This window comes from Oryctolagus cuniculus, chromosome 2 (assembly GCF_051225735.1).
Source record: "Oryctolagus cuniculus isolate XC-2025 breed Fujian yellow rabbit chromosome 2, ASM5122573v1, whole genome shotgun sequence".
Taxonomy (NCBI): domain Eukaryota; kingdom Metazoa; phylum Chordata; class Mammalia; order Lagomorpha; family Leporidae; genus Oryctolagus; species Oryctolagus cuniculus.
This window is the reverse complement of record NC_142868.1, coordinates 198,494,438-198,565,446: the sequence shown is the minus strand read 5'-3', so window position 1 is coordinate 198,565,446 and position 71,009 is coordinate 198,494,438. Positions and strand designations below refer to the sequence as shown.

The 71,009-nt window shown below is 55.3% G+C and overlaps 3 long non-coding RNA genes across 8 annotated transcripts in view; all 3 read right to left on the bottom strand.

Annotated features, from left to right (window-relative positions):
* The window catches only part of LOC149128213 (uncharacterized), a 7,138-nt gene extending 3,909 nt beyond the window's left edge, over window positions 1-3,229 (bottom strand). Inside the window, exon 1 of the long non-coding RNA XR_016229699.1 lies at window positions 1,884-3,229. This is a non-coding gene — a long non-coding RNA (uncharacterized LOC149128213). The remainder of the gene's footprint in view (window positions 1-1,883) is intronic.
* Window positions 3,230-20,482: 17,253 nt separating this feature from the next.
* Window positions 20,483-55,870, bottom strand: LOC108176263 (uncharacterized). Of its 4 annotated transcripts, XR_016230637.1 has the most exons (4): window positions 55,272-55,525; window positions 52,565-52,803; window positions 51,835-51,994; window positions 20,483-21,246 (listed from the first exon to the last, which is right to left on the bottom strand). It is a non-coding gene; the product is annotated as an uncharacterized LOC108176263 (long non-coding RNA). The 4 variants fall into 4 exon arrangements; XR_011386974.2 differs by lacking the exon at window positions 52,565-52,803 and having other exon boundaries at window positions 55,272-55,824; XR_016230639.1 differs by lacking the exons at window positions 20,483-21,246; window positions 52,565-52,803 and adding an exon at window positions 51,336-51,728.
* Window positions 55,871-70,584: 14,714 nt separating this feature from the next.
* Window positions 70,585-71,009, bottom strand: part of LOC149128212 (uncharacterized) — a 20,721-nt gene continuing 20,296 nt past the window's right edge. For all 3 annotated transcript variants that reach the window (XR_016230634.1, XR_016230636.1, XR_016230635.1), the window contains one exon: window positions 70,585-71,009. This exon is cut by the window's right edge and continues 1,160 nt beyond it. This is a non-coding gene — a long non-coding RNA (uncharacterized LOC149128212).

Sequence of the window (71,009 nt, the reverse complement as noted above, 5' to 3'; positions counted from 1 at the left end):
TTAGACAGCTCAGCGGCCTGCTCCTGCCTGCCCACACCCAGAGCGTTCAGTGCCACTCCGTCACCCTAATTGGAGCTCAGAGCCGACACAGTAGAAGCCACAGGATGATGCTGTCTAAGATGGGGTAGCATCACACAACGTATTTTTCAAATCATTTTCTCAATTCACAAGACTTGGGCACTAGGAGAAGCAGAATTATTATTGATGACATCATGACAACTATGATAGCTGCTGTTTGAAAACACCCAGGAATCGGCTGGGACTCAGGACATCACCCGCAGGACATCTCCAAATAACCAGATCCCTCTCAGCCTGGAACGGAAGCTGGGTGTTACTGGAGCCCAGCTAGAGACTCCACTCCCCAGGCTCCCTCTGCGAGTCGTGGCCCCGCCCCAGCCAGGCGTGCACAGTGGCCAGGGACACGGGGCCGCCGGCAAGGCTGCCTGATAAAAGCGGAAGGGAAGGGAGTGCCTCTTCCCTCTTCCTCTTTTCTGCTCTCTGAAATATGAATGTGACAGCCAGAACGCCCACGGAGACCTTGACCATGAGGTAACCTCGAGACTTAGGCATAGCCACGTGTCCTAGGTGGAGCCCAAAACAGGCAAGGCACAGCGTGGTGACGTGAAGTGCTCCCGGCCCTGCACTGGCTGCACCCCCGAGCGCGTGCACTGGCCTTCACGCCACCTGAGCTGCTGTGGCTGCAGCTGAACCTGACGCTGGGGAGGCCGCAGCACCACCACCCCCACCGCTGCCTCCGGCGCCGCCACGGGCCCCTGCGCTGGAGTCTGCTTGGTGTGGAGCGTGCACTACTCTCCCTGGCTTGCTCTCGTGTTACTCGCTGAGCCTCTGTTCTCTAAGCCTCCACACAGCAACGCCGTCCCCAGCGCAGCGCCCGCTGTGAGCTCAGCCCGTGCGGTGTTACCACCGGAGGCACCGCGGCCCAGCAGAAGGGCCCTGCCCCGCTGGGTTTTATCAGCGACCTGGTGAGTTTGGACTTTCCCTCTTCCTGAAGGCCTCAGGAACAGAAATTTGGAAGAGAATATGGCCGAGAGCGAATAGGTATTTGTGTGTGTGTGTGCACGTGTTCGCATTCTGTGCATGCGTGTGGGGCACGTGTACCTGCGGCGTGCATGTGCGTACTGGGAATGCGTGCCCTGTGTGTGTGTGCAGGTGTACGTGTGCACGTGTGTGTTCATGTGTGTGCACGCACACAGGCTGTCATGGGTGTGAGGATGTCAGGGTGGAGACAGGAACAGAAGGAAAGCGTTGGTTTGTCATTCTGCAGCCACGTGACGTTCCCCGCTTCTCACATGCACATCGAACACTGACATATCCACACTTAAGGGAAGTCAGAGCTCTACCCACCCAGCAAACAGCTTAGCGTAATGATCCATTCCCTATACTTCACCATTTCCAATAAAGACGAACGATACGCAGATGGCTGAATGCGACTGGGTTCCTATGCCTGTAAGAGCCTCTGCAAAACGAGGCCACCCAAGTCTGAAATCCATCTTCCAGCGAGGCCCCGGTTCTGGAGTGAGGGTGACCGTCCTACCCCACACGCCGCTCTGCCTCCGGCCGCTCAGAGCCCGCAAACCCTCACCCCCCTCGGGGGCTGCGCTACACTCCCTCGCTTCCCAGACCCCCACTGCTTGACATAAAAGATGATCTCAACCCAGAATAAGACCCCGCGACACGCGAAGTCCACGCTCCCGCCCCGGCCACCCGGCGCCGCCCGCCTCTGTCCTTCGCCCCCAACACCCCGGGCCAGGCGGCGGCTGCCCCCCCCACAGGACGGCTCCCTGGAACGTTCTGGAACCCCCGCGGCGCTCCCTCGAGCACCTCAGAGGTGTCCCGCGCGGGCCCCTGCGTGGCCCTGGTACCTGAGGAGACGCCACATCTGAAGGTCCTCTTCCAGAGGGAGTCCCAGCCCCGGGACTGGAACACCTGACGCGGTGGGCGGCGCGGCGCGGTGCAGGCCCGCACACGGGTCCGTGCCGCGGGGAAGCGCCTGGGCCGGGCAGCGGGGCGACGGAGCGGCGCGTGCACGCACAGGCACGTGCACGCACACGCACGCACACGCACGCGCACGCGCACGCACACGCACGCCCGCACAGGGGTCCCTGCAGTGGGGAAGCCGGCCCTGGCTGTGCAGTGGGGCGACGAAGCGGCGCGGGCACGCACAGGCACGCACAGGCACGCGCACGCACACGCATGCCCGCACAGGGGTCCCTGCCGCGGGGAAGCCGGCCCTGGCCATGCAGTGGGGCGACGAAGCGGCGCGGGCACGCGCACGCAAGGCACGGGCACGCACGCACGCGCACGCCCTGAGCACGGGCCGCCTCGCCTCAGCGGAAAAGGCGGCAAAGCCCCTCACGCGGGGTCCCCGGCCCCTCCAGGGCAGCCCGGCCGCAGAAACGCCCGCTGGAGCTGAGGGCGGAAGTCGTCGGCCTCCGACGAAGAAGTTGGGTTGCATTTTCCAGAGAACCGGTCTGCCGAAACCCAACTTACGCACAGAAATAGGGGATGACTGAAAATGGCGGCCGGCGCACCCCGGCGTTGTGTCGGAGCTCGCTGGGTCAGTCTGCCACCTTCCGGGGAGCGCCGTGAGGACCTCCGCTCTGGAGTTCCCGAAGCGAGTCTGAAATCGGCCATCCAGCGCTGGGTGGCCCGGACCCCCGACCCTGGGAGCCGAGGGTGTTCCCGGGAAGGAGGGGTCGGTCCTCTGAAAGCGGGAACGGCCCACGCCCAGGGCCCCTGCCCCACGCGCGGCCGAGGTGGCCCGGCGCCTCTCGGCCCTGGCGTCTCCTCTCTGTAGACTGAGGACGCGGGCTTAGGGCGATGCAGCTGTCCCTGGCCAAGGCCGGCCCACCCTCATCCTGGGCAGGCCGAGGCCCGGGCCGTGTGCGTGGGAGCCAAGTTCCTGGGGCGGGGTCGCGTTTTCACAGAGAGACCGCAGTGTGGTATAGGCAGAAGGGCCGGAGAGTGGCTCTGGGCCGTCCTCACTGCTTTTCCGAGGCCGTTGTCAGGCAGGTGGATCAGAAGTGGAGCAGCTGGGACTCGATCCAGCGCCAGTGTCTCACACTCTGCTTAGTCCGTTAATAGCACCATGAGCCACCATCATGTGACGCAGTGCCAGCGGCTCAAATGGTTGGGTTCCTGCCACTCATGCAGGGGCTGTATTGAATACTGAATTGTAAGCGCCTGGCTTTGGCTTGGCACTGACCCAGCTATCACGGGCATTTTGAGTGTGAACCAGTGGACAAGATTCTCCTTCCCCCTCCCCCTCCCCCTCCCCCTCCCCCTCCCCGTGTGTGTATGTGTCTCTCTCCCTTTCAAATAAAGTAGGGTAAAACCTACTTACAGAAAAAATTCACAATCAGAAAATAGAACAGACCCTGCTTCCAGTTACTGGGAAATTCTTGTTGACACTGCCAGCCAGAGGGACACCTGAGGCCCCACAGCAGAAGGGAAGACAACCAAGTTTACTGCACAAAATGCCTAACATCGCCCATGAATGCCCCAAGGTGGTATATATCTCACGGCTTTAACCACAAGGTGAGACTGACCCGTTCCTCATGGTGCCGTATTCCCTCTCAGCTGTCTTTAAGGACGGACGTCACAATCCTTCTGGATAATGTGTCAGTGTTATTAAAAATGAACTCCTCGACAGGATGCGTAAACTGAGCACCTACGCACTTCACATATTTCAGAGTAAACGGTGTCTGCTCGGTTATCCACCCACGGAGCAGCCAGGAGCTGGCCGGAGGCTGCGGCACTTCTCTTACAGAGCTTCTCACCTGCATCCTCTCTCCTCATCACGTGGCAGCACTGGGAGGCAGCGCGTCATCCTGGTGTCACTGGGCAAGTTTCCACGAGGCATCTATCCAAAGCTACCAGAACCCAAGTCCTTCATCTCAGCCCCTGCATTCACGCTACTACACGGAGGGTTCTCACACTGACTCCCAGAGAGCCTGGGCTAGCAACAGCAGTACTGAGGTCACTCAGCCAAGGTCATGCTGGGAGAATCTGGTAGAGCTAAGGTAAAACCCGGCCGACACAGGACACAGGAGGCAGCAGGTTCACCTACCAACTCCTCTCCTCCGGGAAGATCCTCCAGGGTCCAGCTCTCTGTGAGGGAAATGAGACGGGACAAGCGGAGAGCCCTCAGGAGCCTCAGTTTTCAGTCTTCGGCTTCCATGAAAGCAGCGACAGAGCTGGAGGCCACAGGAGCTGCCAAGTGGACTTGAGCCCTCTGGACTTCACCAGTCTCCCACCAGGTCACTGCACGCACACACATCAGCTCATTGGAACCAGGGTTCCTGCTGTTCCAGGGCAGGTATAAGGCAGGTTCCCGACCACCTAACTTATCTACACAACAGGTACCTCTCAGGATTTCACCTGAAGAAAGAATTCTTTGGCAAAAATAAATAAATAAATAAATAAATAAAACAAAATAAAGTTCCCAGCCCACTACAATTGCTGCCACTCCATGGTATTTCTACTGTTCCAAGAGGCTTTGCTTCTCAAAGAAGTTGCCAGTGGGCCAGTGTCCCCAACTGGCAGGGACTTAGAAACAGTCTTGTGGCAGTATTTGGCCTAGTAGTTAAGACACCACTTGAAGGCCCACAAGCCATATGTGAGTGACTGGCTTGGAGTCTTGACTCCACTCCCAGTTCCAGCTTCCTGCTAATGCACACCCTGGGAGGCTGCAGTGACGGCTCAGGCAGCTGGGTCTCTGCCACCCATATGGGTAAACATCACCGAGTCCCCAGCTCCTGTCTTCGTCCTGGCTCAATCCTAGCTGTTGCAGGCATTTGAGAAGTGAGCCAGAAGATGGGCTATCCTGTATATCTATCTCCCTCTCTGCCCTTCAGATATATAGAAATAAATAAAAATGTTTAAAAATAAATAAATACTCCAAAAGAAAGAAAAGCAACAAACAATAACGAAATGCAGAGTCATGGGCTGTAGCCCAGATTTAATGCGTCAGAACACATGTTGACTCAATAGCCTGCAGGATTCTCTCGAGGATTAAAGTTTGAAAAATACAGCTCTAAAAGACCACAAGTGCAGCAGTTGGAGGAAGGAGACCACAGAGACCCCAGGTGGCGCTGACTCAGGTTGTATCATCACAGATGAAGGCTCTGCCCTCAGCCCTGCCTGTTCCTGACTGTGTTTGTCCTCACTGACGTCAGAGAGCTCGTCACAGACTGCTCCTTGTACAACCATTGGCCCCCAGGAGTCCAGCAAAGCCCATCTCACAGACACATGGCTACAACCATTGGCCCCCAGGAGTCCAGCAAAGCCCATCTCACAGACACATGGCTACAACCATTGGCCCCCAGGAGTCCAGCAAAGCCCATCTCACAGACACATGGCTACAACCATTGGCCCCCAGGAGTCCAGCAAAGCCCATCACAGGCACATGGCACTTTGGATCCTTGAGGGGAGGAGCAAAGGCATCTTGCAGGTCTGAACTTGTCAAAGACCCGGCAGCTCTTCTGCGAAGGGAGCCACGGGGACGCCCGCCTTGTGTGATGCTTGCGTGGTAGGTCTCACTTGAGATGTGTGCATTTAGATTCAAAGACCACAGAGGGGCCTCACACTGCATTGCACCTGGAGAAGGACCAGCTCTTATGACCCTGAGCAGGTCACACAGATTTTCAGAGCCTCCGTTCTTATCCATACAACAGACATAGTAAGGATCCCAACCTCACGGCTTTGGTTGAGTTAGTATATGCTCAGTACCAACAGCACATGGTCAGTGTGTCTATGGAATCCTTGTGCACACTCAGATAAAAGAGTTAAACATTCATCTGTGTTATTTCTGCATGATTGCATTCCAGAATGGGATGGTTATTGATTTCTTCATTACAGACTTATATTTTCCCATTTGCTATTTCGATAATCAGAAAAAATCATCATCTTAACAGAAGGAGATGCCACTCCAGAAAGCTGTGGTTTCCGGAAGCTGGTGAGGAAGAAGCGCAAAGCCCAGCAGGACCAGCACAGAATCACCAAGTCTCAGCCTTGCCTTTCCTGGCTGTTCTCCCTTAAGAAACTTGTTTAACCTCTGACCTCATTACCTCATTCACAGAGTGGAGCAATGATGTTTTATCTATAGTCTCACTGGATTTCTAGAAGGTAAAATCTATTCGTAAGGTCCTTTGTGTAATAGAAAGGAAATCCTATTATTATTGTTGTTGCCATTATATCACATCATCATCACTCATGCACATGGAGCATGATCACACAAGAACAAAATATGCTGACGTTTGTTCTGGGTATGAAAACATTGACATAGGTGATATCCATTCTTGCAGGAATGCTAGACTGGAGATGAAAATAATATGGGCCCCTTCTATGTGTTTAAGTTTTATTGATGTTCATTCACTTGCTTTAAGTTGATTAACAGTTGGCTAATTGAAAAGCTTAGCCAGGGATCTGGAGAATACGGAAATAACTTCCTTCCCAGATATTTTTGGTTTTTTATTTAAAAAAGATTTATTTATTTATTTGAATATCAGTTACACAGAGAGAGGAGGACATACACACACACACACATAGCAAGAAAGAGAGATCTTCTATCTAACAGGTTCACTCCCTAAATGGCTGCAATGGTGGGTGCTGAGCCATGCCAAAGTCAGGAGTCAGGAGCTCCTTCCAGATCTCCCACATGGGTGCAGGGGCCCAGGCACTCGACTGCTTTCCCAGGCACATTAGCAGGGAGCTGGATCAGAAGTAGAGCAGCTGGGTCTCGAACCAGCATCCATATGGTTTGCCAGCATCACAGGTAGCAGTTTTACCCACTATGCCACAACACCAGCCCTCAGATTTATTTATTTATTTATTTGTTTATTTATTTATTTATTTGAAAGGCAGAGTTACACAGAGAGAGGGAGAAACAGATTTTCCATCTACCAGTTTACTCTCCAAATGGCCCCCAAATCCCTGGATGGGCCAGAAAGAAGCCAGGAGCCAGGAACTCCATCTGGGTCTCCCACATGGGAGACAGGGATCCCAGGTACCAGGGCCATCATCCACTGCCTTCCCAGTGCAGTAGCAGGCAGCTGGGCCAAAAGCAGGGATCAAAAGCAGAGCAGCTGGGACTGCAAGTGGTGGTCTACTAGGAGAGTCCGTGTCACAAGCAGCAGCTTAACCTGTTGTGCCACAAGGCTGGCCCATCCTTCCCAGTTTCTTTAAAAGAATTCTTTTAAAGATTTAGTTTCATTTATTTGACAAGCAGAGTAACAGAGAGAGAGAGAGAGGAGAGAGAGAGAGAAATTCTCCGTCCGCTGATTCACTCTCCAGATGGCCACATCGGCAGGAGCTGGGCCAGGCCTGAGCCAGGAGCCCGGAGTTCCATCCAGGTCTCCCACACGCTTCAAACCATAAGTGCTGCTAGCCCAGACTGAAGGACCCGAATGGAAACAGCGAGTGACTGATGACTGCTTTACCCAGCAGGTTGCCCTTAGTTGCCACACTGTCTTTGATTTGTCCAAGGAAAACATTTACCCATAGCAAGTTTAATCCCTTTTGAAAAAACTGCAGAATAGCCATTTCAGATTATTCTAAGGGGTGGGTGTCAGCCTTGCAGTTAAGATGCCTGGTCCCACATCAGACACAGAGACTGTGTTGGGGAGCTCGGCATGACCTGAATTCTGTGCCAGGCCTGGATTTCGGAGCCCACAGCATGGCCTGAATTCTGTTGAAGCCACGCTTGGCTGCACTGCAAAGGTGATCCGTCAGGTTCGGTTAGCTGCGGCAAAGGTCAGTTGACGTGGATGTCGGAGCAGGTGAGGGAACGCTGTGGGCTCTGGTAAACAGCACTGGGACGCAAACACGTCTTCCCGTAAACACTGAAACTCTCCATTGTTCCCTGTTTTGCTGTTCAAACTTCCTCGTCATAAAATCCTGTTTTCACGAGACTGCACATTTTTATGATTACTCAACCACATCACTGTTGATAATAAATCTGGGCCTGCGTTTCTGCCTCCCCCTCTGACGGTGGACAGGGTGTCTTAAAATCCCTAATCTGAACCTGCTTGCTCATCTGGTGTGGCACCGTCCCTCTTTCCGGTTAATCCGACAGCCTGCTGAGCTGGACACAGCATGAGTCAATACCCAGTTCCAGCCTCCTGCTCATGCAGGCTGTGGGAGGCGGTGACGGCTCAGGTCAGCGAGCCCCTGCCTCCATGTGGGAGACCTGGATTGTCTTCCAGGATCCCAGCTCGAGACCCAAACATTGCAGGCAAGCATCTGGGGAGTGAACCAGCAAATGGGATCTCTCTCTCTCTCTCCCCCCCCCCGCCTCTCTAATCAATCATTAATTAATTATTTTTCAAAAATAAAACATTTTAATAGCATCATGATTTTATTCATAGTATTATATCTGCACTAACCCACATGCTGGAATTCTTTCTAACCCCAATTCCAAATTAAACAAAACATATTATGCAGACTCCTCTTAATTTATGACCAAAAATAATGTAGTTCTGGAAACAGAGTCTTCCCATTTCCAATGGTTTTATAAATGAGAACAAGAAGCTTGTCATTAAGTGGTATTGATGACACTCACAGTGTTTGTATATTTGTCAATTTCATTAACCTTTCAAATTAGGTATTCATAATGTGTTAATGACAGCATAACACATCATTACATTATTCAATGTAATTTCATGGATATTATGTATAGTTGATAATGTTAGAATCTCTTGTCTTTACAGCTGGGAGAAAACATTGTGGTCTCCAGCATCATCATGGATGTGTGAATACCAAACAGCTAAACACACAGCTCCAGGAACGGTCCCTGCTTGGCCCTGAATTATGAGCCGGCTGTGACCCGGCACTTCCCACGGGCAGAGGGGGGGTAAGCTCCCTCCATATGCTGTACCAGACAGGGAACCACCCAGATGACAGACAGCTGGAGAACTTGTCCGGTCAGTCTTCGTCTGCAGATCCACGGTGGGACATGGAATTATCGTTTGGCAAGTAGTCACCCCCTGCTTGTGGGATGAAACCCAGTTTCCCAATGATGTTGGCACAGGCGGATGTCTTGCCCTGGCCCCCGGAAGTGAGCAGACACAACACACAAGGGTTCCCACTGTGCTCTTGTGGTCCGCTTATCCTTCACACCCGGCCACGCAGAGTTAGAACCCTAGTAGTGTGGCCTGGAACAAGACCTGTGGGGTGACCCTGGGCCCATCCTGAGCCTCGGGTCAAGTCCACAAGCCTGGTAACATTAGCCAAACCTCTGCTACCCCACAGGGCACCAGCACGCCTTACAGGTGCTGAGTGGGGAGCTGTTTGTTACACAGCATTACCAGGGCAACAGCAGACTGACACAGTAGCATGGCCTTGCACTCTGCTGTCTAGTAGATGACCGTCGCAGTGCGATCATGCAAACTGGCAGTCTGATTCCTGAGAGGTTTGATTTCATCAAAATCCTGGCACTGACACGAAATAACCTTGGGCAAATCATTCCGCTTGTTGTACAAACTTCAATTCTTCTTCCCTTCCCTCAGTAGGTTAACCTCTCACCCCATACCATTTTAGAGTTCTTCCCATGTTCCTCTCAAGATAAAACAGGAAATGCAATAGACAGGGTGCTGGTTTTGTCTTCTTGTTGCTGTTTTATTTTTAACTCTGGGGATTCACAGTCTATGAACTGGGTATGAAGCCTGGTCTACTCACGCTCTAAGGGTTGAAGAAAGAAACCCGATCTTATTTGGGCAAGTGCTATGCGAGTGTAGAAAGCCATGAGCAAGCATGAGTGAATCTTACTTTGAATTCCAGGATTTTCATGAGTTTAAACTCTGGTCCAAATCTTCAAAGATTCACAGGCCTGTGATGCTAAGAGTCGCACTTCAGCTCCGAAACAGATGTTCTTATCTGCAGCTCAAGGGAAAATGGAAATTCTTGTTTGTTTCATCAAGTTCTGTGTTTTCGGTATTAAAGCTGCTTCCGCTCCCAGCACAAGGAAAGTAGGCATCCCTTATTGAATGGGAGCGAAAAGATGAATGGATCCTTCCCTTCCTTCCAATTTCTTCTGCTTTATTTATAATTTTCCAATTTATGTGTGAAACGATGCTAATTCCTTCGCTTTGGCAATTGCTTAGGAACGAGATTTAAAGTGGATGTATTTTCGTGGCCAGACTCTAGAACGTGCGTGTCAGGGATGCGAGAGACGGTCCTGGGTGGGGGGCAGTGGAAGATGGTAGACCCGCCCACCAGTCCGGACCCAGGGGCTGATGCCTTTGGGAAACGCCAGGAGGGACACCCACAGCTGCCCGCTCACAGCCTCCCGCCCTTGACCTGAGAGCGAGGCTCAGTTCAGTGCTGGGCTGGAGCAGAGAGCTCCTGACCCCCACGGAGAGCAGCTCCGCCCTGCCACGCCGTCCCTGAAGCAGGCTCCCCTTGGAGTGACCACCTGCTCTTTGTCCAGAAGCCTCAGAGCCCGGCTTCCTAGAGGGCCCTGCAAAGTCCATTTTTCTCCTCGCCATGAGGCGACGTCTGTCAGTGACAGCCGCTGCCAATGTCTACTGCTTCCCCAGCTGCTGGGCAGACACCGAGTGACAGCCGGGTGCGGGGCATGCTGGGAGTGAGGCGGGCGCCACAGCTCTGCTGTCCAGTTCCCTCACATTCCTTGTCAGCTCCCAGCCACATCCTAAGCACTGCCACGGTGCTCCCTGCTCCTCCCCAGGCACTCATATCTTCCTTCTGAGCTGGGAACAGAACCTCAGAAACCAATGTGCCCGGGTCCCACTCTTTCCAAATTCCTGAGCCAAAAATCCCAGTCCAGGCCGGTGCCGCAGCTCACTAGGCTAATCCTCCGCCTGCAGTGCCGGTACCCCGGGTTCTAGTCCTGGCTGGGACGCCGGATTCTGTCCCGGTTGTCCCTCTTCCAGTCCAGCTCTCTGCTGTGGCCCGGGAGTGCAGTGGAGGATGGCCCAGGTCCTTGGCCCCTGCACCCGCATGGGAGACCAGGAGAAGCACCTGGCTTCCGATTGGTGCAGCGCACTGGCTGTAGCAGCCATCTGGGGGTGAATCAACAGAAAAAAAGAAGACCTCTCTCTCTCTCTCTCTCTCTCTCTCTCCCTCCCTCCCTCTCTCTCTCTCTCTAACTCTGCCTGTCAGAAAAAAAGTCTAGACTTGTCTTTCGAACATTTGCCCCTCACGCGGCGGCACACCCCTTAGCAGCAGGAGACACGGGAGGTTTCGAGAGGAGCCCGGCTGATCCATTCCTTGGAAAATCCACAGATGGCAGAGAAGGAAAAGTGGACCAGGAGTTCCACTTACAGCTCCCTTGGCCATGAGCATGGCCTGTGCTGAGAAAGCCCACTGTGTTTCCTCCAGAAAGGAAATCAGAGGTCCTTTGCCAGCCCTGGTGACAGAGAGAAGGAAAGACAGAGATCTTCCACCCACTGGGTCTCTCCCCAAACGGCCACAATGGCCAAGGTTGGGCCAGGTCAAAGCCGGGAGCCACGAACTCCTTCCAGGTCTCCCACATGGGTGGTAGGGGCCCAAGGACTTGGGACATCTTCTGCTCCCTTCCCAGACACACTGTCAGGAAGCTGGATTGGAAGCAGAGCAGCCTGGACTTGAACCAGGACCTAGGTATCGCAAGAGGTGGCTTAACCCACTGTGCCACAAGGCCAGCCCCCAAGGCTGCCTGTCTCTCACGGCTCACCCTTGCCAGCTACGAAACACATGGCCCTGCTCCCAGAGGAGAGTCGCTCTCTGTGTCACGTGGAGTGCCTGGCAGACAGAGCTGATCAGCCTGTTCCTGGGTAGGACTTCAGTCGCCCTTCAACTTGGAAGTAACCACAGTACTGCATACATCCGGGTCTCCCACGTCTGCGTTGGGCGGAAGTACCTCTCAGCACCGGGCTCTGCTCTTGGGTCTGCCAAGTGCAGCCCAGTGCCGTTTGCCCTTGTTGCATGGGCAGCACCTGCCCTGGGCGTGCCTCCATGCCCACCCCCACCCCACCTTGGGGGAGCCCACGACTGCAGCTCCACATCTGCTCCCTTTGTACAGCAAGGGTCAGCTCCTGGGGCTTCTGGTTAAAGAATGGGGCAGTGTTCCTGGACAAAGGCAAGAATGGAACATTCTTCAGTGCCACGTAGCGGAAAGAACATGGGCTTTGGCATCAGGCCCACCTGGGTCCAGTCCCCCCGCCCCGCCGCCGCCACCGCTGCCCTGCCAGTCACTGCCCATCTGCGGGAACTCGGGCCTCAGTTTTCTCACTGTTACAGGCCAGAGAGTTCAACGAAAGAGCTTGGACAAAGTTCTGGGTATGGAGAAGACACTCAGTAAATGGTAACAGTTGTTGTGTATTTCAAGAGGTGTCAAGAAAAGCAGACTTGCCCAGAGGCCAGCCCACGTGCCCGGCTCTGATCCTACGCCATCTATCTGGTCGACAGTCCTCGGGTGCCCGTGCGGCATTATTCCCATTATGCGGAAGGCGACATGAAGTCCCAGAGAGGTTAAACAACCTCCCTACGGTCAAGAGTGAGGACTGCGAGGGAGACACAGCCAGCTGGGCCGTGGAGGCTACCCTCAAAGACTGACAGATCCACGCAAGCGGCTCTCAGGGTTTCCACTGGAGAATCCATCACCTGTGGCTCGCCTGAATCCTGGGAGCAAAGTACAGAAGCCACAGGGGCAGCGGCAGTGGCTCCACCCACGGAGAAAGCCCAGGCCGCGCTCGAGCCTCGTCTCAGCTCCGGTGGCCTAGGGAGATTCTGGAGAGCAGAAACAGAGGCGGGGGTCGCAGGCAGATCCGGCCCGCAGCTGACAGGAGGGGAAGGGGAGACGGAGAGCAAACACAGCAGAGTGCGCACAGGCGCCTGCGGGACTTCAGGGTCCCCGGGTTGCTGGGCAACCATCCCAGGGCCATGGGGAGGAAGGCGCCTGGCATCCATCATGGTCACCTCGCAGTCAGTGGCACCCGCACGGTCCACAGGGCAGCAGGCTTCTCCAGGGAGCCACAGGGGACGCACGCCCCCCTCTCATGGCGGGGGGCAGGGGTCAGAGCCCCCAAGGGCCTGCAGGATGACAGGGTGGGGGGTAGCTGCTGCCTGGACGCCAGAGCCTGCAGGGCTGGGGGAGCCTGGGAGCCCCCTGTGGCCACCCTACTCCCACGTGACCAGGCGGGATTCCTATCCAGCTGGGACCAGGGCCAAAGACCCAAAACGCATTTCCTGGCCAATCAGGGATTAGCATCCGTTCCAAGAATAACAACACGAATTAGCTGCCCGCGCCCCAAGACAGAGCACGCACGTCCTCTGGTGCAGCACTGGACGCCTTCACCAGATGAGAAGAGGGGCCGACCCCCACCCCCCACCCCGAAGAGAGAATGCAGCCTCAAGGTCCACAGTGGTGGATTTTTTTAAAAACACAGGTCAACAGGAACAGAGTTTTAGATTCAAATATCAACCAATTTCCTCGCTGCCGCCGTATATCTGGGTTGTGCATCGAGGAAAACAACAATACTTCTGGGCACAAGGGCTGGCTCATTCCCAGCAGCAGGAATTCTGATGTCCCTTTTGAAATGCGATTTGGTGACATGAAGCCACAGTGCCAACCTGGGCACCAGCAAGTGCTACCAAGCCGGGCATGCAGGGGGGTGCGGGGTTGTTCGGCGATGGCCAGTAGCAGTCCTGTTTGAAGCAAGCAGGGGCCACTCCCACCCTGGCTCCCACCAGAAAGCCCCCGGAAGGGAGGCGGGGCAGGGGCAGCTGCTGCCCAGCACCACCCCCAGGAAGGTCCTCCCCACACCAGCAGCACAGGGGTTCCCATCCAGCCCAGGGCCAGGCCCCCACAGCACGGTCAGGGCCACTCCCAGATACCTCCCATTGCCTGCAAGGCAGCCAAGCAGCTTGGTTGGGCAGGCAGAGGGTGGACAGGCTTCAAGGGGGGATTCTGGAAATTTCCATGTTCAAATCCTGGCTTGGATGAATCAGCCTTTCACAGTCCCCTGGGATGATGGGTGCCAACATCCTGGCTCAGCCGTGACCCCACCAGCAACGTCAGAACCGTTTCAGTCGCGGTCCTGGGCAGCGCTCTGGGGGAACTCAGGGCAATGCAGTGAGGATGCAGGGCTCCCCCACGGTGCTGGAAGAGAGGCTGTGGGCTGGCGCCTCGCCGGAAGAGAAGCCTGCGGACGAGCGCCCGAGTTCACGTTAGAGCCGTCCGACCTGGCTTCAGTCAAGGGGATAAAAACATAGAGTTAATGGAAAGAATTGGAGTCATTTTTTAATGGCTAAAACCATCAGCTCACTCACTCATGAGAATTGTAAAGACAGCAAGTCGGTGGTCTTGCATGGTCTCAGCCTTCGCCCTCATGGCCCCCAGAGGAAACACTTCCTCTGTCCCCTGGCCAGGAGGACCCGGGCGCCATGGAGCTCCGGAAGTGAGCGCTTGTTTCTGTTCCTTGAAGACCCCTGGCTCCCGATGTAGACTCAAACTGCTGGGAGGATCCCGCCCCCCGCTCCCCCGGGGAACGGAACGCCGTCCTGCTGGACAGCACAGACCCTCGGTTTCCCTTCCACGGATGGCTGGTGAGAACCAACCGTGTCCCGGTCTCCACGTCCCCTTTGCCTCCCTCTTCCCCCACCATGCCTGTTTCACAAACTCAACTGAATCATTTTCCCAAGGGGTCCTTTCTTCAGCAAATAGACACCTGGAGGGAACCCAGCACGAGGAGGCGGGGCAGTGAGGTCACGGGGGAACAGAAACAACCACGTGCACCTGCCGGCCAGGCCACTGCACCTGCGGTCTCCAGCGCCACGCTCGCCCGCCAGGGCTGCTCCCCGAGGCTGGGGGGAGCCAGTCTCCTTCTCCTTCACTCGGACGCCCACGGAAGGTTTTCTGGGCATTGACAATGGGTCTGGGGGACCCAGCATGAGACGTGACGATGACAAGGCTGTGGACGCCACTGCTCCCAGGGCTCCCAGAGCTGATTCCTGTGCCCTGAAAGTCAGGCTCGGTTGTTCTTACAGGTGCGTCAGAGGCACGGACGTTTGCACACCTGCCTCTGTTACAGCTGCTCACATGTGCTCAGGACAGTCCTAGTGTCCCGGCCCTGCCCTCCTCACCATGCTCAGGGGAGGCCTTGAGGCAGCCACTGAAGGTTCCAGACGAGGACAGTAGCCCGTGCCTCGGCAGGGCAATGAGACTGTGACATCGCTTTCCAGCCTGCGTGCATTTGCTTGTTCTTTGTCAGGTGACTCCAGAACCAGAGGTCACTCCAGAACCAGAGGTTACTCTAGGACCAGAGGTTACTCTAGGACCAGAGGTCATTCCAGGACCAGAGGTCACTCCAGAACCAGAGGTTACTCCAAAACCAGAAGTTACTCCAGAACCAGAGATTACTCTAGAACCAGATGTTACTCTAGAACCAGAGGTCACTCCAGAACCAGAGGTCACTCCAAAACCAGAGGTCACTCCAGAACCAGAGGTTACTCCAGAACCAGAGGTCATTCCAGAACCAGAGGTCACTCCAGAATCAGAGGTTACTCCAAAATCAGAGGTTACTCTAGAACCAGAGGTTACTCTAGAACCAGAGGTCACTCCAGAACCAGAGGTCACTCCAGAACAGAGGTCACTCCAGAACCAGAGGTTACTCCAGAATCAGAGGTTACTCTAGAACCAGATGTGCCAAGTGCATGAGCATCCTCATTTTGCCAGCATGCTGCCTCGGTTTCCCCGTCTGTGGACACAAAGCTGACGCTGTGCTCCTCCAAGTGTTACTGGAGGCGTGAAGGGAGTAATCGTGCAAAGTGCTCACCACCACCCCCACAGGTAAGCAGCCGTGGCCTCCTGGTCATGGCCCCGGGACAGAGAACATCCAGGTGTTGCTGTCTGCACTTGAGCAGGGCCCACAGCTTCCAAGGCAACGAGCGAGCTGGCGCTGACGTTAAACAAAGGGAGCGTTAGGTAAGCAAGAGGAGCTGTCACAAGCCAGCTTGCTCGTAGCGATTCAGTTGTCATAAACGCCCCAGACAGCTGAGGCTTTGGCTAGGAGACAGGCAGGCCATCGTGTGCCCTGGAACCAGAGCTGTCCATAAATGATGCAGCGAGAGTGGTGCTGGCCACACACCCTGGAGATGCAGGTCGGCAACATCTGTGCCCGCAGAGGGGTCTCAGCAGACAAGACGGCCCCAGCTGTACAGGCAGACCTGCCCCCACAGTCCTGTGCACCTGCCCCATAGTCCTGCGTCACCACTCACTGCCACCCACGTGACAGTCCACTCGTGGGCCACGGAGAGGGTTTAAACAGCAAAGGACATTCATAGCGATCTTTAACTATACGTTTTAAAGAACAAAAGTCCCAGGATTGCCCAATGGCACTTCACGCTCCTTCTTCTGCTACTGGAGAACATGAGGCCAGAGGGGAAAATCCCACCTCTAATCCCCATTGCCAAGTCCTTGGGGACCAGGGCCTGCCTGAGGCCCCCTGCATGGCCATGGTATCCACCAGGGGACCCCCACACATCCTGGAGCCCACCAGGTAAGCTGCCTGACAGCCCCTGCATGGCCCCCATACAGCCCCAGTGCCTACAGTCTCCTACTGAGCCAGCGAACCAGGGCCTGGGCGCCTTACTCCAGAGAGAAACGGCAGCGGCAGGAGCTGGGGCTCACTAGGCCAGAGGTGCTCTTTCCCGGGGACACTCTCTCTTCCTGTCTCCGCTCAGTCTAGCCTGCTGACGCCCTGTGTTCTCTGGGAATCTGAGTCTCAGAAGTGAAGAGGGCACAAGTCTAGTACATGGGAGGGGGGCGTTCACCGTCTACCTCCAGACGTGCCTGCAGGGTACTGTGCAGGTGCTTGGTGACCCAGCAGGGGAGCTGTGATGGGCAAGGTGTACTGCTAGTGTTGGGCAAGCCTCCATCTGGTAGGTCATCTGTGATCTGATAGACTCTGATCGGCTGGATGATCTATGACCTCCTGGGTGTTCTGGTTGGCCAGGTGATCCGTGATCTCCCAGGCGCTCTGTGACCTGCTAGGTGATCTGTGATCTCCCAGGCGCTCCGTGACCTGCTAGGTGATCTGTGATCTCCCAGGTGCTCCGTGACCTGCTAGGTGATCCGTGATCTCCCAGGTGCTCCGTGACCTGCTAGGTGATCCGTGATCTCCCAGGTGCTCCGTGACCAGCTAGGTGATCCGTGATCTCCCAGGCGCTCTGTGACCTGCTAGGTGGATCCGTGATCTCCCAGGCGCCCCGTGACCTGCTAGGGGATCCGTGATCTCCCAGGCACCCCATGACCTGCTAGGTGATCCGTGATCTCCCAGGCGCCCCGTGACCTGCTAGGGGATCCGTGATCTCCCAGGCACCCCATGACCAGCTAGGTGATCCGTGATCTCCCAGGCGCTCTATGACCTGCTAGGGGATCCGTGATCTCCCAGGCGCCCCGTGATCTGCCAGCTGATTCTTCAGAGTGCCACGGCGATGATCAGGAGCTTGGGATAAAGACAGCAAGGGAATCTCTGCCGCGGCGGTAGTTGTGTGATCTTGGACAACTCATTAACCTCTCGTGTCTCCATCTGAGCATCCGTAAAGTGGGGGCGAATATCTCTGGCTCACAGGGTCGCCAGGAGGATGGAACAGATCCTTGTTGGTAAAGTGCTCTATGGGGACCGGCTCAGAGGAGGCTCTCTTTCACTGCTGTGACGTCACTGCTGTGAGTTTCAACGGAAACAACTGAATGTTTGGAAGACATAAGCGCAAGCTGCACAAACGCTTAATGCAATTATTGTTGTTGTTATTGTGAGTAGGGAGGTGTGAAGTGCTATAATATACATAATGTGTTGTCAGACAGCAATCCCACCTGAGAAGGAACATTAAGAAAGATTAAACATAACTCACAGAACCTATCTGTTTTTGTACTCACTTCTTTCATGTAACTATGTTGGGTATAATTACGTCACTAATCAAATATCAAAATCCAGTGTCAACTAACAGAAGGTAAAACTCCCTCTGGGCTAATCCAGGGGAAAGTTTCAGGAGGTCCTGAGTTTCCCTGTAAAATTATTTAAAATATTATTTTATTTCCTAGTGCCCTTTGTCACTGATTTGAAGGAAAGAAAACGGTCGTGGGGCCGGCGCTGTGGCACAGTAGGTTAATCCTCTGCCGGCGGTGCCGGCATCCCATATGGGCGCCAGTTCTAGTCCCGGCTGCTGCTCTTCCAATCCAGCTCTCTGCTGTGGCCTGGGAGGCAGCAGAAGATGGCCCAAGTCCTTGGACCCCTGCACCCGTGTGGGAGACCCGGAAAAAGCTCCTGGCTCCTGGCTTCGGATTGGCACAGCTCAGGCCGTTGCAGCCAATTAAGGAGTGAACCAATGGAAGGAAGACCTTTCTCTCTGTCTCTCCCTCTCACTGTCTGCAACTCTACCTCTCAAATAAATAAATAAAATCTTTTAAAAAAAAGAAAGAAAGAAACTGGGTCACACACTCAACAGAACAACGGAGGCTGCCAAGCAAGCTGAGGGTGAGAAGGAGATGTTTTCCGACAGTATCTGCGGCCCCAAATGCTAAGTGGTAAAAAGTAAAAAAAAACTCAATGTAAGGAGGCGGTAACTTTTGAGGGTCAAAACAGGAACACTGCTTCAAAGAAAAGCCAAGTTTAGAAGGGCAGGTAGCAGTGTAAGACCACAGAGCCCAGAAGGTGCCCAGAGCTCTGGCTCGAGGTTCGCAGCCGGCAGAGCGACTTGATGGTTATCTGCTGGGACTGTGTTCCGTGGTCGGTGTCGCAGGCTGCACGCCCACGGCTGTCTGCAGAAGGGGCTGCAAACCCCAGGCCACAGCCACACAGGAGCCCCCAGAGCGCTCCGCCTGCCCACGAGGAGAGAAGCAGAAAGAGCAGTTGCTCACACCTGTGTCCCCGTGTCGGCCCCGCCTGCGCGGAAGGACCCAGTGCTTGTCCACCAGCCTTGTGGACCGCAGGCACCCTGCAGAGCAGGTGGCCAACAGCCGCATGGGGCAAGGCGTGTGTCTGGCCAGCAAATCCACTCCTACTCAGCTCCCTGAAAGCAGTGGCCATGGGTTCCCCAGGGCTCTGTCCCTCCCCACCTGCAGCCCCTCTGCCACATGTCCCTCCCCACTTTGCACAAAGTGGACACCCAGTTAGAGCTGGCGAAATAACAGACAAATGGCAGCAGAGAATCCGCACTCGCTCGTCCAGCTCAGCTTCCACTCAGTCAGAGAGACCTCCAGCTTTAGTCTCAGGACCCATTCGCATCCTTAAAAGTTGTGTACTCCAAAGAGCTTTTGTTGATGAGGGCTGCCGATACTTATCATGCTAGAAATTAAAGCAAAGGAGACACTGCATCACTCAGGTCTCAGGGACGGCACCGTGACACAGCAGGTAAAGCCGCTGCTTAGGACACTGGCATCCCACGCAAGAGCGCCACTTCAAGTCCCTGCTGCCCTGCTTCTGATCCAGCTCCCTGCTAACGTGCCGGGAAGGCAAAGGGTGACAGCCCAGGTAATTGAGAAACTAGGCTGGAGCTCTTGATTCCTGGATTCACCAGGATGCAACCCTGAGTGTTGTGGCCAAATGGGGAGTATATGAGCAGATGCCTTTCAAATAAATAACAAATTTAAAAAAAAAGAGAGAGAGAGAGAGAGAAAGGCTCAGTGTGAAACCAGGCTTTTAAGCAATGGGCTAGACACAGAGAACACACGCAGTGGCTGGCAGCACATACAGAGGAAGAGACAGAAAACAGGAGAGCGCAGACGTCCCCGAGTCTCTGGGTGAAAGGCACAGACACGTGTCCTGTGAAACTGACCATGGCCACCTGTGAGAGCTCAGCGCACAGTGTGCATGGCGTCCTACAGGGCACCTCACTCGGGTCACCTGGGGCAGCTCCTGCCACAGCACTGGGACACTGGGCAGTTCCTCCAGGGTACTGGTGTCACCGGGGTCGAACCTCTCGTCGAGGCTGGGGAGGGGTCCAGTGAGGGCCGCCCGGCTCCCTCCGCAATCTTCCGACCGCGGAGCACGGCTTTATCCTGGCTCCCTGCTCCTGACCCTGACTGTTAAACGGTCAGGGCCTTCTCCTTTCACAAGCTCTGCGCCCGGCGGTTCTCTTTGTGACACAAGGTTCCGTACTGAGAAGAGAGTCGATTGCATGGTTTTGTTAGACATGTCACAGGGGTGATGATGTCACAGAGCTGACCGCTGAGAAATGTCGCTTCCCGGAGGGTCCCTGTCCCCCAGGGCCGGGCCGCGGCTTGCCGCTGTGTCCCCAGAGTCCCTGGGGTCCCACACACGGATCCCTCAACACACACCTGCTGGCTTGCCTCTGGCTTCCATGTAAAGCATACAGAGTCCGTGCACGCAGAGATAAAGTGGTTACCTTTGATCTAAAGTTCGCTTTTCCAGATTACACGACAGCCACGCTAAAGGGAAACTACAATGATTGCTGCTGATGCCCAACAGCCAGCAAAAAGTCACAGGGCCATAAGAACTTGCTCTTTTGCCTTTAGACTTTTTTTATTTAAAGACAAAGAAACAGACATGCCTTTCACAGGTTCATTCCCTAGGTGCCCACAATGGCCAGAGCTAGGCCGGGCTGAAGTCAGGGGCAGAGAACCCACCCTAGGTCTCCACATAGACGGCAGGAGCCCAGCTTCTTAAGCCGCCCCCTGCTGCCTCCCGTTAGCAGGCAGCCAGAGTGGAGAGCGAGTTAGGGCCTCGAACCCAAACGCTCCAAAATGAGATGCGGGTATCACAAGTGACACCTGAACCAGCGACACCAAACGCTCACTCTGGCCTTCTCGTTGCCCGTCTGGTCACTCACAGCAGGCACCGGGCACTGGGCCCTTCTGAGCCAGCTCAGGTTTTCCGGGACCTGCAGCCACAGGCGCTGCTCACTGCTGGCCTCGGCTTTCCCTACAAACTAGCAACAAGTGCGTGGTTTCAGGCTACGTACAGCAGCGCGTTCTTAAACTACAAAAAAAAATCATCTTTGCTGAAGCTTCTGAGATGGAGGCTTGGTGGCAGAATGCCCCTCCCCCCAGGGCACCTGCAAGTTCCCACGGCAATGTAGGGTCTGCCAAAACCTCGCAGGGGACGCCCTGGGCGCCGACGCTGCTGCTGAGGAAGTGAGACTGAGCAGAGGTGCGGGGGTGAGGCTGGAGCGGCTTGTCCCTCGGAGCAGAGAGCGGGCACACGGCAGTCACCCCTGCGGTCAACGAGCTGGACCTGCACGGCTGTGGGTGAAAGGGCATCCGGTTCCCTGTGAGGAAGAAGAAGAGAACATTGTAACTGCCCAGCATCCACTGCTCTGGCGTTTCCTTAGAACTTCTAAACCTAGAAAGACAGCTAGTGGGGCTGAGAGAGAGAGAGAGGGGCCGGTGCTGTGGCATAGCGGGTCAAGCCTCGGCCTGTGATGCCACCGGCATCCCATATCAGGGCCAGTTCTAGTCCTGGCCGCTCCGCTTCTGATCCAGCTCCCTGCTGATGCGCCTGTGCCCAAGTGCTCAGGCCCCTGCATCCACACGCGAGACCCAGAAAAATCCCCCGGCTGCTGCCTGGCCCAGCCCCAGCCTTGGTGGCCATTTAGGGAGTGAACCAGCAATGGAAGAGCTCTCTCGCTCTCTCTCTCTTTCCCTATAACTCTTTCAAATAAATAGATCAAATCTTCAACAGTCAAAAGGTGGAGGAGAAACACGAGTCTCCGTCTCCTCTCATCTGTTACTCGGGCACCTTGCGGCTACCAGCGCCGCTATTTCAGTGTCGTCAGCTTTCTTTGTCCTCGATGCAGAGAGGAGCCGAGCATCCTGCACGCGTGTTCCCCAGCCCCTGCCACCCTGTTCTCTCAGGTTCTTGTGGGCTGCCCCGGGAGGCACCGGCCACTTCTTTGACACCAGTGCCTCTTTCTTCGCCAGCTCTTCTGGAATCACTTCCTGTAACTTCCGCATGCCCTATGCCCCTCTGTTCATTCGACGAAGGTTTGGGGACCATGGCTCCAGAGACCAGAGTTCAGACTGCCCCCGCAGGGCAGGGTCTCGCCCTCAGTTCAGAAAGACAAAGAGTAAATGACAGACCATAAAAACCATCACTGGGGTGTTCCCAGGGAGTGAAGGTGCTGGAAGGAAAACAGCCCAGCCTAATGAGATGGAGGGAAACGATAGTGCATAGGCCAGACCGGACTCAGAACCGTGAGGAGCAGGCTGCGTGATAATCTGCAGTAAGAACATTCCAGAAGGAATTAGACATACAAGAACCTGGGGCCAGGAGTGAGCTCGGCGTGTCCAAACCACTGGAAACCTTACGTACGCCAAACAACAGAACATCTAAGCGAGAGGAAAGGGGAAAACAGGTGGAGGCCAGGACGCGTAGGGCGTCACCTTCACAGCCAGGAACAGGAATCGGCACGGCAGGCGGCGGAAGCCCGTGGAAGTATCACCAGCGAGGCGGTAGGAAGGAGCACTGTGCTTCCAAAGCTTGGCTGAGCTCTGGAGACACACACAACGCGGCTCCAAATCCCGCCTTTGCCACGCACGTCGCAAGGAAGAGAGGAAAGGCGACTAGGACATCCATTAGAAATTCCATTTTTAATAGATTTCTGATTCCAGCAGGAAAAAAAATTAGCTCTAGGCTCATACTCGGCTTGGCATATATTAAAAATCTGTTTGGAAGCAAACTGTTTTTAAAGTACCTTTGGTTTTAATTAGTTTCGCATTTTAATTTTAAGAAAGGATGAGAAACCTTAATAAGAAGCATTTTCCATTTGGGTGTTTAAATCTGCACCACGATGTTACATTGAAATAGTTTCTGGTGTGTTAATTAATAATCTTCTCAGGAACACCGCCAGTGTGAAAGGCCGCTGTGACTCACTGAGCTTCGCTGGAGCTCACTCCATTTTAAAATCCTATTAATCTTTGTGACAAACGACAGGATCATTTAATTTCCTTAAATGAGGCCTTTTTCTTTCACATAGGGGCTTTCGTCTACCTGAGAGTACGGGCTATGACAAGCCTAAAAATTCAGTTTTATTTTTCAAAATGTCCTTTGTCGCATAGTTTGTGTATGTTCAATTTGACCCCTGTTTGTTTGACCCACACACATCCGGCCATTCTTCTCCAGGTCTCCCACCAACGGTCTGAAGGCTGCTTGCTGTATGTGGAGCTCAAGGAACAAGCGTGGGAAGGAACAGGTGTTGTCTCAGGCAGCACGCACATGAGCTCTGCAGCCACACAGAAATGCACCTGCGTGCTTAAACACGGCCTTTACCCAGCTCCTAAACACTAGCAGTGCGACGGACACAGCACACTCACCGGGAACATTCAAAACACAGGTACATCAAGATCGCGGCCGTTTAAGGTGCGTGGAGAAGCTTGGGTTGGGGTGAGAAATCAGGATCTTCCAGGAGGCGACTGTCCCACCTGATCCTCCCTTCCTACTGCCAGCGATGCTGGTTCTAAAATACTCAGGTAGTTAAGGGGCGGGCATTTAACCTGGCGGCTACGATGCTGGCTTGGACAGCCGTGTCCCGTCCCAGAGCGCCTGTGATGGAGTCCCGGCTGCACTCCTGACGCCAGGAGTGCCAGTGCAAACCCCTGGAAGCAATGGCGGTGACTCCAGTAGCTGGGTGCCTGCCTTCCCTCGAAAGGCCCAGGTGTGAGAGCTGCATCCATTATGGTGCTGAGTCCGCTCAGCCACCAGGCACACGGGACGCGGTGAAGGAGCCGGAGCACCAGCAGCTTGCAGAGCCCACAGGAGGCATCATCAGCAAGCCTCAGGACCCCATCGCACATCCCTGCTGCTTGAGATACTGACAACAGTGGCAGCAATCCCGGGGGCGGGGGGCGGGGGGGGACACGGCCCACTAGCTGGCCTTGGTTTACCCACCCAGTAGCTGTCCCAAGTGCTAATTCTGGTGACAGCCACAGAGCAAGTGGGGAAAACAGACGCTCAGAGAGTGAGGAGGTCCTTGAGTGATGGAGGCCTCACGGGCGGATCCAGCTCGTCCCTGCATCGCAGTCCACCTGCTGTGTCGAGGCCACTATGATTTGGGGCCAGCAGCGGCACCGCGTCACCAGGGCTATCTGCGAGGGGCTTAGGGACTGTGGACGCACAGCCGGCAAAGGCCGGGTGAACTGCAGTGCTGGTGGTGAATCAAAGTCCACACTGCCTTCACCCTTTCCCCAGGCAGAGCTGGGTTCCGCTCGTCCTCCCCTGGGAGCAGGGCTGACCTGTGCCTGCTTTGACACACAGGGGGTCGTGCCGGCCAGTCCAGGCTGTGGCTGCCCAGCTCAATGAGGCTTTCATAGAGAAAACCAGTGGTCTGGCGCCTGTGTATCCCACGCATATCTGAGACACTGGAGAGTGACTGTCTATCCGAGACGCAGATGGAGCTGGGCGTCCTCTGGTTTTACTTGGTAGTTCTGGAAGCTTCTGCTTTGGTTCCGGGAGCCCTGAGCTGCCGTGCAGGAAGGCTCCACGACCTTGTTGGAGACAGGTGGAGAAGCCCTGAGAAACCACAGCCAGGGCCAGTGCTGTGTGGTACAGGGAAAGGCACTGCCTGCAGCGTCGGCATCCAGTATGGGCGCCAGTTTGATGCCTGGCTGCTCCACTTCTGATCCAGCTCCCTGCTAATGCGCCTGAGAAAGCAGCGGAGGATGGTCCTAGCACTGGGGCTCCTGCACCCATGGGGGAGACCCAAGTGCAGCTCCTGGCTCCGGCCCGGCCCGGTCCTGGCCATTGTGGTCATTTGGGGAGTGAATCAGCAGATGGAAAACCGACCTCTCTCTCTTTCTCTCTCTCTCTCCCTTTCTCTCTGTGACTCTGACTTTCAAATAAATAAATAAATCAATCTTGGGGCGGGGGAGAAGCAAGAGAATATGCAGCAGTTGATTACATTTCAGTGTTTAAACTGAAGCACTTAATTTGCTGTAGCTCAGCCTTGCCTTTAGTTTTTTGAGTGAAAGTCGAGAGTTCTCAAACGGTTTTTAAAACATACCCTGAAACAGAAAAATAGTGCTAGGAAATATTTCCCGATCTTCACATCCGTAGGTCTTTCCTCCTACTGCATGGTGTTTCTGAAAGGATAATTTAGAATAGCTTGTTTATGATATCAGCAGATGTTGATTCATTTGCTAATTAATGATTCAGGCAAAATTGGTGCATAATTATCCAATGATAACCAATTTATAATCATGAGTTCTCTCCTTGTCATAAGCCTTATAAATTCCAGATACTTTGGGAATTTTTATTCACCATTGGTTGCTGGAGAAACTCGGAACGAGTTGGGTCGTTATTGCATCCGTCACACCCAAGCAGGACACCTGGGCTTGGCCCTCAGGCCTCCACCCCATCTCCCAGCAACAGTCACGTGGCACCTGTGGATGCTGCCTCCCAAGTCCACGGCCCTCACTCCACCTGCTGCAGCCCAGGACTGCCTGACAGTCTTGAAATTGGTTGTCCTTGGGGCCAGCGCCGTGGCTCACTTGGTTAATCCTCCACCTGCAGTGCTGGCATCCCATATGGGCGCTGTCCTAGTCCCGGTTGCTCCTCTTCCAGTCCAGCTCTCTGTTGTGGCCCGGGAGTGCAGTGGAGGATGGACCAAGTGCTTGGGCCCTGCACCCGCATGGGAGACCAGGAGAAGAAGCACCCGGCTCCTGGCTTCAGATCGGCATAGCTCTGGTCATAGTGGCCATTTTGGGGGTGAACCAACGGAAGGAAGACCTTTCTCTCTGTCTCTCTCTCTCACTGTCTAACTCTAGCAGAGGGAGGCAGGGAGGGAGGGAGGGAGGAAGGAGGGAGGGAGGGAGGGAGTGAGGGAGGGAGGGAGAAAGGAGTTGGTCGTCCTGCTGCCAGTCTTCCTCCCTGTGGTCAGTGAACAGCGTCCACGCCGTACCTCTGGACCTGTGATCGTGGCCGGAGCCCCTGCAGATGTGGCTACATGGAGGATCTTGACCTTGAGGGTTGCTCTGGGTTGTCTGGGTTCCCATATGGTCACAGAGAGGGACGGTGACGTGTCAGCAGGACGGGGAAGGGGACAGGGACGGGGGATGCATTTTGAAGATGGAGGCAGAGCCACAGCCCAGGAGATGCAGGAGACTGACGGAAACTCAGGAGGCAGGAACGCAGGCTCGCGGTGTCACCCAGCCCTGCACCCCTGTGACAGAATGGGTCGGTGCTGTGGCAGTGACTGATGTGGCAAAGTCGACAGCAACTGTGACAGCAGCAACAGGAAACCAGACAGAGGATGACAAGGGAATTACAAGATGTTATTTCGGGGGCAAAAGAATTTAGGAAGTTCATGCACACGTTCTCCTAATATGCACTTCCATCAACTGTCTGGAGCCCCCGTGCTCTCCCGTGCGAGCTGTCCACAGTGAAACAGCTCACCTTGGACAAGCACACTTGCTCAGGTCTCTCCCTGGCATCAAACGTCTCATGTGACGTGGAAACAAAATCCAAATTTCTGACACAGCCTGGGGATGGTTCTGTCCACATCTGTCTGAGCTGGCTCTCCTCCCCCACCTCGCTAAGCTCCAGCCCACAGCCCTTCCCCCACTCCTCCCACGGCGCTCATCTCCGCGTCCTGCAGCTCCTGAGAGATCAGAAGGTGTCAGGTCACGGTCCTGAGACCCACAGGACACGGCATCCCCGGGCCGCCTTCGTGGTGATCAAGGGTCATTTGACTCGGGGTCTGTGGAGTGGGTGATGTGTACCCTACGGCCGCCCTGGCTGTCATCTGTTCCCATCTGCAGGGGAGCACACAGGACTCTGAGATCCCAGAAGGTGTGGAGCAGGGCTGTGGCCAGTGATTGGCTGGGATAGAGAGACAGGAAGACTGGGGAGCAATCGTAATTACAACGATAAGCACACACTGCTAGCAAGTGCTTTGGCAGGAGCGATACCGAGCCTCACCGAGCCTGCCTGAGAAGGAAACTGCACCGGAGCTCACTTGCTCTTCCCTACGGGAGTGGTAGGACGATAGCATTACGCTCATTCCACAGATGTGCAAGCTCACGCTCGGACAGGGGAAGTGATGGCCAAGATCACGCAGGCCGTGAGCAATGGAGCCGCGGCTTGAACCCAAGGAGCCCGACCCCCAGCCCGCACTGCTGCTCCACGCTGTGCTAACTGCTCTTTCCAGGGGCACGGCCACGGAGAAGGGAGATTCCAACACGAGGCCTCGGTGTCCGGCATGGCCCCAGCATGAAGCCACAGAGAAAACAAAGGGGGCGGATTGTCACTCGGCTCTTTTCAAAAAGTGTACAACTTAGCCTCATGCAGAAGCTGCCGAATGCCGGATTCCCTTTTTCAAACAGAAACCAGGCCTGTGATACGCTGATGTCACACAACAGACACACGGTCAAGGTGGCCTCAAGCACGGGCCTGAACACCTCTGCCAGCTTACCCAGTGTCGCTCACCTCCTCCAGGCCACCAGAGGCCAAAAAACTTGGCAGGGGAATAAGCAGAGACCAAGACTGGTGGTGGGGGGGGGCGGCCTGCAAGAATCATGGCGCTTACCCGGGACCACTCCAGACAACTGTGGTCCTCCGGGGTTCGGGTGGCCTTAGGCCTTGCGGTGATGAGCACGGTTTTGGGAGACCAAGAGCAGACACCAATGCCAGCTGCTCCGATGGGGCTGGCGGCGTCCATGAAGCCCCACCCCCGCCCCGCAGTCCCAGATTCACGTGGATTTCTCCACACTGCGGCCCCGACTGGATCACAAGGCCACTTTTTGCTGCTGTTTTTCTCCAAACCGCACATCAAGGCCTGCACGCAGGCCTGCTTCAAGTAAGGGCGGGCACTGCAGTGCCTGTAATTTTTTTCCGCTGGTATGCGTGAGTGTCCTAGGGGGGCATAATTTAGCTGGACATATTAAATCATGCCCTCGGCAGTCACCAGCCAAATGAATTATTGATCACTGGCTGTGGAAGCCGAGCGCATCTGCAGAATTACACTGGGAGGCAGGGACTCGTGTGCTCGCAACTCCTCTCTGGGCGCTCTGTCTGCCCCGGCGCTGACTGAGCTGACTTGCCAGGGCTTGATCGCCAAACCCTTAAGTACATGGTCTTCGGAAGCAAGGACAAATGCTGCTGTGGTGGTCACTTCAGGTGACAGCCTTGTCTCTAGGAAGGGAAAGCACAATTGATCCTCCAGTGTTTCTATCAGCTGAACTCAACTGCCTCACCCCACCCACAGCACATTCCCAGACACCCACTGAGTGACGCCCGGTCACTCTGGCTCCTCTGCTGCCCTGGCCAGGTTGGCTCACTCCCCCGACACCTGCCCACAGGGACTGCTTCCTCACCTGTAGGCGTGGAATCCCCCAGCCTCCTTAGATCAGCCCTACTACATCCCTCTTAGCGTGAGGGAAAGCTCACAGAAAGGGGAGCGGCAGCAGGCAGCGTCCAACAGATAGAGGTGTTGCACCTGTCCCTGCCCAGGTCAGACCCGAGTGGAACTGGACACGGCATGTTGTTTAGAACACGCCACAGCGTCGGAACAGCTGTTAGATCACATGGTCTTCATCAGGACATTCAGCCGTGGCACTGGGAAAAGCAGTCACTGCACTGGGAGAGCTGGAGCCGTGCCCCGCCCAGTGGGACCCACAAGGAGTGAGCAGGCACATCCCAGGTGCTCCCACGTGGGGAGAGCCCCTCTGTCCCCTCCGACAGCAGCATGAGTGAGTTTCCACCTGCTCTCAGTACCTGGGGTCCTGAAATGAAATGCCCAACAGTTAGACCAACGACAAGGTACTCCAGTGACTCCTGGGCAGAAGCTGGCCCGCAGAGCCAATGCACACGGTACCACCATGCACACGGCGCCTCGCACAGCCCCTCTGAGAAAACACGCTCGTTCTGAGGCCACACATCAACAAATCAGCCCCTGCCAGGCAGGACGCAGACCAGTTAGTGTCGCAGAATCACAGAACGGAAGGAGACGACGCTTCTCAGGGGCTGTGTCCTGCCCCATTCCTCCCCTCACCAGCCCTGTGACCTTCGACCTCCCACTAGAGCCCCCGAGCCTTGCTTCTGTATTGTAAACACAGTAAGTTTGTTTCTTTAGCGTCGTTTCTGTCTGCATTGGACCTGGCTTTCCTACCTGGCACCGTGAAGGATCGAACCAGCACAGGATGTGGAAGCCTTGCACGCGCCCTCAGCCCATGTCAGAGACCCCGGGGGAGCGAGCGCCTTCTGATGTGTGCACCCGTGCAATGGGGACAGACACGCCTTGCCGGTGAGAAAGACAGCGATTCTTAGAGGCCAGAGGGTACACTCCTAAAGGCTGAGCTGTGTCCCCTGCACCTGCATCTCACCACCCCTGGACATGGGGACTGTCTTAGTCTGCTGAGCTGCCGTCGCGAGCAGCGGACACAGGGCACTTTGCGTTCTCACATGGCGGAAGGCGGAAGGGTAGCACGAAGCCCTTCACAAGGGCCGCCCACCCACTCCTCACAGAGGAGCCCCCCTGGCCCAGTCGCCTCCTGATAGTCCCACCTCTTCTAGGCGGCCACACCTGGATTGGTAAGGTGCACAGACCGTAAGATGGGCCGATGCTGTGAAGGCAGCAGGGTGAAGACAGGACGGGGAGAAGAGACCGCAGAGAGAGGAGCAGAGCTCGCGGGCTGCAGGTGCTCGAGTGAGGCCTGAGGTTTGAGGCCAGCTCAGGGAACAGCAGAGTGGGTGACATTCGTGTGGAATGAGGCAGAGCTGGTGGGAGGAGCCAGGCTGGAAATGCCTGCTTGCTATCAGCCTGGCTCACGCCAAGGCTGGGGTGGGTCCCAGATCCTCCTGTTCAGAGACAAACCCTCCCAGGAGGTCACAGCCATTGAGGGCACTTCTTCCATTTCCAGGCCCCACAGGGGATGGAGAGGAAAGACAGGGAGGGGGAGCCGGGACCCCTGCAGCACCCACATCACAGCTGGTAATACTCCCAGCAAATTCTCAGTAAGATCCAAAGCAATGGTTCTAACAATTCTCCCACATGACCGCCAGTGCCCAGCCTTTCCCCTGCTCTCCCAGAGCTCTCACTAACCCAGGTTATTTGATAGCTGCACACACACACCTGTCCAGCCTCCCCCGGGGCTGGGCTCTCCAGCACTCAGAGCTGAGAATGGGCACAGCTGTGGACAGGCTAGGGTGGGCCTGAGCAGGAATGAGACCCACAGCATGGGCGGGCACATGGGACAAGGGGCTGGGACTGTCGGACTGAGAGGCAGCCCACTCTGATGGACACAGCCCAGACCCGAGCAGATGGCAGGTGGGCAATGAGGTCACTGTCTCACTAGATGACAGCTCCCAGAGGACAGCTCTGTGGAACACACGTGAACAGGTGGCAGAGCTCCTGTGACCACAGCTGGGGCGTGAGGCCACCTGCCAATCCAGGGCAGCCCCACAAAGACGAGGAGGGACGGGAAGAGCTGGGATGCTGGCAGACGGCCAGGCAAGGGCTCAAGACAGGAAGCAGCCAGAAAACATCCACGACTCAGGAATAAAGTCAGGGCTCCAGGGACCTACACGGGACTCGGAACTCCAGCAGCTGCTGTGGCCCTGGGGCCAGGGAGCAGCCAGGGCTGAGTTCCCAGCTCTGGGGGCAGGGATTTCAGGTCCGGGAAGTAAGCCCAGGCCCAGCAACTAAAACCAACAACTCTACAGTTACTTTTTCTATATAATAAACCAGCAAAATCATGCTTTAAAAAATCATAAGAAACAAAATACAAAGAAGAAATTAACCCATATTTCTTCCCCTATGGGATAGTCATCACTAATACCCTGTTGTAGGTAAATGTCCAGGGTTTTCCTATGCATAAATACATATATATCAAATAAATAAATATATTTGTGGGGCTTACATACACACATATGCAAATTTGACCCCACAATATATCTATACCGGCAAGCTCACGATCAGCATTTTTTTTACTTAGCAACATTAAGCGTATTTCTTCCATTTCAATAAACGTAGATCACTGCCATCATTTTAAAGAACAGGAAGAGGATTTAACTGATGCATTTCACCAGGCCTTGCTTCACCAGTCTCCACCGCTGACCCAGAGACTCGGCGGGCGTTTTACTTTGTGTGTATTTCCTCGGCCCAAGTTCCTCAGATGCGGGCACAGGTTTCGTTGTCCCTGTCCCCACTGAGACCCACGCAGCAGCCGCACCTGTGTGATGACTGATGTGGGTGCCTCCACAGCATCGCCCGAGTGGGGCCTCGGACCCTCCCGCCCCAGGAGGAGCCCAGCGGCACAAACGTGCAGACCACCCGAGCTCAGACCTCAGGAACTCCACCCACCCGCCTCCCCTGTCGTCACTCAGATCTACTTCCCTTCAATTCTCGCTCTCACCTTAAAATCTTGGCAATTTTTACATCCCACCTGAATAGGCTTTCGTTTCCAAGAATTCATATGATGGGCCACTTAAAAACTTGGTCACATCAGAAAAAAAAAAAATGGCTTCACAGAAAACAGTCAAGGCAGCCTACATGGTTTGACGAACCGAAGAACGAGCTGTCCCAGCTCCGTGCAAAGGCCCTGGGCCACAGCTGAGCAGGAGAAGGAGCGGCCACGGCACAGGGCGAGGATGCCGCCCCGGCACTCAGACACCCCGCACTCCAGCCGGTGACTCTGACACGTGCACGATACGGCGGGTGGGCAACGCCCAGCGTCACAGCGCAGTCTAGAAACGAGGACTAAGCCTGGACTGATCCAGGCCACAAAGTCACCAAGAGTGGACAGAAAGGGAGACCACCCAGAAGCTGCCATGGTGGATCAAGTCCACATATGACGTGAAGATGTGCACGCCCTCTCTGTCTCTCACACACACACACACAGTACACAATACACAACACACACATCCACACAGCACTCACATACACACACAGCACACACACATACACAGTATACACATACACAACACACGTATCCACACAGCACTCACACATACACACACAGATACACAGTACACAATACACAACACACGCATCCACACAGCACTCACATATGCACACACAGCACACACACATACACAGTATACACATACACAACACACGCATCCACACAGCACACACAAACACACACAGCACACAGTATACACATACACAACACATACACATACACAGTACACAATACACAACACACGCATCCACAGAGCACTCACATACACACACAGATACACAGTACACAATACACAACACACGCATCCACACAGCACTCACATACACACAGCACACAGTATACACATACACAACACATACACATACACAGTACACAATACACAACACACGCATCCACACAGCACACACAAACACACACAGCACACAGTATACACATACACAACACATACACATACACAGTACACAATACACAACACACGCATCCACAGAGCACTCACATACACACACAGATACACAGTACACAATACACAACGCACGCATCCACACAGCACTCACATATACACACACATACACAGTACACAATACACAACGCACGCATCCACACAGCATTCACATATACACACAGCACACACACACATACACAGTATATACATATACAATACACACATCCACACAGCACACACATACACACACAGCACACACACACAGTACACAATACACAACACACGCATCCACACAGCACTCACATATATACACACACACACAGTACACAATACACAACACACATCCACAACACACGCATCCACACAGCACTCACACATACACACACAGATACACATACACACACAGATACACAGTACACAATACACAACACACGCATCCACACAGCACTCACATACACACACAGCATACACACATACACAGTACACACATACACAACACACGCATCCATACAGCACTCACATACACACACAGCACACACACATACACAGTACACACATACACAACACACTCATCCACACAGCACTCACACATACACACACAGCACACACACACACAACACACATACACACAGCACTCACACATATACAGACAACACACACAGTATTTACATACACAACTCACATACAACATATACATATGCACACATATACACACAACACACACAGAGACACAGCACACACACATACACATGTATACACATACATAACTCACAGCATGCAAACACACACATCCACACAACACTGTCACACACAGCACATGCACACTCACAGGGCACACACACACACAACACTGTCACACACAGCACATGCACACTCACAGGGCACACGCACACACACAACACTGTCACACACAGCACATGCACACTCACAGGGCACACACACACACAACACTGTCACACACAGCACATGCACACTCACAGGGCACACGCACACACACAACACTGTCACACACAGCACATGCACACTCAGGGCACATGCACACACACAACACTGTCACACACAGCACATGCACACTCAGGGCACATGCACACACACAACACTGTCACACACAGCACATGCACACTCACAGGGCACACACACACAACACTGTCACACACAGCACATGCACACTCACAGGGCACACACACACAACACTGTCACACACAGCACATGCACACTCACAGGGCACATGCACACAACACTCACACATAGCACATGCACACTCTCACAGAGCACATGCACACACACAACACTGTTACACACAGCACATGCAAACTCACAGGGCACACGCACACACACAACACTGTCACACACAGCACATGCACACTCACAGGGCACACGCACACACACAACACTGTCACACACAGCACATGCACACTCACAGGGCACACGTACACACACAACACTGTCACACACAGCACATGCACACTCACAGGGCACACGCACACACACAACACTGTCACACACAGCACATGCACACTCACAGGGCACACACACACAACACTGTCACACACAGCACATGCACACTCACAGGGCACACACACAACACTGTCACACACAGCACAGGCACACTCACAGAGCACATGCACACACACAACACTGTCACACACATGCACACACAGAGCACTCCCAGTTGAGGGCTGCTTGCAGGTGTGAGTAGGAGCTCAGCTCGTCAGGTGCACAGGGAGCAGAGAGCCCGAGCAGAGAACTGAAAATCCCCGAGGTGTGACTATCTGCGAACTAAAACCACAACTAAATGCCAGCCCCTCGCTCTAAGCTAGCGGCACGCCAGATCTGAACTCCCAGCCTGGGGTCGGCCCCTCGGGCCGGGTGAGGAACCAGGCAGGGAGCGCAGGAGGCCGAGCGTGCTCTGCGGAGGCCAGCCCCTCACAGTGGGCACTGACCGGACCATGAAAAAGCCTCAGGTCTCCCAGAGCCCCACTGCACAGGTGCATCATCCCCCCGCCCCCCCGCAGGCACGCAGCCCTGGGGCCGGCCCGGCCCCACCTCCTCCTCCTCCTTTGCCTTCCACTCAGGCGGGGGAGTTGAGCAGGTGGGAGCCAGGCTCTCCACTGACAAGGGGCAACCCGAAAGCAGCGTGCCTTGGCTGTCCCCAAAGGACCAACTGACGAGGGCTGTCAACACCTTGTCATCTTGCGAGGCCTGAGAAATCCTACACCTGTTGATGGGCAATGTCAAAACTAGCAGCCCCAGGGCTGGCCTTGTGGCACTCCGGGTTAAGCCACTGCCTGCCACACTGGCACCCAACAGGGGACTTGCCGTTACGAGTCCCAGCTGCCCTGCTTCCTACGCAGTGCCTGGTAACGTGCCGGGAAGGCAGTGGAGAAGGGCCCCGGTGCTTGGGCCCCTGCCAAGCATGTGGGAGACTTGGATGCAGCTCCTGACTCCTGGCATTGGCCTGGCCCACCCCTGGCTGTTGCCACCACTTCGCCAGTGAATCAGTTGGTAGAAGATTTCTGTCTACCTCTCTCTCTCTCTCTCTCTCTCTCTCTCTGTTTCACCCCAACCCCATCACTCTGCCTTTTGAATAAATAAATCATTAAAAAAACAAATTAATAGGCTGGCGCCATGGCTCAATAGGTTAATCCTCCACCTGCGGCGCCGGCACACCGGGTTCTAGTCCCGGTCGGGGCGCCGGTTCTGTCCCAGTTGCTCCTCTTCCAGTCCAGCTCTCTGCGGGAGTGTAGTGGAGGATGGCCCAAAAGCTGGGGCCCTGCATCCGCATGGGAGACCAGGAGAAGCACCTGGCTCCTGGCTTCAGATCGGCGCAATGCCAGCCATAGCGGCATTTGGGGGGTGAACCACCGGAAGGAAGACCTCTCTGTCTCTCTCTCTCTCTCACTAACTCTGCCTGTCAAAAAATAAAAAAATAAAAAAATAAAAATGAAAATTAGCATCCCTAACACTGGGCATTCCTTCTTCTGCTTTCACTGACACTTTAATTGGGGTCTAGCACTCAGGGAAGCTAAATTTATAAAACCATGCGACGGAGCCGACTCGCCACTTCTGTAATTCACAAATCACAAAAAGTCATTTCTCTTTGTTTCAGAGGCTCGGAAGGCCAAGGCCAAGACACCAGCAGGTCTGCTGTCTGCAGAGGGCCGCTTCCTCCACAGTACCTCTTGTTACATCCTCACGTGACGGAGAGGCAGAGGACAGAGGGAAAAGACGCAGAGGCGGAGGCAAGCCCCCGCGTGGACACCCACGTCCCACATCAAGAGGGTCTGGCCAGAGTCCTGGCTGCTCTGTTTCCCACCCTGCTCCTTGCTGAAGCGACTGGGAGGCAGAAGATGGTGGCCCAAGGACCTGGGCTCCTGCCACCCCGTGGGAGACCTGGGTGCCGTTCCTGGCTCCTGGCTCTATCTGGCCTGGAAGCTACCGCAGTGACATGGGGATCAATCAGTGGGTAAGAGATCTCTCACTCTTCCTTTCAAATAAGTAGGTAACGTTTTTTAAAAATGGCACCTGCAGCCCCCTAAAGCCCTTTTCAGAGGCATCCGTGCCTTCCCAAGGGTGGGGGTCCACATTCACTCACCTCCCAAGGGCCCCGCCCCTCCTTATGGCCGGGCTGGGGCTTAAGGTTCGGTGTGATTTTGGAGGGACATGTCCAGACCACAGTGAAACCTTCCCCTGGCGCATGCGTGAGCCTGGTGTCACCTGGGAGCAGTCGAACAGCGTGGCTTCCCATCAAAGGCACAAAAACCCAATCTGGACCTGTGCTGCTTTTAATCAGGAGCTGCCCGATGAGGCTGACACGGTTTCACGGGTCACGCGGCGCTCAGCTGCGGGGAGCCTCCGGGGACCTGGCCACCGAGCAGGCAAGACGCTCGCGCGCCACAATTAGGACTAAACAAGCATATGGCAGGAGAAATCTGCTTGCAGGGGAAAAATCAATATCGCAGGGGAAAGGGCCCAAATTAGGCAGCGCGAGGGCCTGCAGGACCCCCAGGGAGCAGGGCACGGCGGGAAAGCGCCAGAATGCGGCTGGGGCAGGAGTTTCCCAGCAGGCCTGGCTTCTGCCTGCAGCTCAGAGACCTGAGGGTCCTGCCTGTAGGTGATGCCCAAGCCTCCCTGGGGGTCTCAGCACACCAGGCCACCTGTGTCGAGGGCCTGATCTGTTTAACTTGGGTTGAAAGACCCTTCCCCCGGCAGGAATTAGCAGCTGGCTCGATTCTCCTCTTGGACTTCAAGGGCGGCTGCTCTGCTTCAGCGAGGATCGAGGCCCCCCTGGTGGGCCCCACAGCCAGCGGACTCGGAGGAGTCCATCAGAGAGCCCAGTGCTACAAACGACCTCTCAGCGACTGAGGCCAGGCTGAACGGCTTTGCACAAGACACCTTTTATTCCATAAGTGGCTTAAGTTGGAGCAAACAAACCTGCCGGGAACGTGTTTCTGATCTGTTGCGTGTGAACCTCGGCTGAGCAGGGGAGCTGCCGCCTCGGACGTGAGCACACAGGCGTCTGGCTGCAGCTGCGTGGCCACTGAGGGGGTTTCACTCTCTTTCCGTCCACTTTTCTCACACGAGGATCTACCGCCTGGCGCAGGTGCCACTTCAAGTTCTTGACAGCCTTCTCGTGGGTTCACACCACTAACCACGCGGAAGGTGGGACTCAATGCAAACCCACTAGGACCACCCGGAAAATGCAGCAGCAGCAGCTTCTCAAAGTTGCCCACCTGATGAACCGCGCCTCGCAACGCTCACGTCCTGTGCAGCCCCTCACGTCCTGTGCAGCCCCTCATGCATCCCCGCCAGCTGCGCAGCCCATGAAGTTCACTACCGTGCGACTGCCGAGGCAGGGTGCCAGTTTCTGCATCTGCCCCTCAAAGCTGCGGTGTGAAGATCAAGGTCAGCAGGCCAGGCCCCTCCCCCGGCCTGGCGGGGAGGCACATCCAGGCCACTGACCTGGGCTTGACAAAGGCCAGCCCCTCCGCGCACCCCCTCACATCGTCACTCCCTCTCTTCTTAGGACACCAGGCACAACGGATGAAGGCCATCTTCACACTTTAAATTAAAACCTCTTTAAAGACCTTGCCACCAAATTCTCAGATAGTAGGGGTTAGGGCTTCTACACGTGGACGGGTGTGGTTGGGTGGGCGGAAGTCAGCCACAACAGCATCCATCATTCTCCTCTGATTCTTCCAGCTCTTAGCAAGAGCACGCTCCAGGAAGGAAGCATCGCAGAGGGCGAAGGCCACAGAGGACAGGTGGGACGGAGACGAAGAAGGGCGAGCAAGAGAGGCAGCCTGGGGACAAGGGTGCGAAGTAGCACAGTGACGCGGGGAAGAGACCATCAACGACTGAGAAGCCGACTCCTCGTGTCCCCATCATCCAGGAGAATAAGAAACAAAATAACAGCAGATACAGAAGACGGATGGACACGGAGCGGTGTGGGGAGGGGACACGGGCAGGGTCTAAGAGCAGTGTAAACACCCAGGTGTGGGTGGAAGAGAGCGAGGAACAGGATCTGATGCCGAGAACCTGAACTGCACAGTGAGTGTGCAATGCTCTCAGAGTCGCGATGGACTCCCGCCCTCCTGCCTGGACACTGCCGTGGACTCCCGCCCTCCTGCCTGGACACTGCCGTGGACTCCCGCCCTCCTGCCTGGACACTGCGGTGAAAAGGGATCGGTGGGGTAAACAGGAGGAAAGTAATGGAGCAACTTCTGATTGAAAAGAAAATTCTGCCAGGGCCGGCGCCGTGGCACAGTAGGCTAAGCCTCTGCTGCGGTGCCGGCATCCTACATGGCCACCAGTTGGAGTCCTGGCTGCCCAACTTCCGATCCAGCTCTCTCCTGTGGCCTGGGAAGGCAGTGGAAGATGGCCCAAGAGCTTGGGCCCCTGCATCCATGTGGGTGACCTGGAGGAGGCTCCTGGCTCCTGGTTTTGGATCAGTGCAGCTCTGGCCATTGTGGCCTCTGGGGAGTGAACCAGCGGATGGAAGACCTCTCTGCCTGTAATTCTGCCTCTCAAATAAGTAAATAAATCTTTAAAGAAAAAAAAACACAGAACTTTCTATGAACAGCACAGCTGGACAAACACAACGACACATGAATGAACGCACACCAGCACCACACACGTGCACTGTGAGAGTCACGGTTTTGCCGCATTTAATTAAAAACAGCATCATTAAATCATGGCATCAAGTCATTCTGCCTCGTGATTCACAAAGAATTCACAATTTCAAAATGGGAAAGCCCAGGGTCACCTCTGACTCGAATACTCTAGGAGAGAAAAAACTCCTTGGACATCTGACAATCACGTCATCAGTGGAAAGACAGTTCATAAAGAGTTACCAGGTAAGCGTCTTGGCCCCTACATGCTCGTCCGGAAATTATTCAGGTCCTGCAAAATGTTGTCAGGAAAATGTTCCCACGTACAAGACAGCACTTATTGCCACTCCGCACAGGGCACTCCCACACCCACAGATGCTGACGTGGTGCCCATGCGGCTGTGTCTAAGCCTGCCCCAACCTGGGTTGGGCTTCTCTGCACACATGGATTTTTAATGAAACCCTCTCGTCCACTTGGAGACGTGATCTATCTTCGACCCAGCAGTAGCACCAGTGTGGAGGGTTTGAAACCCGTCAGCACCCAAACAGACTCAGTATTATCTGAAAACAGCACCCGCCCGCTATCCTGTCTCGGGAGTACCAGGCCATTCACAGAACGCCGCCTCTCTATAAAACATCCTCCCAGTAAAGAGACAGGAGAGGTGCGGCATGGGAGAGGAGAGTCGGGTGCTCAGCCATCCCTGGCCTCTTGCCACGGGCGCGGTCTCCGTTCACCTGCTCCGTCCAGACGGAAGCCCCGGACTGGCCTGGCGTGAGCTTCACAAACCCACGCTGGGCGGCGGGCAGCTGCAGCGCTCCGAGCGTCTCCCGTGTCAGGGATGAATCAATCATGTCCAAAGATGGCAGCATCTGCCCAAACCACTTTATATCAGAATAAATGGCAGATGGCGGTGTTTTTATATTTAATCAGTTCCACCAAATGCAGTTTCATCTCTTACAAAACGAAACCATCTGCAGCGTGTGGGTGTGCAGATCTCGCTCAATGCCCACTGCTGAACCCTCACTCGGAAAGGTAAACCATACACACTAACATTTGTTGACATCAGGCACACCAAGCCCAGAAATCCTTTAAAATAAAACTTTGTGTTTTTATTAAATACGTGCATGTAATCATGCTAAATATTGACGGTTCACGTGCCTCCAAGTGAGGTTGGAGACAGGGGCTTTGTTCCCCGCCCGGCGTAGCTTTCAACCATTTCTGCCAGTCGCTCATTCTGAATTGTCCGAAAATAGTCTCACAACAGAACGGTCATTTTCTTTGCCTGGGAATCATCTTTATGAACATTTTATCTTCACGTTGACACTCTGGCTGAGGCTGTGGCAGCAGTCAACTTCAGACACACCCACACCCCCAGCATAAAACATCATTAACACATCACCCGGGGGGCTCAGCCAGATGCAAAACACAAAATGGAACACTTACTTCAAAAACGCTGGCATATGGAAAACCCCCCACTTTTTTGGCCACAGAAAGCAGAAGCAATCTTAGAACCAAGGGTACTTTTTAGACTTTATTTCTCCTAGAATTGGAAGCCAGGGTCAGTCAAACCGTCCAGTCCGGAAGAGAGTTGTTCTCACCATGAAGGGGTGATGGCTGGGGCACCATGTCCCCAGGATGGAGGGCACTGGAGGGATGGATGGTTCTGGAACCCTTAAACATAGAGCAAAAATGTTCTCAGTAGGCCAGCACCGTGGCTCACTAGGCTAATCCTCCGCCTGCGGCGCCGGCACACCGGGTTCTAGTCCAGGTAGGGGCGCCGGATTCTGTCCCGGTTGCCCCTCTTCCAGGCCAGCTCTCTGCTGTGGCCCGGGAGTGCAGTGGAGGATGGCCCAAGTGCCTGCTTCCTTTGGTTCCAGATTCTTCCTTCTTCCACACAGGTCCAGCCTGCGGGACGGGCAGTTCCCTGCTCTGAGTTCCCTCTGTGCGTGCGTGACTTTGGCCTACAAAGCAGAGGCTTGCGAGTATGAATAGCACAGGACTGGGAAACCTAACCAGACGTTTTTGAGTTTGGGGCACCAGTGGCTGTCGGCCCCTTCCTGCTGCCAGTTCTGCGTCCTGGCGCCAGCCGCGTCATCCTCTCCTCTCTCCCTGGTGGGACGCCCTCATGGCTGTCCCAGCAGTGTACATGGGTGCCTCCAGCTGCTGAGAGCGTGCTCCTGCCAGCTCCTGTGTCAGTGAGGGCTTTTTCCGCCGGTTCCTGTGTCTCGGCTCCCCTCTGTGGGGCCCTCACCCGGCGTGGGGGCCCCGGCTGCTGACTGCCAGGTTCTCACTGCCTAAAGATGCTCGTGTTGGCGTGACTTGAGTTCCTGTCACCGGAAGTGGCAGTCTGGAGTGGCTCGGTCTCATGCACGGGTCGGGGACAGATGCCCAGACAGGTGGCGGAACTGCCACGAGGATGCCACCCCCTCAGGACACTGCTGCCTGCACCGCCCCAGCTCACCCGTGTGGACGTCCAGATGAGCACCCCCCCACTCCCGGGTCCCCGTCATCCATCTTGTGGTCCCTCTTGCCCCAAATCCACAGTGAAGGAGCAACGCCATGGCTATTAGCAACGCCTGAAACACCGCCAACGCTGAGAACCCCATTCTTCTGGGAGAATGGTTTGCCACAGTGGTGATGCTTGCTTCTGATTTGCACCAACTAAACGGTTTCTGTTCCATTAATAACGAAGAAGTTAAGTGGTGGGATGCGACATTTATCGACTCGGTGTTTCCTGTTGGTGTCCACCTGTCTCGTGAAAACTCCCAGTGGAGCCGGCGCCGCGGCTCACTAGGCTAATCCTCCGCCTAGCGGCGCCGGCACACCGGGTTCTAGTCCCGGTCGGGGTGCCGGATTCTGTCCCGGTTGCCCCTCTTCCAGGCCAGCTCTCTGCTGTGGCCAGGGAGTGCAGTGGAGGATGGCCCAGGTGCTTGGGCCCTGCACCCCATGGGAGACCAGGAAAAGCACCTGGCTCCTGGCTCCTGCCATCGGATCAGTGCGCTGGCCGCGGCGGCCATTGGAGGGTGAACCAACAGCAAAGGAAGACCTTTCTCTCTGTCTCTCTCTCTCACTGTCCACTCTGCCTGTCAAAAAAATAAATAAAAAAATTATAAAAAAATTAAAAAAAAAAGAAAACTCCCAGTGGCTATGGCAGAGTGACGGACCAGAGTGATGGCCTAGACTCACCGCAGGCCCCTGGAGCAGAGGGGAGCTTGAGAGAGCGGGCAGACCCCGTCTTCCGGGGAAGCCATCGTCTGAACCACACGGTACAGGAAGGAGCTTTGGGGTCCACCCGAGCTGAACCTGCAGCGTCACTTGCTGTCCTACTCCATGTTCCTCTTCCGAAGTGTGCAGTTGGCAGGAATGTGCCCTTCAGTGCGGGACGGGGAGGAGGCAGGGACATCACGTACTCACAGCACCTGACACGGGCCTTGCTACACTGCGGGCCCTCCGTGAATGTCAATCTCCCCCTCTGCTGATTCGGAAAAGAATATCTCCCATGATACACTCGTCTACCTGCTCCCAAGTAAGTCACATAGAATTATCATATCTTCTCATACATGAATATACATAAGATGAATGGTGGAACATTATTAGCATAATGAATATTCTAATTATGGCTCTAACATTAAAGCTGGCACCAAACATTAATCCCTGGGAAATACCAATTGCCAAGGATGTAATTACCAACCTGTGATGGCGTACAGAAAGGATTGAACTTGAGAAATCAAGGAGCCTTCACACTTTTCAAAACACTAGAGGAGACCTGTTACGGTGTATAGCATTTCACACACACACCATTTTCCCTTTCCTATCCCACACACACACACACACACACACACGTCATGTTACTGGGTGGATGGATCATGGATGAGGGAGTGCCGTAAATATAACTAGTGCCACCAACAGAAGACGTGCAGCAGGTTAGCTGCGGCTGGGAAGATTCCCCACTTTCTCTGACAGCCCTACATGGAACTTTGATAGAACGCTCGATGCTGTGCAGGGAGGCTGAGATGCAGAGAAGTTGGTAGTAGCAACTGCAACCGAACAGCAGCTGACGCTTTTCAGTATCAGCAACATTTCGGAAGCAGTTGGCACGCGTTGCAGGCGTCACCCCCACTGTACAAGGTGACACAGCACTTGGCACAAGTCACCTGGCTAAACACGCATGGAGCCCAGGACTGCAGAGAGGCTGTGTGCGCCCAAAGACAGACTTTGGAATGCTCAGAAACAGCTCCCACTCCCAGGCTCACGCGGGTCCATAGTCTGCAGCCATGACCCCAGCCCAGCACCTGCAGACCCCAAAGTCCCCAAACAAAGCACTGCAGGCACTCAGCAGTTCACCTGAAGCAAGTGCTTCTGGGTACCTGGAAAATAAGGTCAAGCAGGTTCGGCCGACTGCATAACCACATCCCCGGGTGCGGATCGAGGGTTCCCGTTACACCGGAGCCAGGTCTCTCCAGGCACTGCCGGGCCCAGTGCGGGTGGATAACTGATGGGGACAAATCCCATCACAGCTGGTCTTTATGGAAGACACAAAGACACGCAGAAGAACGGGCGACTGATGGGGCAGTCGGATTGTAAGGAAATCAACAAAGACATTGACCCTGCCCCACCCCCACCCCCCAGTTCCAGGCACGGGGCTGCCTGTGACACCCATGTAAATGAACAAGAACCTGAGGAGAAGGCAGTGGGCAAGCCAGCTGCCGAGCTCTGCAGCGGGCCGGAGGGCTCAGAGCGAGAACAGCCTAGCCTCCTGGCTGCTGCTGGGGAACGTCGGGGAGACGAGGCCCTTGCACAAACAGGAGTGAAAGCTCTGCCGCCTGTCCCGGGCACAGCAGGTGTCCCGTCTTTGATCCTGCAGTGCCCTGAGTCTAGCGTCTGTAGATGGGGGGAGTCTAGAAGATTCAGAAAAGGTCAAGGCCACCCCCATGACCCTCTGCCAAAAAAACCAGGCCCTTTTGTGCCCGTGCAGAGGGGCACAAGGGAGCCACAGCTGTGAGGAGGGCCGCAGGCATCCGTCCAGGACCTCCTGCCAGAACAGGTGTCAGAAAGACTGGGGTTGTAGCAGGGCCACGGCGGCCCCGTGTGGAAAACAGATGGGAGATAGGACCGCTAGGGACAGAGAAGGCGTAGACGATTTGGTTAAGAAATCCAAGCAAGAGGCAACTCAAGAGATGGGAAGGCCGTGGAACTGGGCAGGCGTGTTGACTGGTTGGTAAGGAGCACGCGGGGAAGACCAGCATGAGGGGACCTCCAGGTGTTGCTCCGGTGGCTGACTGATAAAAAGATCCTAAGCACATCCTTCTAACACACCAACCCCTAAGGAGAGGCGCCTCCTTAGAGAAGCTGCGCTGTTGACGCCCACAGGATGCATGGTATACTGGCACAGTAGTTCACAGCTCTAACTCTGAGATGTGACCTGGAGTTGCCATGCGCAGTCCTGCCAGGAGACAGTCAAGTGGACATGGGAGATGGAGACAGGGTGTGCTGCAACGTTGACACCCAAAGGGAGGTGGTGGTGCAAGTGCACTAGGAGTGAGATCCCCACCCTCAGCAGGAAGCAGCGTGCAGGGCTGGGGAGGGCGGGGGTCAGGCCACTTGCAATCGTGGCTTCCACGCTGAGCCCGAGACTCTGAGTCCTACGTGCATGGTGAGAGTCAGATGTTAAGGGTCACCCTTCCGGCGCCGCGGCTCAATAGGCTAATCCTCCGCCTTGCGGCGCCGGCACACCGGGTTCTAGTCCCGGTCAGGGCGCCAGATTCTGTCCCAGTTGCCCCTCTTCCAGGCCAGCTCTCTGCTGTGGCCCGGGAGTGCAGTGGAGGATGGCCCAAGTACTTGGGCCCTGCACCCCATGGGAGACCAGGAGAAGCTCCTGGCTCCTGCCATCGGATCAGCGCGGTGCGCCGGCCACAGTGCACTGGCTATGGTGGCCATTGGAGGGTGAACCAATGGCAAAGGAAGACCTTTCTCTCTGTCTCTCTCTCTCACTGTCCACTCTGACTGTCAAAGGGGGGGGGGTCACCCTTGTGCATCACGACCAAGGAAACCTGCCAGGGAGCCATTCCTGATATCACCTCTTTCTCTCTCTTTTTTTTTTTTTTATTTGACAGGCAGAATTAGTGAGAAAGAGAGACAAAGGTCTTCCTTCCATTGGTTCATCCCCAAAAATGGCCGCCACAGCCGGCGTGCTGCACCACCGACCGAAGCCAGGAGCCAGGTGCTTCCTCCCAGTCTCCCATGCGGGTGCAGGGCCCAGGCACTTGGACCATCCTCCACTGCCTTCCTGGGCCACAGCAGAGAGCTGGACTGGAAGAGGAGCAACCGGGACTAGAACCTGGTGCCCATATGGGATGCCGGCGCTATAGGTGGAGGATTAACCAAGTGAGCCACGGCGCCGGCCCCGACATCACCTCTTTCTAAATATTTCTCCTGGATCAGGTCCCCAGTCGCAAAGGCCCCTTGACACAGAGTCCACGCTCAAGCACCTGGGAACACAGGCACGCCTGACCCGTCCCCTGGGAGCCCTGGCCAGGCTCTGACTCGCAGGAGGGTTAGTGCCCAGCTTGTTGCCATCTGCACGCGTTCCCTCCAAAGTACCTGAGCCCACTCTGGGCCTCGGCCACCCAGGGACAAGTGAGGTGCAGATGGCACCCGACATGGCCACTGCACCACTCAGGGAAAATGCGGGAACCTCCAGCCACAGGGGGCGCGGCAGCCACACACCGGACCAAGGCTGCATCCCCACGCTGGATGGCGTGTGCAGCACTGAAGACCATGTGGTCAATGCATCCGCGACACAACACTTGGGCCTCTGTTGGGGTTTCAAGTGAGAGACGATCCTAGTGACAAAGCAGAAAGCAGGTTTCTCTGTGTCTGACCCCTGGGCTTGCCTCAGACCCAAGTCATCGCCGCCATCCACTCACCCGCTCATTCATTTACTCAGGCATGCATTACCTGTTCAGTGCACATCCTCCACAGACGGGGGCACCGACCCCGTGAGCCCAGAGCCCCGCACAGACATGCAGGCACCTAGGGCTGGGCGGGGGCTGGGCATGACCAGAGCCCAACAGAATGCAGCCTGGACATGTGCAGGAGCCAGGTGGACAGGGCCTTTCCTGCCGGCCAGGTTCACGAGGATGCAAGCCCGGGCTGTGGGGAGCTCTGCAGGGGTGCCTGGGACAAAGCCGTGTGCAGTGCAGATGGCAAGCCGGGCCCCTCCGCCCCCAAGCCCTAAGCCAGCCCCACTGCCCACACCGCACTCTCTGGTCACGTCCAGTAAAGGGTCAACAAAGCCGTTCCCGCCCCCTTTTTTGATTTAAGTCTGGTTGCTCTGGAAGAACCCTGGCTGATCCACCAGTCCTCCAGGCCCAGTTCCAGACCCTCTGGCCTGCAGAGAGGAAGACGGCCCGCCTCTGCCCATCAGCTGCAACTTCCTGCTCTTCAGGCCCACTCCGGAATCCCGAGGCTCCTCAGCCAGGCACCCGTCTCGTCTCATATTCTTCTGCCACTCGCCCAGGGCCCAACAGTAAAGCGTAGTAAATAGTTAATAGATGCGACTGTTTCTACAGCCTAAGTCCGGATGCCTTTGCTTCATTCATGGAACTTCCCCACAACCCATACATGCATCCCCATTCCCTCATTCAAACCCCGCATATTTTCCTGAGCGCCTACCACCTGCCGGCATCCGAGTACGGGTGACATAGGCATCCGTATGTCCCCATAGTCTAGTCGGAAGGGGGACAGACGAGGAATCAGATTTACGTCCTGTGTACGACAAAGCCCGGGCAAAGGACAGGACACCACACGGGCCCCCAGGAGGACACTGTTTGCCACGCGGCTTCCGGTGTTGGAGGAAGAGTGTGTGTGTATTCCCAGGGGCTGAACAACTTCCGGGAACGTGTACTGAGCTCCATCTGCAGCAGTCCCCAAGGACATGGCCACGTGACATTGGTCTAAAAACACCGGAATGACAGAAAGGCTGTGTACTATCCAACATCATAAATAAATAAGTTTGACAAATATGAAAGACCACAAACTCATGGCTCTCTTCCAACGTTAGTCCAAACACTTACTAATGCAAGGGGAGACATCCGCATCCATGCTTTCAGGGACGCACAGCCCGGTGGCCCCAGGAACTCATCGTCTGACTTCCGCAGTGAACCAACGGGAAGGCTCAGTCTTGATTCCTTCGGGAATCCCAGAGCAAAGTCCCCCGGCAAATCCTCGGGCGACCCGCTCTCTGCCACACGGCCCCCTGGACATAACCGCACACCAGCGCCTTTTCTGCCTGCTGCTTTGTCTGACTTGGGAGGGCGAAGGCTCGAAACCGGATCCACTGCGTGGAGAATGTGCATGGCGTATCAAATCAGCAAACGTGTACGCATCCCTTGCTAAGCACTGTGACCAAATTTATCATCTGCTTAGAATCCTACAGTGTCGGTGATGACAGCCTCCTAACATGGGGGTTGGCACCGCCTGGTTGTGGGTCCTGCAGTGCTCATCCACCCAACACCCGTGTCCTCTACTCTGGGAGGAGGACTGTGCTGGTCCTTTACGGCCCCCACCCCACTCAGTCCACCTGGTAGGGATGCACCTAGCAAGAAGCCCCAATGCTCAGAACGGAGAGTGCCCAGGCCTGGGCGATCAGAATCCCCCTTCACCTTGGCACCTAGGCCGAGGGACAGGTGGCCCAAAGTGGGTCTCCCGGAAACTGGAGGAAGCAAGAGACTGGAGCTTCCTTTCCACTGGTTGATCTGACCCAGGAGGACTAAAGCCTGGGGCAGCCCGGATCCACTGCACAGACAGCGTGCACCCGAGTAGGAAGCCACAGGTGGGCAGAGGTCGGGACCCGTGACCTCATGAACCAGAGCTCAAGCTCACCACAGGGAGCTTCAACCCTGCTACCCTGAAACTTCTCGACTGCAGGAACCAATAAACGCCTTTCTCTGGCTTAAGCGATAGAAAATAGTCTCTGCTGTTTGCACGTCAGGCCGTCCCACTGCGTGCTGTGTTGGGTTCGCTCAGCTGTGGGGTGGTCCCCAGGGCAGGGCAGTGGGCGCAGGTCCTCCGCATTGTGAATTTCCTGAGCCTGAGCAGGCTCTGGGCAAAGAATGGGTTCAGACGAAGCCCACAGAAGGAGGATTCAAGCAGATGGTCACTTACTAACAGGCTAACAGCTGCCAGTCACTGAGCAGTCACTAGGAGCAGACCACCGCACACTTACCCACGTGCATCCCTTGTGTGTGTGGTCCCCTCCACGGCCCTGCAAGCTGTGCCCAGGAATGGACCCTCTGCCCAGCCAGGGGGTGGGGTGGGGGGAGGGGCTTCCTTTTGCCCAGTGAAGGTCCCATTGATGAGGGAGTGTGAGGAGCATCTACGCTGCCTGGCCCAGCCCGGCCTGGCCCTAAGCACCATAAACAGCACTTTCTGTTTGGGGCCATCATGGTCTTGCCTTAATGGCCAACTCGCCACCAGGACATTGGAGCAGGGAGGTGAGGGGAGCGCACAGAGCTGACTGAGCTGCACCAGCCGGGCCCAGAGAGACCGCAGCTGGCAGCTCCACCAGGACACACCGGAAACATCTCTCCCTGAGCAAGAAACGAAACGGGTGGTCCCCATGTGCCACCAACATCTGCATCCGCAGGCAAGGACTCCCCAGGCCACGAACAAAAGCCACAACAAGGACCGCCAGGCGTGCCAGAGGAGAGACGCCTTCCAAAAGGAAAGTGGCGGTGCAGGCTGAGCCACCACCTGCCACACCAGCATCCCTCGTGGACGTCAGTTCTAGTCCCAGCTGCCCCACTTTCAATCCAGAACCTGAGAAAGCAGCGGAGGACGGCCCAAGTGCGTGGGCCCCTGCATCCATGTGGGAGACCCTGATGGAGTTCCAGGCTCCTGACTTCAACCTGGCCCAGCCCTGACCATCACGGCCATTTTAGGAGCAAGCCCGCAAATGGGAGATATGTCTCTCTCTTTCCTTCCCTCTCTGTGATTCCGCCTTTCAAATAAATAAGTAAATCTTTAAAGACAAGAAAGTAGCATTGCTGGGCTGCTGTCGTGTGAGAGGCGGCTGAGCGCAGCTAACACGGGCACGGAGAGCGATTCCGGAGGTGTGCGACGCCGCTCACAGCCGTCATATGCCATTTTCTGCGTTTCCGTCGTAACTGTGAGATTTGTCAACCTTTCAAATGTAAAACTTGTTGTGATTTTCCCCCATTCTCAATAAAATGTAGCTTCAGCAGCAGCTCATTGCGCATTCGTAGATTTGGGCCATGATTTTGTTTCTTGGAAGAGAGCATCGAAAACTACACCAGGATACTTCCACCAGTTCATGGAAAACGAAACTAAAACACGGGTTCATTCTGGCTTTAAGAAGATTAAAATGCGGCCATGGTTTGCCCATGAACATTTTGAAGACCCCCGAATGCACGGATTGCGGCACTGTGAACTTCGTTTCGCTCCGTTTCTCACAGTTTTTGCAGTGACCTTGCATAAGCTCCGCGTCTCCCTCTCCCCCCGCCGCCGGCCTTGAGAAACTGCACCGCGCCATGAGGTCCCCAGGACCCATCCGCGCACCTGCAAGTGAGTCCCTTAGTGACCAACAGAGTGAGGGGACACGCTTTGCTCTAGTACTGACCTCTGCATACGTGCCATGTGATGGACTGCACCAGGCGTGGGAGCCCTGTGCACCCCCCTAGAGGGGCCTCCATAGACCCAGCTGCTGCAAAAGCTGCCTCTGAAAGCCCCAGGAGGAAGGGGGCAATTGTCCAAGTGATGGGCCAGCTGCCATGTGTGGCATCTAAGGCTGCCACGAGGCCACAGTGCCCTGAGCAATGCCCCGCCGTGCCAGCTCGGTGCGTCAGAGCCCCAGGGGTCAGTCCTCTCAGTCACTGAAGGCGAGCCAGGCGTGCCCACGGCTGTGCAGGCCCTGACATCCCAGGGCCCAGAGCCCACCCACAAGGGCCAGGTGCCCAGGAGTCTGCCTTGCAAGTAGGAGCCGGGGGCATGGCGAGGAGGGGCTCTCCCTGAGGCTTCCCTCTTCACCTCTCAGCTAGGCCTTGTTCCACGCAGCAGTGGAGGGGAATCAGGCCTTCCCTGGTCTCCACCTTCAGGACAGGTGGGCGGGCATCAATATGAGGACGGTCCCCTCGGGAGGGAGACCTCATGCCAAGGGAGCCGGCAGAGGGGCAGGGCAGGGCCACAGGCTGTGCAAGGGGCCAAGGTGGCCATGGCAAGGGGCTTCTGCCGCGACTCCGTTGCCTCCTTTCTGACTATAGGGAACTTGAAATGTTCGTGGGCAGACGATGCAAAAAATTCTGCAATTCTGCGTCTTGGCTCACTAGGCTAATTCTCCGCCTGCGGCGCCGGCACACCGGGTTCTAGTCCCGGTTGGGGTGCCAGATTTGGTCCCGGTTGCCCCCCTTCCAGGCCAGCTCTCTGCTGTGGCCCGGGAGTGCAGTGGAGGATGGCCCAAGTGCTTGGGCCCTGCACCCCATGGGACACCAGGAGAAGCACCTGGCTCCTGGCTTCTGATCAGCACGGTGTGCTGGCCGCAGCGGCCACTGGGGGGTAAGCCAACGGAAAAAGAAAGACCTTTCTCTCTGTCTCTGTCTCTCTCTCTCTCACTGTCCACTCTGCCTGTCAAAAAAATAAAAAATAAAAAATAATTCTGCAATCCATGCACACAAGGCATCCTCACAAAGTCTGTAATTACGTGTTATGAAGACAACGGTGCATGGATTTCCAGAGAAAATGTTTTGTGCTAAAAAACTTATCCTTCGGGGCCAGCGCTGTGGTGTAGCGGGTAAAGCCACCGCCTGCAGTGCCAGCATCCCATATGGGCACTGGTTCCAGTCCCAGCTGCTCCACTTCTGATCCAGCTCTCTGCTATGGGGTGGGAAAGCAGTAGTAGATGGCCCAAGTCCCACCTGTGTGGGAGACCCAGAAGAAGCTCCTGACTCCTGGCTTCGGATCGGTGTAGCTCTGGTGTTGCTGCCAATTTGGGAGTAAACTAGCGGATGGAAGATATCTCTCTCTCTCTCTCTCTCTCTCTCTCTCTCTCTCTGCCTCTCCTTCTCTCTGTGTGTAACTCTGACTTTCAGATAGAAAAATTAATTAATTAAAAAACTTGTCCTCCAAGCCCATTTTCCCACAGAATGTTGAAGCCCCTTCGTAGGAGCAAATATGTGCGCTTCTGCGTGAGAGAGAAGACTGAGCCCCTCTGTTCCACCTGCTCTCGCCCCAGGGCTGCCTGGCTCAGGACAGCCCACGGCTACGTCCTTACTGCTTTAGTCTAGTTCCACAGCTGAGCACAGTGACTGCTGGACCACAAGGGTATGGACGCCTTTTAGTGACTTAAAAGACATTGATTAACAGTGAGATAATACAGAATCATCAAATAGTTACAGTCATGGCTGCACGAAATTTCTGAAACGTAAGAAGTGCATATCTGGGGCTGGCATTATGGTGCTGATGCTTGGGACACGTGCATCTCATAGCACAGTGCTTGGATGGAGTCCCACCTCCACTTCTGACCCAGTTTCGTACGAATGTGCACCCTGGGAATAGCAAGTGATGCTCAAGGACTTGATGGGGTCCCTGGCACCCACACGGAGACTCAGATGGGGTCCCTGGCGCCCACACGGGAGACTCAGATGGGGTCCCTGGCGCCCACACGGGAGACTCAGATGGGGTCCCTGGCACCCACATGGGAGACTCAGATGGGGCTCCTGGTCCCTGGTTCCTGGTTCCTGATTCATGGAAGCCTCAGCTATTGCAGGCATTTGGAGTGCGAGAGAGCAGAGTGCTCCCTCTCCCTCTCTCCCTCTCCCCCCCCTCCCTCTCTCTCCCTCTCCCTCTCTCCCTCTCCCTCTCCCCTTCCCTCTCTCTCTCTCCCTCTCTCTTGCTCTTTCGCTCCCTCTTGCTTCCTCATCCTGTCACTCTGCTTTTCAAATAAACATTTTTAAAAAAAAAAAAGTGCACATTATTTTTGCAGGAGAAAAATCTGTAAAAGGGACATAGTCCTGAATCATTGCAAACACTCCCCTGGGATTTGTCCATCAATAACATGTGTCCCCCTGTTTTTTTCTGAAAAAAATCTAATAATTAAGTTGCTGATGCACACACGCTGCTCATTACCCTGTCTGGCCACTGAGATTCAATCAAAAGACGCCGAGTCACCTGCTCCTCCTGGGAAGGTCTGTTCCATCTGGAGCTCCACGATGAGCAGAAGCGCAGATGTCAGAGAAAAATGAGTCCCACCGCGCGGCTCCTCTGCAGGTGAGCAGCTCCCAGAAGTCAGCTATCAGACAAGAGGCGCTAGCAAGCAGGAAGCCCGGGGCTGAGATAACACAGAGAGTGCACCTAGGCCAAGGCTGGATAAACAAGCGAAGCAAACCTGAACTCACCAAAGACAGGGGCCCTGACAGCGACGGTGGAGGAGGACTCCAGGTGGGAGAAGTCCCCACAGGCAGCCGCGGGCAGACGCCATAGATCCTCCTCCGCGAACGTCACGGCTCACACGGCCACGCGAACCAGGCTGCCTGTTCTCGGCGTCCCCGGTGGTCCCTGTAATCACATTAAGCCGCTGTGCTTTCTAATCATGCTATTCTAGATTCTGATGAGCAATCACGTCCGTCCCACCAGGATCCCAACTTCATCCACTACACACAGAACAGTCCCGAAGATTCGGTCATTGAGAACATGACACACTTAGCACCACCCGCGGTACACACAGATGAGGATGGGCCTCCAGGTTTGAACCATAGGAAGGGAAGTTAAGCCTTACTTATCAATGTATATACTTCACAGCATAAAATATTTTGAGAATTTTAGCATGAGGCATCAACTGTCTTAGGAATTGAAAGCTTTAAAAAGATTTTCATGTAAAATCTATCAAATCTGTGTTTCAAACAGAAAATGAAATATGTAACTACCAGGGTGTAAGAATTCACAAATCACAGTTATTTCTTCATTTCAAACAGTTTCATTTGATAACTTAGTTTATAAGCAGTTTCTAAGCCACCTAAAATTAGTTAACAAAAATTTTTGGGTTTAGGGGCTGGCGCTATGGCATAGTAGGTTAAGCATCCATCTGTGGCACTGGCATCCCACTTTGGGTGCCAGTTCGAGTCCCACCTGCTCCTCCTCTGATCCAGCTCCCCGCTGATGGCCTGGGAAAGCAGTGGAAGACGACCCAAGTGCTTGGGCCCCTGCACGCACGCCGGAGACCCAGAAGAAGCTCCTGGCTCCCGGCTTTGAATTGGCACATCTCTGGCCGTCACTGCCATTTCGGGGTGAACAGCGGATGGAAGACCTTTCTCTCTGATTCTCCCTCTTTCTCTCTGTAGCTGTGCTTCTCAAGTAAATAAATAGATCTTTAACCAAAAAAAGGGAAAGGTTATTTTAATATTTTTATTACGATATCATTTATATCTAATAAAACACACAGGCGTTAGGTGTTAACAGTTCCGTGTTTTGACAAATACACATCCTCATTTAGCCCACACCTCTGTCAGTGTATAGAACCCTCTATCAGCACAGTAAGACTTGTTGAGTATTTAGAAGTCTGTTGGCTTTCAAGCCTCGCTCTGGTCCCTAACCCCTCCTGCTCCCAGCCCAATAAGCACTGCTTGGTTTCTGTCACCACGGATTGGTTTAACCTAATGTGAGCATCGCACAAGTGGAACCATGCAGTGCACACGCTTGTGGGACTTACCCAGGAGGCCGCAGTCATTTGTTCCTTTTACTGATGAATGGCACCTATGAGGTGAACGTGCCACAACACGTGTCAAGACAGAGAATTAAAATAATAACACACGTTGTAGTATGAGAATCCTTTCCAGAGTTTGGACTTTTCTATATTTAAAGTAAAGCACTTGATAAACGGGGAGACTCCCAGTTTAAATACGGAAGAGTAAAGAAGACAGCTCGGCCCTCTCGCAAAGACAGCCTGTGAGTGTGGACTAGGCTGAGACGTGGGGGCGACCCCACAGCCTGTGAGTGCGGACTAGGCTGAGACGTGGGGGTGACCCCAAGCCTGTGAGAATAAGGAATGAGGCTGACTGCAGAGGAGGTGAACCAGGAGAGAAGATTCCGCGGCTGCAGACCGGGACAAGGGTCATAGGGCAAAGGTTGTAGGGGAGCGGCTTGCTTTGCTGGGTACGTCAGCTTCCCTTGTCAGAGAAGGGGTGGCAGGCAGTAGGGGCTTCATGGACTGAGTCTGGCACAGGCAGGATATGGTGGCCTGGATGGGAAATCAGCCAGAGACGCCACCCATGCAGGAAGCAGTCTGTGGGAGAGGCAGGAAGTAGAACCACCATGGGTGCAGTGTCATTTGAGAATTTCAGGTGCCTTTTTTTTTTTTTTAATTTTTGACAGGCAGAGTGGACAGTGAGAGAGAGAGACAGAGAGAGAAAGGTCTTCCTTTGCCGTTGGTTCACCCTCCAATGGCCGCCGCTGCAGCCGGCGCACCGCGCTGATCCGATGGCAGGAGCCAGGATCCAGGTGCTTTTCCTGGTCTCCCATGGGGTGCAGGGCCCAAGCACCTGGGCCATCCTCCACTGCACTCCCTGGCCATAGCAGAGAGCTGGCCTGGAAGAGGGGCAACCGGGACAGAATCCGGCGCCCCAACCGGGACTAGAACCCGGTGTGCCGGCGCCGCAAGGTGGAGGATTAGCCTATTGAGCCACGGCGCCGGCCCATTCAGGTGCCTTTCAAAGGAGCAGCTGGAACAAATGCTGTCAACAGGCCATGTGCTATGAGGAATCCCTGCGATCCTGTCCACACCAGAAGCACCTGCCTCATTCACATACAACAGGTGACCAAAAAGGAGCCAGCACGCCTGTCGATCAAAACGCTGCAGGAAAAGGAATTAAAACAAATGAGAGACAAACCTCAACCAGAAACCCTGTACTGCAGGCGTGGGTGCTGGCCAAGGGATTAAGAGACCGACCTACAACATCCACGTCAGAGGGCCTGGGTCTGCGTCCCAGCCCGGCTCCCACGTCCACGGAAGCCAGAAAGTGAGGAGTCAACTACTTACCTCTGCGCCGCCCACACAGGAAATCTACACTGAGTTCCTGGTTTCTGGCTCTGGCCTGGTCCAGCCCCAGCCAGGGCAGGCTTTTGAGGAGTGAACCAGAAAATGGGAGACCTCCCCCTGTGCCTCTATCTCCCTATTTTTCTCCCTGCACTTTCAAGTAAATGAAATGGAAACATCAAAATTTTTAAAAGTGGAATAAGAAAACCATTACTATGAAGAAGAATAAATATGTGATCTGTAACATATCACCACATATTTCAAAGAATTAAGAAGCCATTGCCTTGGCAAAATACGACCTCAAAGTAAATACAAGAGCTCGGGAAATGGTGGCTCACCCAAAGCAGGAGTGAAGACACTTTGGCAGAAAACATGTGGGAAGGGAAAACTAACCCATCGCCACAATGAAGGCCCAGCTCGCAACAGCAGGGAAGCCACTGAAAACCCAGCAAAAGACAAAGCAACCAAAAGGTGTCTTGGGCGACGGCTCAACCCACTGCACCACAATACCAGCCCCCAGCCCTCTGCTCCCACCACATCCGCAGGGACTGCGGTAGCGCCCAGCCTCTCCAGACACTGTTCTCACAGCCAGAACAGACTCTGTCCCCACAGTCTGTCCCTGCAAGAGACCCTGCCCCCGCGAGGACACCGCCAGGCGGGCCTTGTCTCCGCATTCGTGGCACCCGCTCCGGGGCCCAGAGTGCGTGGTTCCAGGATTGCCTGCTCTCCCGGGACCCAGCTCCACCCTCCGGGAGCTGGACAGCCCATCCCCCATCTTGCTGAAATCCCCCCAGCACTGCTCACCTGTCACGCAGCATGGGCAAGATGTCCCCACGGCAGTCAGGAGCACTGACGAGCTGCAGGATGTCCCTGGGCCACACCACCCTTTACCAGCTGCCTACCACGTCCCAGCATTTCACCAGAAACATAAACTCAGGAAACAGGAGTTCAGGGTAAAAAGGAGAAAAGCCTCCGAGTACGCGGAAACCAACAGCGACGGCGAGCGGACGGAACCCTTCGTCAGGGACGCGACTGTCAGCGTGACCCCAGGACTTTCCTCCTACCTGTGACTCATCCTGAAACCCTAGCGCGCCCGTGTGCAAAACCACGTATGCGCATGGGTGAAAGGGAGCAGGCCCGGGCTAGGAAGGCCGACGCGGAACCAGAAGAAACCGCGGTCATCTGTTGTTTAGATTCAGCGACTCTCGCTTCACAAGAACGTGGCCAGTCGCTCAGCAGGTGGCTGTGTGTCTCGGTCACGGTCAGCCGCTCCCCCCAGACAGGGTCCCGAGCCCTCCGTGGCTCTTCCCTTCTGTCATTCGGGGCCTCTTTTCTGCTCGCTTGGTCATTTCAATACCAGCAAAAGCGCAGTGGAGGCCAAGAGAGATGATATCATACTACTCTCTTTCTAGTGGTGTTTCTCATAAAAGGCTTGAGGGGAAAGAGAGCTAAACTTAGCAGCCGAATAACCCCCAGGGCTGATGACTCAAGTCCAGGTTCTCCCAGCTGCCACAGCCGTCCCAGCCAAGTCAGCAAGTGCATCCAGACTCTGCCATCTCTCCAAGTGCGACTCGTGTTGGCAGATACAGGAGACCAGAGGTTTGAGCTTTGCTCTCAAAAAGTCTTCTTGAACTGTACAAGGTTTATGCTTGTGGAATAATTAGGAGCCATTAAGATGGGAAATACAACCAGTTTTTAAAATACCATAGACGTTGCGAGCATTGGCTGCACTCATGAGCCGGCTCCTCTCACCCATTCAACCACACGGTGGCCAAAGAGACTCAGCCCCGCGTCTCGGCTGTCCCTTCTTGCAATGTCTGAGGGGGCTTGAAAAATGGAAGCTGGAAGATAAGTTTCTTTGGCGCAAACAATTATTGAAATTCATGCAGTTTTCTCATATCACGTGTGTTCCCTGACTTTTAAAAGACCCCCTCAGATCACTACCAAGAGCAACGATCTTCCCAGGTTCAAAACCAGTAATGAGAGGAGCAGACGATCAGCCTGGGGTCTGAGAAGCCGCACTCCATGTTAGAGAGCCTGGGCTCTACGGCTGGCTCCCGCTCACGACTTCCGCTTCCTGCCAAGGCAGCCCCTGAGAGGCACCTGCTATCACTCAAGTGACTGGGTTCCTGCCACCCCATGGGAGACCTGGACTGAGCCCATGTCTGAAAATCTTTACCTTTCCAAAAAGCTTGAGAGGGTCAATGCCCCAGGCAGAGGAGAAACGTCAGGGCTGCGTTTTGGCTCCCTGGAGCACAGGGCTGCAGGCAGTGCCCTGCCCTTCACTGCTGACCACCTAACCGCAACAGTGTTGCTAAATAAAAGCTGTAACTCTTTAGCTTATTGTATCCAGTTGACATGCAGTGACAGAGAGAGAAGGAGGGGGAGATCACTCATCTGCTGGTTCACTTTCCACACGTCCTCAACAGCTGAGACTGGACCCGTCTGGGTCTCTCCCTCGGGTGATGAGAAACTAAGTACTTGGGCCACCAACTGCTGCCTCCCACAGTACACAGTAGCAGGAAGCTGGAGTCAGGAATGGGGCGAGTAATTGAATACAGGGGCTGTGGTGTAGGGTGTGGGGGTCAGAAGAGCATCTTAACTCTAGGCCAAATGCTGTCCAAGAAAGCTATAGATGAATTCAACAGGACAGAGTTTAACTCAGCAAAGAGTGACTGATGAATCGCCAGACCTCAGAGCCAAAAAGGAGCAGAGCCCGCGCTCTCCAACACGTGCAGGCTGTGTCCCTGGTCAGGGAACGGAAATGACTTAGCGTGCTCATTACAGCTCAGCCTTGGTTCTGATTGCAATCGTCTGCCTTTGACTGAAGCTCGGCCGCTGCGATTGGCCGAGACGATACTCTTGTTGCAAAAGTGTACTCCGCTTAGTTTACACACTCGGGTTGCTACTCGTTGTGTGGCCACTCAAGTGGCGATGTCCTCTGGCCAAAGTTGAGTTTAGTTCAGTGGAGGGAGTGGACGGGGCAGCTCCTCCTTCCTGGAAAGACAATGGGAGTCTCCATCGACCTCCCTGGGGCTGTGTTCCCCCAAGGGAGACCCCAGCATATTTCTTGGTGAGACGCGCCTCGGGGGTCGTGTTCTAACTCCCCTCTGGCTCTTGCGGTAATTATTCAATTATGTGACCAAGGAGAACGGTCATGCTTAGGGCAGCTCCTCCCCAGGAAAGTTCTACAGCCCCGGCCCAGGGTTCGAGGGGGGGCCTCTAACGCCAGGTTTGCAGAACACTTTCAGGAGTCCTCGTTTTATATTAAACAAATGTGGGCAGTCTCACCTCTGCTACTCCAGTGCACCCCAGAGGTAACCAACGCTGGGATCCGGTACATGGGCCTCTCCCCCAACCTTCCGTGTGCTCGACTCTCCAGGAGGAGGATGGAGCGAGAAATGTCTCCCCAGATTGACCGGGCATCTTTTCCCGAAGACAACGCCCACGCGTGTGTCCCCTGGGGATGCTGTCTGGTTCACATTCTAAGGGAAGTCTGGAAATAGAGCAAGGGGCTGTTTGGGATCAAATAGGATCCTTGTACCAAATCGCTAAGGAATCTCCCTAAGGGAGAGGCTGACAGACACGGCGCTGTTCACCCCCTGGGTCACAGGATCCGTCCGTCTCAGCCAGGTTTGGAAGAATCTTTAAATCTCCTAGAGGCCTTAAAGAGCTACTCCGGAGGAGCCGCCAGACCTGGCGTTAGAGGTCCCCCCAGAACCCGGGCTGATGTCACCTGTTGTCCCCAGGGTCTCTGTGTGCATCAGGATGGAAGGCAGCACAACTCAGCCTTGCCACTCACTGACAGGCGGGGCTGGATGGCGCTTTCGTTGCTGTATTCCCAGGTTAGGCACCTCCGTTCCCAGCAGGTCCTTGGCAAGCAGACAAGCACTGCTGAATGTGTGATGCGCAAACACAACATCCCTTAACAAAGCGAGAACACCATTAACAACAGTGTAGGACCCATCCCTGGGGCGGGCCGTCGGCTGGATCCCCTGGGTCCACCTCACACGTGCTAGATGTGTTGTGTGTGTATTCTTTATCTTTGTAGAAGCTGGAGGAATTCAGTGGTGTTATCTTGTTTCGCTAAAGGTTCAAGTTCGCACAACTAGGACTGCAAAGCCTTGTTCTGTGATGCACACCTAGACCTTGCCCCTGCTCCACTGTTGTCTTGTGCCCCCTCCTTCAAGGCCACGGTCTGGTCCTCAGGGACCCTGGGAGCAGGTGTGACAGACACAAAGCACACCTGAGACTTGGACCAGATTCTGGGGTCACTGGGTAGCCCCAGCGGTTTTCACTTCATTTGATCCTACCTCAGTCTACTCTCAGGTAGGGGTGATACTGGACATTTTCCAAACACGAATAGTAACAGCCACATGTTATAGCCTCCAATGTGTGGAAACCATAACCACGGCTGCCTGTCTCCCCAGGTCATAGCCTGGCCGTAACCTGGTACTGAAATACAAGATGTCGGTTTCAGCCTCAGAGCCGTAGGTCACTGAGACATAGCATGGTTTCCTCAGTGAACACCCCAAGATCTCTCTGCCCCTGATCCTGAGCAAGGCTCAGAGACGCAAGCATGCCCTGTCCTCCGTGCCCTGCGCTCCCAGGCTGGGAGGAAGCCAAACTTATCCCCAGACCTTGGCAGGAGTGGGGACAGATACCAATAGAGGCACAAATCCAGCTACAGACAACAAAAACCAAAACCTAACAAATACATGAAAGCGGCAGCAAGACTTGCAGTGGAATCCAGATAAAATGCAAACTGTTTTGTAATGATCTCCAAGAACTGTGTTCTAAGCCGAACTATTCAATGCCTGCTCCTCTGACTCATGCTTACACCATCCACACACACCCTGGAGAGGAGACACACATTCCTGGTGAAGTCCAAATGCATTCCGCGATGTACCCAGCCCTGGCTTGAAATACAGGCTTATTCCCGTGCAGCACGTGGGGAGCAAGTGCCAGTGTTTGAGATGAACCCCACAGAGGAGTTTCGCTTGCTGTCCGGAGACCTGAGACGCAGGCAGCATCAGCTCCACGCTGCAGCAGGCTGCAGGCAGCACACACCGGGCTGAGTCATAGATAGTCCAGCTGAGTTAAAGCCACTTCGCACTTGGCAGCAGCGTGAAGGGCAGGTCCCACGGGAGGAGCCGCGCGCGCCCCGCCGCTGACCAGCCGGCGGCAGAGAGTTCATGCGAGAGCGCACTCCAGCAACTTTGCATAGCAGCTTTCCCGTCAGCGGCTTTCTGCGCTGCCCATTTTCACTTTTAGTCGCTTGCTGTGACTCAGCCAATATTTGTATGACTAGAAAGAAATGTTTTAAGGGAAGGTTCTTCTAAAGTCAAACTGTTTCATAAAATGTCAGTGGCTTCTACCCTCACCTCCCCAGGTCCTCCTAATTATTTAAGAACTCAGAAATTAGTGTGATCATGAAGAGATTTTTTAAAATCTTCCCGAGAAAGAAAAATGTTAACTGAATGGTAGCCTGCTGGGGAGATGGTGAGCGAAGGGAGATAGAACTCACGGGCATAGAACAGCTGCAGCTGGTTCTCACAGAATACTTTTTAATTCCACTTGGTTTTTTGCTAATAGAAATTTACTCTTCTAGAGTTTCTTTTTCTTTAAAGATTTATTAATTTGAAAGCCAGAGTTACAGAGAGAGAGAGAGAGAGAGAGAGAGAGAGGTCTTCCATCCACTAACTCACCCTTCAAATGGCTGCCAAAGACAAGGCTGGAACAGACTGAAGCCAGGAGCCAAGAGCTCCATCCTGGTCTCGTACATGGGTGACAAGGGTCCAAGTATTTGGGCCACCTTCTGCCGCCTTCCCAGGTACATTAGCAAGGAGCTGGAACAGCAGTGGAGCAGCTGGAACTCGAACCTGCACTGATTTGGGACGTGGGTGTTCTCAGGGGCAGCCTAACCTGCCGCACCACATGGCGGCCCCTCTTCTAGAATTTCTTACTTAAAGGCCCAGAACTAAAGGCTGTGTCTAGAGGAGCCGCGAGAACCTGTTCTGTTGCTGTGTTCCCGAAAGGACTCAGAGACACATGCGGGGTGAGCTACCAACCTGTTCAAAGCAGCTTATTTTTATTGGGTGTGCCCAGCTTTTTAAGAAACAAATAAATAAGAAAAATCGGACTCACTGTCTTTAAACAGGACACACAAAATCATTTCCTAAAAAAACCATGCAGAGGTTGGCTTGGCATGCTCTGTTAAGAGACGGGGGAAGTGGGGGAGACAGATGAAAAGGCAGTGGGAGAAGGAGAGGGAATGAGACGGGGGGGGCAGGGTGGTGAGCAGGAAGAGCACGATGAGAAAGCCGTGCGCATCACAGCAGAGTAAGTACCGCAATCATGGTGGAGAAGGACCCCCAGGAAGAGGGCGTGGAGGCTGCAGAAGGCAAGGGCTCCCGCAGAGCACAGCGCAGGCGGAGCCCCCCGAGCCCGTGACCGTGGCCTGGTGAGGGCAGAAGACACTGCGGCTGCAGCCAGGCAGCCACGGAGGCGGGAGACGAGTTGGGGAGTGAGGCAAAGGCATCCGCCTGATAGGCGTTTGTGGACGTCCCATTGGCACACGAGTGTACACGTGTACGGAGCACAGGGTCACAGTTCAGTACGCGTAAATCATGGGACAGTCAAATCAGGGCGATTGGCATTTCCAGTTCCCTTAAACATTTTCACTTCTTTGGGTTGGGAAACTTCAGAGTCTTCTAATTCTTTATAAAATCCCAGTGCGTGCTAACTCCTCGGGGTGTACTGGTGCCCGCTGTCCAACCTCTCGCCACCCCCCGCCCGCCCTCTGCTCTTCCTGGGCTCTCTCTAGCGGCCACTCATCTGTTTCTGGGAAGTTGGCCACTCCGGCTTCCGCGTGTGGGTGAGGTCCTGTGATGTTTGTCATCCTGGGCCTGGCTTATTTCACTTAACATCATGTGCTCCAGTTCCAGCTGCGTTTCCACGAATGACAGAATCTCGTCCTCTCTGTGGTTGAGTAATATTCCATTGTATCTGCCCACCACACGTTCAGTAGCCACCTATCGATCAGCGGATACTTGCACAGATTCCTTGATACACAGTTTTAAAATCGTATTTAGTTGAAAGGCAGAGAGATACAACAACAGGTGTCTCCTAACCGCTGGTTCACTTCCTGCTAGGAGCCAAGAATTCAATTCAGGCCGCCCACAAGGTGGTGGCGACTCAGCCTCCCGAGACATTGCTGCTGCTTCTGAGTGTGCGTTAGTGAGAAGCGGGAGCTGGCAGTGGAGCCGGGACTCGAACCCAGGCAAGCCGAAACGGGACTTTGGATTTGGATTTGGATTTTGGATTGGCACACGTTTTAGGAGAGGTCCCTGTGGCTGGTTTGGGGGAAAGGGCTTTAAGTGGGAATGATTGGATGTAAAATCAAGAGCCACTAACAGTGATGTAGGAACGTGCTGGCCCTGGTGGGCCTGGAAATGGTGGGAGCAGCTACAGGGCAGACACCTCGGGAACGACCCTAACAAGACCCAGCTCTGATCTGACTGAGGGGTGAAGGAAATGGTTGATCGAAGATGAACCCTCGGCTGTGGGCAGAGGCTCTGGATGGACGGTGGGGCCGCTGAGTGACGTAAAAGAGGCAAAGCAAGCTTTGAGGAGTGGGGCACGAGTGCAGAGCTGGTTTCGCCTCGTTGTGTTCAGCACTTCCGGGACAACCTCGCCGAGACAGCTGACTTTGCAGGGGACACCCTTGTGTCTCACCCTCTCCTGTCACCTCCTCCCATCTCCCAGGGCTGGCAAGGTGAGGTTCCCAGAGCAGGTCTGAGCTCCAGTGTCCAGGGATGTCATCAGGCTCAGATGCCACTCTACGGAGGCTGGATCTCCCACGAGGGGACAGAGATCCCAGTACCTGGACTGTCACCTGCTGCTCCCGAAGTGTGCATTAGCAGAAAGCTGGAACCAGCAGGGGCGCGGAGACTGGCACCCAGGCACTCCACTGTGAGATGTGGGTGTCCCAACTCTGCCCAAGCATCCACCCCAGGGCACTTTTTATTATTAGAAATTCAAGAAACATGAGGGCTAGAGCTGTGGCGCAGTAGGTTAAGCCTCTACCTACGGCGCCAGCATCCCATATGGATGTCGGTTCTAGTCCTGGCTGCTCCTCTTCCTATCTAGCTCTCTGCTATGGCCTGGGAAAGCAGCAGAAGATGGCCCAAGTTCTTGGGCCCCTGCACCCACGTGGGAGGCCTTGAAGAAGCTCCTGGCTCCTGGCTTTGGATCAGCGCAGTTCCAGCTGTTGCGGCCATTTGGGGAGTGAACCAGCGGATGGAAGACCTTCTGTCTCTCTCTGTCTTTCCCTCTCTCTATCTGTAACTCTGCCTCTCAAATAAATAAACAAAATTTTTAAAAAAGAAATTAAGAAAACATTTTAAAGGAAATATTCCCCCAAGGAGAATCCCATGAGAGGAATTACATAAATTTTATAAACCAATTTTAACATTTCAGAAGTATGAATCAATTTACCAACAAATAACTAGTGATCTTTTCTTTTTATTGAACAGTTTGGCAACAAATGAAAGCTTCGCCAGCCATAACTTTGAATGCCCTGTTCTAACCATTATCTATATGGTGTTGACTATTTTATGACCGAATGCAAGAACTAGTGTTCCCGCCCAACCCACCATCCTCACCACAGCCATGCGCACACAGCCCTTCAGTGCTGAGCGAAGGCTCCATTGAGGGCCTCCTTTAAAATCTAATAAATACTTTTATTTTAATCTGAGAGACACAGAGAGAGAGAGAGAGCTCCCCATTTTCACTGACTCAAGTCCCAAATGCCTCCAACAGCCCTGGGGAGGGTGCCAAAGCCGAGAGCTGTGAACACAGCCCAGAGTTCCCCACGTGAGTGGCAGGCCCCCAGCCACGCGCGCCACTGCTGCCTCCCAGGGTCTGTGTCAGCCGGAAGTGGAGCTCGGCACTGAGCTCCAGGCACTCGGATCTGGGACTCATTCTGGCAGTACGCTCAGCATGTGGTGACGTTCTGCCAACGACCACAGAACCTGGGCAAATCTTAGTGGACAGCATGGACTGCCCACGGGCCTCCTCAGGCTGTGAACCAAGGCCTCTCGAGTTCTGAAAGGAAGGGCACAAAGCCAGCCCAGACAGGTAGGAGGAGACCGAGACACGGTCCCCAGAATAGACAGCCGCAGCTCCCACGGCAGTTTTCACTTCCACAAGACCTGTAGTTGCACTTCCAGGTGGGCCCCGTGGCTGCAGTTGGAGACCCCAGGTGGTGGGGCCGTTGGTCAAGGTTCCCCATCAGCCCTGCCCCACCTGCCACCGGAGCTGAGCCACTAGAGGAACTTGAAGCGCAGGCTTCCCCGGCGTGAAACTGGCCTGAAGTGAGAAGTTCCCATCAACACCACCTGCACGGTCCTACAGACCCAGGCCCGCCCCGGATCAGAGTCCCTTTGTCTTCTGATGTGTCCCACAATGGCCGCTGGCCTCAGCGGCAAAACACGATCAATGCAACTTAGTCATTCACTCCAGATGTCCATGCATTCTTCATAAAAAAAAAAAAAGATTTATTAGTCTGAAAGAGTGGGAGAGAGAGAGCGCTTTCATCAGCTGGCTAACTCCCCAGATGCCCAAAACAGCCAGGGCTGGGCCAGGCTGAAGCCAGGAGCCAGGAGCTTCTTCCAGGTCTCCCACGTGGGTGCAGGGGCCCAACCATTTGAGCCATCCTCCGCTGCTTTCCCAGGACATTAGCAGGGAGCTGGATCAGAAGAGGAGCAGCCGGGACACTAACCGGAGCCCATACGGGATGCTGGGGTCGCAGGCTGCGGCTTTGCCTGCTGTACCACCCACTGGCTCCTCCAAGTCTTCTTTAACATCCAAAATATCCAGGGGGCCAGCAGTGTGGTGCGGCAGGCAAAGCCACCACCTGCAACACAGACATCCTGCCTCAGGGTCCCGGTTCAAGACCGGGCTGCCCCACTTCCAATCCAGTTTCCTAGTAATGTGCCTGGGAAGGAGACAGAAGACGGCCCACGTTCAGGGCTCTGCCACCCACCTGGGAGTTCCTGGCTTCTGGATTTGGCCTCCCCCAGCCCCAGCTGTTGTGAGATTTGGGGACTCAATCATGGGATGGAAGATCTCTTTTTGTCTCTGTGTCTCTGTCTCTCTCTCCCCCTCCCCTTCCCTCTCCCCCTCCCCTTCCCTCTCCCCCTCCCCTTCTCTCTCCCCCTCCCCCTTCCTCTCCCTCTCTCTCTCCCCCTTCCCCTCTCCTTCTCCCCCTCCTTCTCTCCCTCTGTCTTTTGGCTCAATAAATAAATACATCTTCTAAAAACTATCTCGACTTTTGGGGTCTACTAAACTAGGGAACTTTATAATAACTGGACCACGTCGGATGCCATTAGCTAAAATCTTCCTTGAATTTCTGCATGGAGGAACAAGAAACCAGGCTACCTTTAGCATTTTTATCTGGCCTAAATCTATCCAAAAAATATATTGGGGGGCAATAGACACCAGCGCTTTGTTGTAACAAACACACACAATTGACGAAGATCAAAACAGGAAGTGAACGGGAATGAGAGCGTGGGCAAAGAGGGTGGGAGAGGGAGCCGGGCGGGCAGGAAGAAGGAACTGCTCGGCCCCGGTCAGTCATGGCCGCCCCCTGGGCTGGGCACGACGCGGAGTCGTGCTGTAAATCAGAAGAGGCAGGCAGAGAAGGTGTGATCCGAGCCCTCTCCGCCCTGGAAGTCCAGCCAAGGGTCCGAATCCCAGATCTTCCTGCAACACCCAGCACAGGGAGAGTGACACAGTGCACAGCCTTCTAAGCCAGCTTGGACAGCCTAAGAAATGGAACACAGCAGATTACTGTGCCATAGAAGGCCATCGAGGCTCAGCTTGGAGGGGACAGCTGGGCACGCCGAGCACGGAAGACCCTGGGCTACGGCGTAGCATCACCCCGTGTATGCTCCCTGGCCTTTACTGCTCTCTGCCTGCCTCGTCGCGGTCCAGCAGGAGTTATTAGTCCCTGGCCTCTGTGAGCCAAAGGGGGCCCTTGTCAATTGCCCTGTTGCAGGTGGGAAGGCAGAAGCCAAGAGGTTCCACAGCAGTCAAGGTTGCGCACCTGTGCATCGGCACCGGGCCAGGACAGCGCAGCCAGGCTGACTCCCAGCCCTGGGACAAGCCCTGCGCTGAGATCATCAACACATGAGGAAGGGAGGGAACTGACCAGAGGGGACATGCAAGGAAAGCCCAGGGTGCAGAATGCCCGGGCTGGCTGCATGTGCCCATGGCAGAAACCACGCAGCAGAGCAGGGGGTGGCGGTGAGCTCAGGGCGGGCTGGAGCCCTCGCTGGGGAACCTCAGGGCACCCATGCCCGGCAGCTTGCCTGCACCCCTGGCAGGTCCTGCAGACAGCCACAGGAGGTGAAGTGCAAGGATGAGGCTGGCCTTCTGTTCTCGGGGACGCAGCACAGGGTCTGGTCCTGCCTTCAAGTCCTGCAAACAGCACAACAAGAACCCCAGTTCCTTCATCTGAGCCCGAGGCCCGGGCGCTCAGAGGCCAGCGCCAGGGAACGCTGAGCAGGGACTCAGCCACAGGGCTGAGGGCGGGTCAGACTTGGGAACAGGCAGCGCGGATGGAATCTGTGACACCTGCTGCTGAGACACTGGGACTTGACTCTGGGCCTTGCACACAAGGCGACAGTCGGGCCGGCCAGCTGCAAGGACCGAGAAAGCCCCTCCGTGTGATGGACAGGACGTCCTGCAGGAGGAGGGGCCTGGGGCACCTGCTCAATAAGCAGCCTCACTCCAGAAACCACGCCCGGGAGCCGATGGGTGTGCAGCCCGTCTGCGCCACACCGGCGTCCGTGAGGATGCAGAACAGCCTCTGTCCCGGGCGGAGCTCACCTGGAGGCCCCAGTGTGGTCCCAGCCCACGAGGGAGACCACTTTGGGTGGTTTGAAGGCCCTCGGCAGTCAGAAGTCCCTACAGAGAGATCCCTTCTGAGACTCGGAGAACCAGCCTCCGTTCCCGAGCTAAAACCATGCTCGAACTGGCGTCACAGAGTGGCCACGCCCAGGGGAGTGACACGGAGGAGACACTGCCCGGCAGTGCTGAGCGCACTTGTGCAGTGAAAGGAGCCCTGTGCACACATCTCCCTGGCAGGGCAGGCACGCAGCCCCCTGCAGACTCCACGCACTGTCAGGAGGCCGGAGGGAAGGTCCAGAACTGAGTGTACCACCCACGAAGGGGCCGGGACACAACTAGGTCCAACCTGAACCCTCCAGGCCCAACCTGGTGCAGGCACCAGTGCCAGGACGGGGGGTGCACACCGGGAAGTCCCTGTGCCACGCACCCCAGGCCATGCTGGGGAGCCAGGGCGGGTGGGGAGGGGGGAGGCCTGGCCCTGTGGCTCCCACGTGGCTGTTTCTGGGAGGTCCCTGCGCATCACCACCCTCTCAGCTCTGGAGCAGTGGCTGGGAAGCAGGCACCGGGAATGGTGGGCGGGGCTGCCAGGGCTCTCCGGACACACAGCCTGGCTCTCTCCAGGCCGGGTTTCCGCAGTGGAGCAGGAGGGAGAGGCTGCAGGAGGCACTGGGTTACAGAGGTCTGTGCAGGCCACAGCGCGCCACGCCGGCGCCCTGAGCACCTCTCTCTGTCCCAGCCACACCTGGGCCTTGTGTCTGCCCTCCCAGCCCTAGCGGCTTCTGGAGCAAGGGGGTGAAACGGGAGACCTGGTACATTCTGGGAAGAAAAAGGGTGAATCTTTAAGCACTTCTAGGAAAAAGTCTTCTCTATCTGAAAGGAAAAAATTAAAAGAAAGAAATATTGTTGACGAAATCTAAGTGCAGTAATGAAGAATTCCTGCAAAGTTTAACAGAGAGTGCAGCTGGATTCTCTTTTTTTTCACTGAGAAAATAATCACGCGTTTAATCAGGAATGTAGATCAGATTTCCTCCCCAGAAACCTTTTATTTAAGGTACACAAACTTCACGCATTTCATAAATACAACCTTAGGAACACAGTGACTCTTCCCACTGCACCCATCCTCCTGCCCCCAAGCCCACCCTTCTCTCTTGGCACGGACTCTGCTGCCGGCAGAGTTATAAAACAGACATTTCATAAACATTATAAATGAAAATTGTTTTAGTGTAATGAAATCACTTTCCCCATGAATATTGACAAGTGCATGTGTGTACGAGTGCAAGTGTGTGCTTGCATGTGTGTGTGCACACGTGTGTTGTGCATGTGTATAGACATGTGTGCATCTCTGTGTACGTGTGTGTACGTGTGTGTGTGTGCACTCAGGGAGAGACCCAGACAAACACGTCCCCCGAGGGTGGAGCTGCAGGAGCAGGGGAGGGAAGCAGAAGTGTTTCTGGCGTGGGGCTGTCCTCAGTCCAGTGCCCACCAACGGCTCTGTCTCGAGGCCGTGGCTACAAGAGCAGCCGGGGTCCCTGACGCACAAGGCGAGGACGGAGGCCAGGACCCAGGAGGAGGGACCTCCAGGAGCGGGGACGAAGACAGAGAAGCACACGGAGCCACTCCCAGCTCCCGGCTTGCTGCCCGGGTGCGTTCTCCAGGGCAAAGGTTAAAGCCCCAGCCAGGGTGCGCGGTTCTGCATCTCAGTAACCGGAAGTCCAAGCTGAATGCTCTCTTTCGTTTGCACAACTCCGACTGACAGCTGTCAGCCTGGCTGCAGGGCTCGGGTCCTGTGCAGCTCCCAGGCGCCCGTGGGACCCGAGGATCCCACCCACTGGGCACCGCACGGCTCTCTTGCTGCAGCCACGGTGCAAGGCTCACACCAGGGTGCCCGGCCTGGGCCACGGCCCTCCCTCGGCCACCCCTGTGGGAAAGAACACAGACTTCCCGGTGTTCACACCAGGAGGGAGGACCATATTGTGTTTCTCAGCCACAAAGGGCCACAGGCAGCCACTCTCCGTGCCAGGCAGCCACTCTCCATGCCAGGCAGCCAGCCGGGGGAGGCAGCATGGCCTGGCCCACGCGTCTCTGCTGAGCCACCCACGATTGCCATGTGCTTCAGCCACAGGCTCCCCTGGTGGCCGAGCGGCTCACGGGGCCCGGGTACATTTTCAGGCCCCACCTGGGAAACACTGAGGCCACTCCAGCGGATCTTTGTCACCCACCCTCTGGTCCCAGGGGCCCAGTCAAGGGCCAGCTGCCGGTGGGAATGCCCACTTCGCCCAGTGCTTCTCCCACCTGAGCCCTGTGCCTGGGCTCCCAGTGCCTGTGGCTCCGTTGATCGGCACAGGAGCAGTCAGCCTCAGCTTTGGAATCAGTTATCAGCTGAGTCCAGAACAGGGGGCGTGGCCTCCAGGGTCCCCGCTCTGCATCCATCGTCAACTCCCTGTAAGGCACACCTTTGGCTCAGAAGTCGGCTGCTTGGAAGAGTCAGATAGAAATAAAATGACCTTTGACCGTTGACCCACATGACCCAATTCAGTTGCTTACCTCAGCCCTAGCAGCCGGCTGTGTGATGAGAGAGATCAAGAGGGCGACATAGGGGCCGGTGTTGTGGCTCTGGGTTGAGGACCATGTGCAAGGCTGGCATCCATGTCAGTGTGCCGGTCGGGTCTCGGCTGCTCCACTTCCAATCCAGCTCCCTGCGAGTGCACCCACGGGGAGCCCTGGGTGGAGTTCCGGGCTCCTGGCTTCAGCCTAACCCAGCTCTGGCAGCTGGGGAGTGAACCAGTGGGTGGAAGATCTGTTTCTTCCTGTTTCTCCCTCACTCTCTATCACTCTGCCTTTGAAATACACATACAAACCTTTCCTTAAAAAAGAGGAAAAAAGAGAAACTTGGAAAATAACCCAAAGGGGGAATAATCTTAGCACTGCGTCGTTCAAAAAGGAAGGTCCAGGCAGGCATCTCTTTGCATTAAAGCACTCAATGGGTGGCATCGGTGTCCCTGGTCTGATACAGAAATGGCAGCTTCCTGAGGGTTGCAGTGGGGGATGGCCCAAGTGCTTGGTCCTGCACCCACGTGAGAGACCTGGATGAAGCTGCTGGCTTCCGTCTGGCCTGATGTTGGCCGTTGTGGCCATCTGCAGAGTGAACCAGCAGATGAAAGACTGCCCCCTCTCTCTCTCCCTCCCTTCCTTCCAACTGTGAATTTCAAAATAAGTAACTGAATTTTTAAAAAAAAATCTAAAGTAGCAACAGAGAACAGACTATGACGAGTGTCCGAGGAGTCGGGCTCAGCATGGTGCAGGGGCAAGAGGAGGAGACGGCCCAGAGGGGCCAGTGCAGGACACGTGGGCAAGACGAAAGCCAGGGTGGACTTGGGCCTGGCAGGACAGCGTGTCCAAGTGGACAGAGAAAGGTAGCAACGTCTGCTTGGCAGGCAGAGCAGCCCGGACAAAGGCAGCACGGCAGGGAGCAGGAAACCTGGTCAGCTAGCAGGAGGTTCCAGGGGGTCGCAAGAAGGCCAGCGCTATACAGCCGCAACAGTCGTGGCAGGTGGCTGGGACGTGGGGTGGATGGAGCCCTGGGGATCCGCCCAGCACCCCCAGCCCCTTTCCTAGGGATCCACCCAGCCCCCCCCAGTCCCTTTCCTGGGGATCCGCCCAGCCTCCCAGCCCCTTCCCCCTCCTGGAGGTCCACCCAGCCCCCCCCAGCCCCTTCCCTCCCCTGGGGACCCGCCCAGCCCCCCCAGCCCCTTCCCCCTCCTGGAGACCCACCCAGCCCCCCAGCCCCTTCCCCCTCCTGGAGATCCTCCCAGCCCCCCCCAGCCCCTTCCCCCTCCTGGAGACCTGCCCAGCCCCCCAGCCCCTTCCCCCTCCTGGGGACCCACCCAGTCCCCCAGCCCCTTCCCTCCCCTGGGGACCCGCCCAGCCCCTCAGCCCCTTCCCCCTCCTGGAGATCAGCCCAGCCCCCCCCAGCCCCTTCCCTCCCCTGGGGACCCGCCCAGCCCCTCAGCCCCTTCCCCCTCCTGGAGATCCGCCCAGATCCCCCAGCCCCTTCCCTCCCCTGGGGACCCGCCCAGCCCCTCAGTCCCTTCCCTCCCCTGGGGACCCACCCAGCCCCCCAGCCCCTTCCCTCCCCTGGGGACCCACCCAGCCCCCCAGCCCCTTCCCTCCCCTGGGTAAGAATGCCCAGCCTCCCCCTGGTTTACCTAAGCTGCCCGTGGTGGGATCTGTGAGTAGCTGCCAGTGCTGTCTGTCACGCTGCTGGCACCTGTTTTCCCCTAGCGCACCAGGGCCCTCCCCACTGCATCCCCACCCCGCCCGTGGACTTGCCATGAAGGCCGCTCGTTCCGTCCCAGCCTGGTTTATCGTCAGTCCAGGTCCCTTGTGCCTGAGACACCTCTGCTGCAGTGAGAAGGCTTTCTCCTCTCTTCTGGAAAAACTGCATCACCAGCCCTGGCCGCGCGAAGCCCAGACACACTTGGGTCCAACGCGGGAAGAGTTTAACCTCCTTGCGGTCACATTTACCCTTGTTTCTCCTTTACGCCCAATGCCACGCGTGTTTGTTTCTCTTATCGACTCTACAGCATTCGTGAAGGTCACCCAGAGGTCACATCAAAGTCGCTGTGG